Raw genomic sequence first — 55,254 nt, 5'->3', positions numbered from 1 at the left:
GTTAAGGTCCTGTGCAGAAAGGAGTTTTTTTTTTTTTTACCAAATTACAAGCGTCAGGAGGAGCTTGAACCAACCACTGCCTCCACTGGAAGCAGTGACAGCAGAGGGTGCACGCTGTAGATTCTAAAACACTGCATTGCGCATACCATTGTCGTGGTATTTCTATTGCTTGAGGATATAAAACAAAAGTGAGGGAGCTGTTTGGGATGTCTTTTTTTTTGTGGTCTTTTCACTTAAAAATAAATCTTGAGGCCTAAACATCTATCTCATCCACAGCAGGCCTTGATCAAGAGACATACATCAACCACTACAAACCAATGTTTATTTTGTAAAGCTATCCGTTTATATTAAAAATACATATTTGTTCTTTTTTAATTTACAAAAGGGATAGCTCCACAACCCCCTCCCTTTTAAAACAACAGACGGTGGTCTCATGCTTACATCTTTGTAATAGTCTCTGGGTCACTTCACCTCCACAATTCTCATTTCCCTATTCATTACCATAAACAATGGGCATACTGTATACACCATATAAGCAGAGTTCTTAAGTAGCCTACAAATACAATACATTCGATTCATTATTGGGGACAATTTACTTGGGTAAAATATCATCTTGATCACTGATAAAAATATAAAAAAAATTTTTAAAAAGCCTGTAAAGGACCTTCTGCTGGAGATGTCAAACTAAATTTTTTACAATCTTAATATAGTCAGCTTTTCAGAACTGTTTATTTTTTCTTTAGACTGACTAAGAACCCCCGTTTTTTTTTTTTTTTTTTTTTTTTTTTTTTACGCAGCTGGCATTAACACATGTAGCTGTCTGCCAGGTCTATTGCTCAGTTTCGTACCCGAACAGATTTGGTATAAAATGACCGCTACAAATACACAGAAAGACAATAGACGCAAAGGACAGCCATAAGGTGAAACCAACAATTCCTGGTCATTTGGCTCCTTCTCCAAATAACCCCTTTCCCTAGCAGTGTATTACGACTTTGTCCTTTCCTACTTCGAATTTAGAACTTTAAACACACATTTTATTGTAGGAGTCGATTTTTTTTTAATCATGGGGTTATGATATAGGCTACTACGCCAGAGAACATCTTTCTTCTTTATAGCCTAACCCAACAAGCCAATTACTGACAAAATGCAAAAGTACAAAATGATAGAAAAAGTTTGAATTTGTATTATATAATTAATATCAACATTATTAAACAGGCATTAATTAAGAGCAAATCTTCATTTTCAGACTATTTGGAGCATATCACATGGTACAGTAGGCCTATGGTTTCTCCACAATTGAATAATATCAGTTTCTATTAACAATGAAGCACATAAAAGGCTTCTTCTTAACCTTTTGACAATGAACTCAGGACAGCTGTGGGGGTGATTTGGGTATATGGTGAGAGTCAGTCAGTTTGGTTCAGGCCTGCTCATTTACCATGCGCGCTGCGCTCCTTCCGCTTGTAAATCTCCCTCCGTTGCAGATAAGAGACAGAGGCGGGTGTATTAGCCGCCGCCAGGAGTTTAATTACATTGTCAACAGAGAATAATTGTAATTGATTTCTTCTTCTCTTTCAGGGACCAATGATCGCAAGAATCGACGCACACACCATCACACACAATAAGTGCTTATATGATTATGAGAAACAGTTTAAATGTTTCATTCATCAGCTGCAGAAAGCGTCGTTTTCCTATTACCTATAAGAACAGCCAATTAAAACTGCAAAGTTTTACTTTTTTAAGCAGCTGGATCAGCTGTCTAATATGTTGAAGGGCCCGTTTGGGAATCTTACATTGTGGAAAGGAAAGCTGGATACTGATCCTGATCAAGCAGGCGAACTAACTACCTGATGCAGAGGGAGAAGGTGGGGGCTTCCAGTGTCCCCCTGCTCTCGTTAATTACACGAGTTGGCCAGTTTAATTGATCACTCTCACTGTCGCATGAGAGATAAGAAGCTGCATTCATTTCCAGCATATGGGAAGCAACGATTTACAGGGGGCGGGGGGAAGTATCATCATCACCATCATCATCTTAGATGCTGACATGTGTGGTACTTTAATAAAAACAGCTTTTGCTGTTCTACTGCCTACCTATTACACTGTAAAAAAATGAGTAGGCAAAAGTGAAAATAAGACAACACAATTGGATTGTCTTATTTCAAGTGCATTTTATCTAAATATCCTATTTTCGAGGAAAAATACTCATTCCATTGGCAAACTACCGCATTTACCAACTCAGATTAAAGGGGAACACAATTTTTTTTTACATTGGTCCCTTGATTTTACGATATTACATCATATTTTACTAACCCATATGAGTTTTGTGTCATTTGGAGCTGTTCTGAAGATATTCAGTTTTGTTATATCCAAGGAACGTCTTCCTATGGGCAACGAGTTGAAGGCACAAACTGAACTGTTCATAATTTATTCTTTATGGTACGCCAGCATTCATAACATGTAGGCGAATCACTGTCCCCCAGACATCCGTAGTTATATTTTTTATATTTATATTTTTTTAAAACAAAGCGGCGCGTGTATGACGCCATCCGTGCGTTGGACTGGAGTTGTGACAGGCAGCCCGGGCCACTGGCGGCTATGCTCTACCCCGTATATTCATTCGGTTAGCTAATCTGAATCGTTCAATTCCATTTCAAGAGCGGGATCATCTGTGGTAGTAGCACTAGACATCTTCCAGGCATGTGAGTAAAACTAGCAGCAGTTCAGTGGACAGGAAGAATGAATGGTAGCCGGCGCGCGCGGATGACGTCATACACACGCCGCTTTGTTTATTTTGTGCCCTCAATTGTTGCCAATAGGAAGACGTTACTTGGATTACAAAACCGAATATCTTCAGAACCGCTCCAAATGACACAAAACTAATATGGGTGAGCAGAACATGATGTGATAACCTAAAATCAAGGGGCCAATGTAAAAAAAAAAACGGTGTTCCACTTTTAAGGATGAGTACAATTCATTTAAGACATTTTTATTATTTCTAGATTGTTTTTTTTCAGTGTAAATTATTTTTGCTGACATTATTTGTTATTTGTTTGGGTTTCTTTGGTGGTCTAGCTGAAGATACTTTAATAGTAGCCACTAAGGTAAGCAGATGCGCATATTTTGGCTATGTTATGTTCAAGCAAATACACTTCTAACACAATCGGAGTGTGTTTAAAATCAGTTGGTTTTTCTTACAGATTGAATAGAGATTGGCCAAAGTAGGCGCCCTCAAATTGATTTTTGTTCTGGACTTTGACTAAACGATTTATGTTTTGACCGGAACCATTTAATTGGAGATTGAACTGAGGTAGAGCCTACTGGAATGCTAACACACCCCAACTCAAATATTTTGCAGTCTCTAAATAGGGTTTATTCCCCAAGGATTTCTACATATTGTAGCTCCTTTCATCTATGGAAATCTGATCAGCTTTTCTGTTTTTGCTGAAGAACAAGAGTCACACAGTGGGATTCCTCTGCTTCATCATGTTTCATGACAGTAATCATGTCTGTAGGAAGAGACGCAGTGTTATTTATGCCATATCACATATGCTGTGCTTGAATAGTAACATTATGGTGTTATCTGACCGCAGCGCTTTTCCCTACATCTTAGTTATGTTGCCTGCAGCCTGAAACATTACTTCTGGTTGCCCACCCTCCCTCTTTTTTAGCCACTCTTCCAGTTTTGAGCATGACTTGTGTTAAAACACTGTCCCACCTTATCTGTGAATTTCTGCAGCAGAGTTACTTCTTCGCTGCTTCTCTGATAAACAACATCCTTTCTTACCTGACAGCTCGTGACAACATCATACTGAGTGGTACCAGGGGTTTCACACCTGAAAGTTGATGTGAACATTGCAGACAGAGCTTCAAAGGTGTTTCCCTCTTGAGCAGTGAGTTCGATGATCATCAACGGATCTCTGCTGGGTTGAGCATGGTAGGTTGTTAGAACTATACCTTCATCTTCCGAGGGCAGATTAAACCGTTTAAAATGGTTAATTTAGTGTGTTAAATTAATATGCAGTGATAGCTGTTCACCACATGTCATTTTCCATCTGATTATTTTAGACTGACTTTTCTCTCCATTGAACTGAATGGTTTGCAGTTATGATACCATTATTTCATAATGGTGAATACAACTAGCCTGGGTGCCATTCCGAACTTAGTCCCGCCCACAAGGTTTGAGGTCGGGAAGTTCGGTCTGGCATTGCTCCATAGTAGCGCGAGTATGATCGCCCACTCTCTGGCGATCCAATCAAATTGGCAGGGCGGGCTTTATACGATGATGGACAGTTGATCAACAGTAACGTAATCAACGATAATCGTGACCAAAGTGCGCATGGGTGACAACAACAATGGCTGCCGCTGGAGAGTTGAGGTGAGTAGATTCTGCTATTAGGTCTGTTCTAGAAGATATCGACAGCAAATTAATTTTAAAAGGGGAACAGAGAAACGCGATCAAGGCTCATCTTCTTATTCTAGGCGTGCAACTGCACGCTTTGATTTTTGTTGACAACTATGCATCGCTTAACATACGTCACGCACTCCGTTGCTCTTATTGGTTGTAGGTCTATCCAATTGAGTGCAGAGGCATTTTTTTTTCTGGTTCGTTCAAAACACGCCCCATAATCACAGCTCTATAGAGCAGTATCAGACTCATATTCTGACTAGAATTGAGTAGGACTACGTCAGGCTAGAATACAACAGGGCTATCTGTGAAATTGTTTAAGGGTGGGTCCATCTCCAGCAGACATTGGGGTCACCCTAGACAAGTTATCAGTTCAACACATAAAATGATTTATAACCAAACTTCCTTTAAATGTTTGGGGACCTTTATCCTTGGTCTGTCAGCAGAGTTCTTAGATTAATTCTGTGTTGTTCTTCAACAAATCAAAGGTATTCACAGAAAAGCTGTCCTTATATTGAGATTATGTGACACACAAGCAGCCCCTTGTGTGTCACATTACTCCTCAGTAATGACATGGTATTCAGTGGCTATGGATTATTATAAGCAAGATAAGATGATAAAGGTGCTGTAAGGACTGCAAAAAACACAATTATTGTACGTAACAAAGAGTAACACATTTCGACAGCTTTTAAAGACTCATTTTTTTATTTTTATAGCCCCACTATTGAAACCAGTGTTAGAAAATAGTTCAATAGTTAAAGGGCATAATATTATCTTGATACAATAACATTCAGCTTTAAGTGCTATCGTTTTATTTTGTATTCATAACTAAATTTAAGAGATTTATTCAGAAAGCAGGTTATCTTGTTTTAATGGTGTTTGTTGCAAATTTGTTCAAATCAGTAAAGAGATGGAAATCCTTTGGTAATACAAAGACGATTTCTGTTGGTTTACCTCAGTAAGCAAACAAGCAGCTAGAAGGACCACCTCAAGTTTGCTTATCGCAGTGGAGTGGATGATGCCATCACAGACCTGCTTCAACAAACCTGCTGTCATTTAGACAAGGCAGACAGCACTGTTAAGATCATGTTCTTTGATTTATCCAGTGCATTTCATACAATTCAGCCTGACTTATTTTGTCAGAAACTTCAGAGGACTCAGGTGGAGGCATCCACAATCGCCTGGATCAAAGACTACCTGAGAAACAGACCACAGTTTGTTAGATTGAAAGATCGGTTGTCTAATCAAGCTTTCAGCAGCACAGGAGCAACTCAAGGCATTGTACTCTCGCCATTCCTTTTTGACTTCCAGTAGAAGACAGAGCCCTGTAATCTGCTAAAATACTTGAATTACTGCAGTCATTGGGTGCATCAAAGATGGACAAGAAGATGCATACATGGACCTAGTGAACCACTTTGTAAATTTTGTCGGAAACAAACATCTGATCCTGAATGTCAACAAAAAAAACAAAAAAAATTACTGTAGATTTCAGAAGAGACAGAAACAGGTTTAAACCTATCAACATCAAAGAGAACAATTGGAGGTGGTGGAGGAGTATAAGCCCTATTTACCCTACCCTTTTGAAACCGTGCCGAGAACGGTCCGAGAAAGGTAACAGAGATAACTCTTGATAGTAAAAGGAATGCAACTAAGTTGGACCGTGCTACTGTGTCCGGCTTTGAAATTCACGGATCTCTTCGCCTGTTCACAACATGAACTGATTCAGCTTATTAACAATAAATGGCATCAAAAGACTGTGGTGTGAGCTGGGATGATGCTAAGACCGAAGCTCTCATTGAAATTTGGAAGGAGGATGCTATCCAGGCACATAAGTTCCTGAATGTTTTGTTTGCGTATTCCCGTCTTAAGAGCTGTAGTATCGTGGACCACCTATAGGAGACAAGGAACTGCGCTAGCATGACGTGTAAATGGTTGTAAGGAACCAAGCTCGGCACGGTTAACCGATCCAAGCTTGGTCCGAACTTGGCACGGATCGGTTTCAGAGGGGTAGTGTAAATGGGTCAGTAAATATCCTCTACAAGTCTGTTATGGAGAGTGTGATCTCTTCCTCTATCATCTGCTGGGGTAACAACATCAAAGCAAATGACTTAAAAAGTATTTTTGAGTTGAATTGAAAACTCAAAACAGTAAATGTAAAACCATTATTTATTAACAGGCATGGTAAGCATGCTGCTGGCTCTGTGTCAATGACTCATTAGGATGTGCGAGCATGCCTTAAAAATAACTGCAGAGTTCAGTGAATGAGATTTTCCATATCATGAACAAACAGTTGGCCTTTGTTTGAAATAGGTAGCATATGGTGCACATGCTGGTGGTTATGCATTCCTTCTGCAAAGTCTGAGGCTTTTCAGGCATGGCTTAATAGAACGGACTGCTTTGATTTATATGCTGATTATGGACTGCTCAACCAAAAAAGATTTCATATACTTTAAATATGAAAACCAGAACCAAAAAGGTGTAAAAGAAAAAAGAAAATTACGCTTTTATGAATTAAAAAATAAACAAAATGAAGCCTTTGCCACCGATCATGATTAAAGGTGTAGTTACCAGTGAGTAAATATTGGAATATCTTTCTGTGAAGGCAGGCATTTGGCAAGATGCCCCCCTCAGTCTCACTGCTGAATAAACCAACACATTCTGCAGAATTTCTAAAAGCAAATCGACTGGTCTACAGGAAAATCAAACATTTTGTAGACTTAAAGTAACTTTTCTCTTTACACTGACCCATCAGTACAAGTCACTAGTTCATCACAGAGAAACACAGTGATACATGGGACCAATAACCCTGCACACAGAGTTGCCACTGAATCTACCAGCTGTGTTTCTGGAGTGTAAGGTGTAGGACCCAGTGAAAACCCGCTAATGCAAAGTAGAAGCTGAAAAACATTATTTTGGTTCAAATCCAGGATCCTTCTCCTGCAAAACGGCAGTGGTGCATCACCAACCCCTAATTATTAAAGATGACAATATATAGTGTTTTTGTTGAAAATAAGATTCATTTTCACCCAATTCTAGAACTTTGATAATAAGCATTGACTAAGCCAATGTTTTGCATTTTCATTCAGTAACAATAATAATAAATAATATAAGTAATATAAGTAATAGGTAATAATATTGCAAAAAAGAAAACACAAAGTCAGTGTTTGAATTACCAAAAAAGTCTTTTATTTTGTTTCCATAAGTGTCACTATATGAAATGCCCCAAAATGTCCAAATGGGGCTACATTAAATCACCTGCATAATTTTATGGCTGACATCATTGAAGGCTATAAGTCTGCTTCTTGTCTGGGAGGTCAAAGGTGACGAAAAGTGAGCGAGGGTCCTTCTTGTTTTTACGCACATTGATCCTTCCCTGGAGCTCTTCTCCTTAAGAAATAAAAAGACAAAAATATTTTTAGGCTTTTATAGAAATGAAAAACATCTGTTGTCCAGTATTCTAAGCATGACCACTGCTATTTCTTTGGTGGGCAGGAAAAGTCTGCATGTCCTTGTTTGCAACAAAAGCTGTAGAAAGACAAGCTCAACTTATTTTCAGACCCAAAGAAAGCATTTACATATTCATTAAAATTTTTCTTTTAGGATCTTTTGCAATGAGTAATTTCATTTCTGTGGATTTAAAAGTTCACACAGTTGTAAAAGCTGTTTACTTTTGAAATATTGTCTATCAAACCTAATAGCCTGTGTATCCATATATCAGACTTGAAGCAAAATGAAAACCCATCAAAAGCAGAACGCACTGAGTCAATCATCATTTAGAATTCTCACAATAAAAGAAAAGTTTCTGATGCCCTGAAGCATTACAGGGCTGCTGAGCTCAGACCTCTGCAGCATGAGTGCACTGCTGCTTATAGAAATGATGATGTGTGTAAAGGCAATATGCTTTAATGCATCTTAATAAGCAAGATTGTGCATGGAATGCAGAAGCTCTCCTATCACCAGATGGCAGACAGAAGGGAATACACCTACAAGACCAAGCAAAATTATGACGCATAATCACTCCGATTAACTTCCCGTTTGACTGCTGGAGGTAAATGAATGTTTACTGAAACGGCAAACAAGCGTCCTCTCACGCTCTGCTGTTCTGCCCCACCTCCGTTCTGCTGCAGGTCAGATCGGAATGAGAGGAGAAAATGCTGACTGTGGCTATTTCTCAAGCAACGCGTTTACCATCATCGCTTCCGTGTCTTTCTGGTTACCATGGCGATATCACTGTCAAACAGCTGGCTGTTGGCGCCACTCTCTGGGACTGTTGCCCCACTGCAGAGAGCAAACCTCAAAAGTGGTGAAGGCTTGGTAGTTTTACAAAAGTCAAATATAGTTTAATTATTTAAATATTAAACAAAATGCTGCCAATTACACTATGAAAATAGTGAGCATTTTATTTTTATACTGCCAAACTCAAAGCTCAAGCTCTGTTTCTTTGGATAGAGTGTAAACATTTAATACTTGCCACATAATCTACTTTGGATTTACATCTGGACTTTTATTGGGTTATTCCAAAAAAAAAAAAAAAAAAAAAAGAACTGTGGGAGTAATTGTAAGAAAATGAAAGACATTCAAGACCACCAATAATTTCCCAGCTCTATGCAAGATCACTGCCTGGTGAAAGTGATCATGAGAACGGTGAGCAAAAATCCCACAAAAAAAATTTGTGGAGGGAGTTGAAAGTCTGTGTTGCCCAGCGACAGCCCCAAAACATCACTACTCTAGAGCATCTGCATGGAGGAATCGGCCAAAATACCAGCTATAGTGTGTGCAAACCTGGTGAAGACTTACAGGACATGTTTGACCTCTGTCATTGCCTACAAAGATTTTTCAAATTATTGAGTTGAACTTTAGCTATTGACCAAATACTTATTTTCCACCATAATTTACACATAAATTATTAAAAAATCCTACAATGTGATTTCCGTTATTTATTTATTTTTTGGCCGTTTCGTCTCTCATAGTTGAAATGTACCGATAATGAAAATTACAGACCTCTCTCATTATTCTAAATAGGAAAGCTTGCACAATCAGTGGCTGACTAAATACTTTTTGGCCCCACTGTAGGTTGGTTGCTCTGACATTAGTTCATTATATTTATGTTATCCAGAAAAAGTTTTGTTAAATTGCTATTATATTGAAAATGCAGTTACCAGCCCAGGCCTAGTCAAAACACATGATGACATATATTCAGATGTGTTTATATCTTTAAAGGTATACAGGACGATATATTATATTTCCGGGTGGATCATCAAAATAAGTGGTCCTCCTAATTGTCAATTGTTCTGGAGATATATTTATGTAACACAATGCAACATGTGCTTGTCAGCTATCTTTTTCTGCGCATGCGCACTTTCAGGCGTACATCTGTGGTTCTGTGTTGAGGCGGAGTCACATGACCAATGGGCTAAAAATAGTGATCATGTTCTGAATGGTCAGTTAACTGAGTTTGCTAAAGTTCACTATTAAGTCCTCTATAAAATCCTCTATATAGCAATGGAGAGATTTAGGGATTAGGGTGGACATTTGGACACAGTAAGCTTGTATGAGCTATGAGAACAGCAACTTTTAAACAGAGTCTGTAGGAGGAGTAATGGGCTCGTGCATGCTCTCACACGCCCCTTTTTGTCAAAGGGGAGAAGGTGGGTCTTTTAAAAAACTCGCAAAAATCCTCCATAATACCTCTAACTTGTAAACACATGTAACTTATGTATCATATCTTGAACATGTAAACCACATCTGTTCACATGTTCAAGATATGATACCCAAGTTTAATTGTTTTGAATTCACTTGAGATTTATAGAAGGTGTATTTTTATAGAGATATAGAGTACACACAGAATATAAATTTGACTAGATCACTAAAACTAATCTAAACTTGACTAAAACTATATGAATTGTCAAGCCAATATGAATTGACTTAACTGTGATGAAAACTCGTAAGAATTTTCATCCAATAGACTAGGACTAAACAAAGGTGGAATGGCTTCCGAAAACATTGAAGTTGGAAGAACATTTTTTGAAAGGGACTATAATAACAAAAAAGAGTATCAACAACATTTTAAAGTGTGTTAAAAAAAATGGTGCCACTTTTTGGGGGTTTATTTTTTTATTCATTTATTTTTTCTAAAAGAAATGACTGACTGAACTGGTCTCATTATCAAACAGCAATGATAAATGAAGACCAACCCAGCTGTCCATCTTCAGTGGGGGAAAAAAAAAGCATATAAGACAAAAGTGGCAATTCTTTGACCTTCAATAATGTTGTGTTAAAAGAAAGAAAAGGGATGTTGGTATCAGACATTTGCCCTAAAACAACTTTGCAATTAACTGCCCAAGTAATCCTCCTCGTTTCAGATTGAACTGCTGAAGCATACCGACAATCATTGACAGTGAGTGTGTTTAGTCTCGGTGCAACTACAGCAGCCCTGCTGCAATCAGTCAAACTAAACTCCCCATGGAAGAGGGGCCTGGGAGCACTTGGTAAACTGGCCACTCCGATCTGAACGAGTTTACCATGTGTGGAAATGAGTCAAGGAATGGAGCCGGGCTTTCACTGCAGTGTCGTACATCACCATGCCACTGTCATTAAGCACAACCAGGCTTCTGGAAACAGCTTGTCTCAGCCAAACAACTTCCCTCCATGAAATTAAAATTGGAATATACAGGCTCTGAACACTGACATGCAGATTGCAGCCATTTATATTACATTTACACATTTCTACAACATCTGCACCCAAATGGCTGCGCTGGATTTTATTTAAGTGTTCTAGAAGAAGCAGGATACACATCATACTGGTAGGTTATGGTTTGTGAAATGTGCCTGCTCCCCACACTGGATGAGCATGAGTCCCCTCTATGAATGTATATAAAATCAGGGTACATTCACTCATTCTATAATGCATCCTAGAAACTGTAACCAGATTAGCATTTATGTTTAAAATTAATTTATTGGAAGTCTTAATATTTTAGCTGTGATTGACCTAAAAAAAAAAAAAATAAAATAAAAAAGATTCCAACAAAGGTATGAAACAGTATCTACAAGTAATGTAAGTTCTGTTGAATTCTTGTTAAAATGAATCATTCATAATTTATGTTGTTGTTTAGGTAAAAACTTTAAATGAGTAAATTCACGTGCGTGTTATAAGATAAAACACAAGTTAATTTTATAATTTATTTTAAAAGTTTGTTCTTATCGCCGCTGTTATGTTTTAGCCAGGAACCAAAGTTCATACTTTTTACTACAGTAAAATTAATAGATGCTACACTATGAAGCTAGATTGCAAAACCTGATGGAAGCGTGTAAAGAACCTCTCTTCATGACAAGCGGCTAATGAGGTACTATTATTTGTTTTAATGATGGATTTGTTTATACTTATGCAGCACAGCATCTTGCTCTTTTTTGTACTTGTACACTCTTGGTTTGAGCTGATATATATATATTTGTGTCTGTACAGTTCCCACGGCATAAAAGTATGAACATCATAAAGGCCGTAAATGGAGTGTCATGTTGAACGACATGAGAGAAAAGACGAAATAAATGCCAGTTAAAGAGAAACCGATCCGTGTCTGTCGTGGCGAGAGCTACAAGTAAGATTAATATCTCGAAAGCATACCTATTTAACATTATTGAAACTCCATTTCTAATTTGTTACAGCTAGATTTCATCAGCACTGCATCCTCTATGTGCTAAAATAAATAATTCACTGTATTTTTCGATGTAAGAGTTCAGGTTTTGAACCACAACTCTTATTGCAAATCAAAATTCTTTTAAGATCAAACTGGTTTTAGTCTTAGGTATATAACACCTTTGATGTCAATGTACAGTAGTAGCCATTCAAAATTTCCTCACTTTCCTTGATGGGCCCTTGACTGGTCCTTTTTAAACATTAATCTTTGTACTAAAATATTCTTTCTGTCATGACTTGTTGACATTAAGATCTAAAGAGAAGCGTCATCTCCTGGTCAGACCCTGTAATTCAGTGAAAGGGTGGAGTAAAAACTAAAATGCCCTGCAGAGGGAGGGCATTTTTTTTTTCCCCTCCAACTTGCCAGAAGTTGGAGGGGATTCTGCTGGGAGTGCAAGGAAGTGGGCTTCCATTAAGCTGGTCATTGACTGGGAAGGGCCATTTTGAATGGCCGCTACTATATATCTTGTAAAGCAGTAGTTCTCAAACCTGCCAGGTGTGTGGAAGCAAGGATAACTCTAAAACATGCAGGGCATTGGTATTTGAGGACCAGGATTGAGAACCACTGCTGTAAACCTTAATCATTTAACAAGTTAGATTAACATGTTGGTTTTCCTTATTCTTTGTAATAATGAAATGTAATTCTTTTTTCAGTTTCTTCCCCAAAGCTGAAGAATACACAATATTTTGCAGTAATATAATAACAAAACATAACAAATGAAGAAAGGCTTAAATCACTTAATATTACTGAATCAAATTAAGCTGCCTTCTAGTTTCAGTTTATGCTTTCATGTATTCTGCATGCTTCACATATTTGTTTGATACACATTATGATTTTTTTTTTTTTTTTTTTTTTTTAAAGCTAACCTTACATTTCTTTATAAGTATCTTATGACATATTGCAGGTTCCTAGATCCTCTGTTTTTGGAGCAGTCATTAAAAAAGGAGATGATTTTGTAATGTACACTATATTGCCAAAAGTATTTGCTCACCCATCCAAATTATTGGAATCAGGTGTTCCAATCACTTCCATGGCCACAGGTGTATAAATTCAAGCACCTAGGCATGCAGACTGTTTTTACAAACATTTGTGAAAGAATGGGTCGCTCTCAGGAGCTCAGTGAATTCCAGCGTGGAACTGTGATAGGATGCCACCTGTGCAACAAATCCAGTCGTGAAATTTCCTCGCTCCTAAATATTCCACAGTCAACTGTCAGCTGTATTATAAGAAAATGGAAGTGTTTGGGAACGACAGCAACTCAGCCACGAAGTGGTAGGCCACGTAAACTGACGGAGCGGGGTCAGCGGATGCTGAAGCGCATAGTGCGAAGAGGTCGCCAACTTTCTGCAGAGTCAATCACTACAGACCTCCAAACTTCATGTGGCCTTCAGATTAGCTCAAGAACAGTGCGCAGAGAGCTTCATGGAATGGGTTTCCATGGTCGAGCAGCTGCATCCAAGCCATACATCACCAAGTGCAATGCAAAGCGTCGGATGCGGTGGTGTAAAGCACGCCGCCACTGGACTCTAGAGCAGTGGAGACGCGTTCTCTGGAGTGACGAATCGCGCTTCTCCATCTGGCAATCTGATGGACGGGTCTGGGTTTGGCGGTTGCCAGGAGAACGGTACTTGTCTGACTGCATTGTGCCAAGTGTAAAGTTTGTTGGAGGGGGGATTATGGTGTGAGGTTGTTTTTCAGGAGCTGGGCTTGGCCCCTTAGTTCCAGTGAAAGGAACTCTGAATGCTTCAGCATACCAAGACATTTTGGACAATTCCATGCTCCCAACTTTGTGGGAACAGTTTGGAGCTGGCCCCTTCCTCTTCCAACATGACTGTGCACCAGTGCACAAAGCAAGGTCCATAAAGACATGGATGACAGAGTCTGGTGTGGATGAACTTGACTGGCCTGCACAGAGTCCTGACCTCAACCCGATAGAACACCTTTGGGATGAATTAGAGCGGAGACTGAGAGCCAGGCCTTCTCGTCCAACATCAGTGTGCGACCTCACAAATGCGCTTCTGGAAGAATGGTCAAAAATTCCCATAAACACACTCCTAAACCTTGTGGACAGCCTTCCCAGAAGAGTTGAAGCTGTTCTAGCTGCAAAGGGTGGACCGACGTCATATTGAACCCTATGGATTAGGAACGGGATGTCACTTAAGCTCATATGTGAGTCAAGGCAGGTGAGCAAATACTTTTGGCAATATAGTGTATATCACGAACACCAGCTTCCTTACAAACCCAGCCCATGTGTTGAATAACAGCCACGTTAAACTCTAAGCCTGACTTTGACAGTTCAAGGACCTTCAGGGTTTAAATAACTAAGGAGGAGGGTGAGGACCCAAAGCAGTGTTTCGACTATGTGCAAAAAGAGCTAGGGTGGGGGTGAGGGGAGATATAGAAGGGTCCACCTTCGTTCAGGACAGAGAAGGTGAATCATAAAAAGAGGAAGCAACAAAGACCAAGACTGACCAATAAAAGGCTGGATGAGAACTTTCACTCATATTTCAGCTGTTCTGACCGTCCATGAGTGGCTGATAACTCACCTTGAACATAATTGGACTTTAATTCAGAAAAAGGTGCTCTCTTTTTTCAAATAGACATTAAGCAGGTAAAACTGTTAAAAAAAAAGGCCCTCCTCTTCAATACCAGAGCTACACAAACACACCAGAGCATGACAAATGATTTGCTTTTTAATTTATTATGCTGCCAGCCAGGAGGATTTGCTGGGATGTTTTGTTCCAGGCTGCTGGCTGTGTTCTCACTCTTCCAGCAGTACCTCCCACAGCAGCACAGTGCAAGAGTTAATTACTGTTCCACTCGTACCAACACATCAAATAAGATTTGGTCTCCATCACAATAAATCATCACAGCGAGAGCTAATAACACTCCAAGGTTTTGATGCCTAGCTCTTCTTCTTCTTCTTCAAGTCCTAAAGTTCCCCAGTCAACATTCAAAAAGGAAAAGCAACAGTTCTGTTGTCTTCAAGGTCACAAGTTCTTTGCTGCAATAGGAGGAGAGTTTATGGAAGTGTACAAGAGCCTTTGTGGAACGATTTGTGTGCACCATATGAGGCTAGCAGGCAGCCGATGGATGCTGTTAAAAACTATTTCTAGTTTACGACCCTGAATGGAGGCGGGGGACAGTTAGAGTGAAGGAGAAAATCAACACCCCGCCTCTCACTCTAACCCTCCTTTTGTGCTACCTTTAAAGTACTGTACTCTGTATAATGGTGACAAACGTATACATGTTAAGAAGTTGGAATGCAACTGAAAACTTAATTAAATTCAGCAACCAAATCCAAAAAAGAGACTCAAAAAATAGTGTTGCTACACAAAGTAGTGACATGTTTCAAATATTCATTTCTGTTATATTTGATCATTGTGGCTAAATAAATAATAAACACATAAACTGTATTATAGACCAGAATGTTGAATAACACCAAATGGAATCCATTTTTAATGCAGTGTCAGCAGTCTGACAAATATGTCTGCTGTGTGTAAAGCTGGGATTCACCAATGTTTTTAAGGCTGAGGGCTGCTTCATGGATGCTGATAAAATCGATCTGATTAAATTCACCATAAATGACAAAAAAAGAGCAACGGAACAAACAAATTTCAAAATTGTGAGTTGCTGTCAGAAGAGGGCTCTCCATTTGGGCATTTGTTAACTCTGCTGTAAAGTATATGCAATGGGTTCCTTTTGCACAAATTACTTTATAAAAGGGGCGGGCATCAGAGCAAACAGTCTGAGAAGCAGCTAAGATGTTAAGTAAACCCACGTATCTTTGACAGCAAGCTTTAGGTCAGCTGTATAGTTGGTTATGGTCTTATTTTGCGCTTAACAATCATCTATAGATTTGATTTAGGGTTTGGGTCAAGTTGGTTTGTTGGCCAACCAAACACGAAAGTTCCTGGTTATTTAAGCAATTATTGACTTTTGGCAGTGAGGGCAGGTGCCAAGTCATGCTAGAAAGTCTCCATAAAGCCTTATGATGGGTTGCTTTAAATTTTACCATCAATTTGCATGGCTAGTAGGAGCAAAGCTCAACTCTCTCCATGGCATCATCCCATAGAAGGAGTTTCTATCCACTTCCCTGGTCTGTTCAGCTCAACATGGAGGACCTGGTCTTGCAAAGCGAATCTTGATATGAAAGTATTGTCAGAAGTAACCGTTATTCAGCCATAGCTCTTAGACTCCCCAAAGGGAAAGCAAATCTGGAGGATCTGGTGGACCACAGGACGCCGGCTCTATTGTTCGGCTATCCGCATTAAATACATTTATACATCTTGTTAAAACAAAGCTTCCTCTCAGCTGTGGTCTTTCACTATGCAACAGCCACATCCAGTCCCCGATTTGCTGTTGATTGATAGAAGAACTCAGATTTTTCCACTCCAGCTGAATTTTCACAGGTTTTGACTCGGTTTCTCTTTGCTGTGTTCGTTCTAATCGAGCTAGAAAATCGCACCTGGCAACTCTTTTCACCTGAACATATCTCTATATTCAAATAACATGTAAACTACCAACTCCAGTCGCGTCATTTGTGTTCAATATGGATGCACCATTAAAAGAGGCATGACCCATTGTAAATATCGGTGGAAGATAGCTAAACTTGCTTTATAAAAACAAGACTGATCAAACAACTAGCAGATGACATGGCTTTCTAAAGCATCATGTCTTTCAAAACCTCACAATGGAACCCAAACAACATTGGATTCTGCTCTTCTCCATTCTTTTGAGACATTTATTTCCAAATAAACTTTAGCATTCATTTTCATCCTTAAAGACCACTGAACAACAGTCTAGTCCATCTTGTTCATTAGCATAGCCAATGATCTAACATAGGTCACCAGGTTCGGACTGAAACAATGATGGCTTATTGAGGACCAAAGCCACCAATGTGGAGGGCATCACTGACTTCCTGCGGTCAAATAATGCGTCTCAGTCTTTCCCCTGACCATAAGGGCCAGAAAATGGCACATTTCTCTATTAAAAATCTAATTTTCTTTGGCAAAGTGTCAGGCAGATATAAGGTTGAGTTATACATTTTATCAGTATAAATGACAAACCGTTGAAATACATCCCTGTCTGTGATGATTCTATATAAAAGTAAAACTTTTAAATACAACACTGAAAGAAACCAGCTTTTATACAATTTAACTTATTATTGCACAAGTTTATATTACTTTAAATTAAACATTTTCTTTCACTTCCATATCCTTAAAGTCCTTGTGAGTATAACAGTTTATTTAAAAATTACAAATCACACATAAGGCCTCTTGCCTTCTTCCCAAGAAATTAGCAATTAATTACTTATGTCCTTAAACTTTGGTTCATGCTTCATTATCAAGGCCATCAAGGTTGTTCAGCAAATGTCCTAGCATGAGGTTCTTATACTTTCGTTTTTCTCTAAATAAAATAACTCACTGCAAAGATGTTAAGTGAACTTATTAAAAATACATTGATTAAAGACCTCAGAGGATGTGCTGCTGCTTTAGCATTAGGACATTTGCAATTGATCCACTGGGTTTTGGATGTTGTAGGTAGAAACCACAGTGGTTCAGGCTTACTGAAGCACAGCCCACAAAGGCTCGGCCAAATTGGGGACTGTGGGGTTTCAAGGGTGGGCCAATGCCATAGAGCCCCTCGGTGGATTACAGTTCTTTGAAACATTCACCTTAAACCTGGAAATAGCCTTAGTAATAAACATTAAAACCATATATTTATACTTTATACAGCAAAAAGGATTTTGGTTGCCATGTACAGTATATAGGAAAACATAATACCTGAGATTATGTGTACGATCATGAGACAGGATAAATCCTTTGTTTTTCCAGGCTAAAGCCTTTGTCTTTTCTTTAGCTGCCTAAAATTAAGCCCTACATCTTTTGTCTTTTAAATATATTTGTGGTCTGAACATAGGTACATTTATCCACTATAGCACATTTCAAGTAAACAGAAAGTCTTCAGCACACTGTGACAAGTTATGTTTTACTATCACACCAATTTTATGAGATTATATTGTATTCTGCAACAACTTTAAATGTCAAAGGTAGGATTGACAATATTGTACCAAAAACTTCTTGACATCAGAGACCAAAGCTGTTTCAAGGGTAGAAAACTGATTGCAGGTTTTGAGAATGTATGCATATACCCAAAACAGAGATGTCTTATGCTTATCCTGGTAGTTCATTGTCCTCCGTTTTCCCCCCTGAATTGTTTATCTGAGCCAGCAACGTACGAAGCATCCAACAGCATTTGCGCAGCATCAGAGTTTGTGGCCATCTTATCTAGTAGGCAGCAGGCGGAGGCAGAGCCACAGGCTATCTAACATCATCCACCTCTGTCATCATGCTGGCCATTTATTACAGAAGACTTAATCAGATTTCTGCTCAGTGAGTGGACAGAACGTCCTGAGGGTCATTCATATGCACATCAGAGGTTTTCATAGAGCACAAAAGGATTTAACTTCGATAGGGCAAATTCAAACTATTTGTATTTCAATGATGACAAATATTTAGAGATGCATTATATCATCACCATTGCATACCTGATGATGAATCATGCTACAACTATTATCTGAAAGCTTAGGTTATACTTGAATGTTCAGTTAACTTCCAGCACATCAAACACTGATTTTATCATTTCTGAGTTTTGTTCTATCCAAGAACAGTAATGGTTAAAAAACATTAAAAAAAACTCAATAGCTGTGTCCGAATGTCCGCCCTAATCACTATATAGGACACTATAAGGATTATACCACTTTGGATGAGTATACGAACGTCTCGTGGGTTAAAAAGTAGTGTATTCGAAATTTCCCACAAAGTAGTGATCATCCATGGTCATTAGACCAGCAGATATATCCTGGAATGCTTTGGGAGGAGAGCTCTCTTTTTACTTGCACATACACCTGTAATAATATTTATAACCTGTATAGCACTTATGGATAGATGCAAACCACATTTTGTTGCTTTGTACTCATGACAGTGCAAGGACAATTTAGGACTATTTATCCATTTTTAATGTTCTGCTGACCATGAGATGTATGGTCATTAGAACATTAAATCAAAAAGTGATGAAAGGAGTGAGACACTGTGATATGATAAAATGCACAGAGGGTAGTAATATCCTGGAAAGCAACTTTATGATTACTAATACATCAATTACAGTAACAGTATAATAGTTCTGAAGAAGCAAAGAAGCATAAGACCATCCTATTACTCTGTTTATGTTTGTCAGGATAATGTGTTTCTAAAAATCGTGCATTTCACTTTTGTTATAATGGGACATGCTGCTTTCGTAAGGTTAATTTTGTTTCATCCAAAGTTTAATGCTTTGCAATCAACGTTTTTTCACAAGTGTTGGGCAGAAATTTGTATTCACCTCGAAATCTCCTATATAGATTATATTTTTCCAGATTATTTTCTGTTGTTGGGTTCTGTGCTGAACTATCGCTGTTTTCAACAATCTGTTCTTATTGCTCATTTTAATTGTTTAATTAATTCAATTAATCAATTTTAGTGTGGACTCCAACTTTTCTTTACCAGTCTACATTGTACAACTGCCATGTATTTTTTATGCTTTTTCGATGTAAAGAACTTTTAATTATCCTGGTATTAAAAGTGTTCAAATGACCTTCTTTTGACGTCCTAGGTAGAAAGTTTTAATATTCGGCACTTTGCCACCATCAATCTTTGAAAAGGCTTGTCGGGGCTGTATCAATTAAACTTTTAATAACATTTGAGGGAGGGGATTAAACATATTTTTCAATGCATCAAGATATGGACAAGAACATTTCTCACACTACTGTTAATACATTAAAATGTGATTTTCTTCATGTCAATTAGGACCTAATTTTGAGAACTGCAAAGGCAGAATTTAAAAGTACATGAGGGCGGCAGTTTATAGTAAACACCCAATGTCCTGAGCCTTCTGGAAAATAATTTGGGCCATATCAGAACCTCATCGTATGCAAGCAGAAAACAAAGCAGGGTTAATAGACTATTCACCAAAAGATGTCAAAGCCCCCCTTTAACTTAGATAAAGCAAACCTTACCACAAATATCTCATTGCAACGTTTATCTCTTAATCTGCATTCATCAAATAGAATTACTGCATCCATGAAGAATCGCACCTAGAGGGTTTTTCACTGACACAGCAATCTCTACACAGTACAAATGCAAGGGGCAAGATCATAACCAAGTCATATAGTTCTAACATCGTTAGCTACTGATTCAATGCTTCCAGATGTGTGCTGGATTGTGTGCCCCAAAATGATATCAATGACTGAGAATCACATGAGTCTGACCATGAATTAGAGGAAAAAGAATATTGAAATAGTGGACTGGAGTTCTGTCTCCTTGAGCCCCAGTCGGCTTCGGCAGATAGCCGCTCACACTGAGCCTGGTTCTGCTGGAGGTTTCTTCCTGTTAAGAGGGTGTTTTCGTCTCCACTGTTGCTACAGGCATGCTTGATGTGAGGAATTGCCTTCGAGTCGATGAGTTGATGCAATCAAGTGGTTTTCCTTAAATAGAAATCTTTGAACCAGTCTGACTGTATGATATGACTGAATTGTCTCTTTAAAGCCTTAAATGGCCAATCTCCTCCTTATATTAAACATCTGATTGTTCCTTATGTCCCTAACAGAGCACTTCGTTCTCAATCTGCAGGTTTACTAGAGGTTCCTAGAATTTCTAAAAGTAGAATGGGAGGCAGATCTTTTAGTTATCGACTCCTTCCCTCTGGAACCAACAACAGTTTTAGCCCCTGAGGCAGACACCCAGTTTACGTTTAAGGCAAGGCTTAAAACTTTCCTTATTGATTAAAGCTTCTAGTTAAAAACTAGTGATGTGTGCTTAGTCGCTGGGTAAGTAGAGGGGTAGGTAAAGGTAGAGGTTAATAGCCCGATTAAGCGGGGGAGAATTTCATTCTGGAAAGACGTTTAATTCTCCTTGGCCACATTGTGGCTCTACCTTTCTTATACCTTATACAATATACTTAGGTTATCCTGAGCTATTTTCTGCAGTTGTGCTGCTATAGGCTTAGACTGCTGGAGGACACAGGGACCCCATTTAATCATCCCATCCCATTCAATCTCTAATTTATACTCTCTCTGCTTTTTCTCATCTTAGAAGCTTCATCTGATCTGTTCCTGTTTGGCTGTGGCTCCATCCTTGAGAGAAAATATCAGCTGTGCTGCTCCCTTCAACGCCTTTGTTTATAGATGTTGGAGCTTCTCCTTTTGGTTTAATGATTTAGCTGAACTGAGTTGAAATGGAAGCTTCCTAATGAGGATCTATTTGGAGTAACAGATTAAGAGATATTGGACTAATTCTTCACTAGGCAATAAGGTAGTATGGAGTGCAGAGTGCAGAGATCTACTAATAATCTTCAGTGCTGGGTTACTGGTCTTTTTGTTGTTTATTTTTTCTCAGGTTTTTAATTCCTATTTGTTAACTCTAAAAGCTAAAGCTTAACTGTATTGTTGGTGAGGGGGCATGTAATTTTATGTGCAGGAAAGGTCATGTCATATTAACAATCAGTATAATAACATCATAGCCTTAAAAGACTACATATTTATCAGTGATGTAGGTTTTTGTAAGTAATTTTGGTAGGCCAGATACTTTTGAGAAGGTTGCTTACTTTTAGAAAAGTGTTGCCTTTTTGAGAAATGCCTCTTACCAGCGTTCACTAGAATTCCACTCTTAAAAATAGCTTTGCAAAACTTGGCAAAATGATTGATATCATTGACTTGATTTCTCAGGTTTTTAAACATTTCCTTAGATCAAGACCTGATGCATTAACTGCATGATTTATTTTAAGGATTTTCTTAATACTCTGGGGTTGAAATTAAGCCTAAGTATCTATGGGAAAGTTAAGAAAAAAATTAAAAAGATCTAAAACAATTGTGTCTTATACAATTTTAGAAATGGGATTTCTTTTTAAATACATATATGTTATTCTTTTAACAACTGAAATTATCATTTGAAGACTGTATTTGTTTTTCACTGGCTTTCATTTATACAGAAAATTGTGGTATGATGGCAGATGAGCTAAAACATTCCAAGTACGACTAAAAAAGCTAAAATAAACCAAGTCTTTAAAAGAGAGCTGTCCTTTGCACTGTATTTGTAATGCTTATATTTAGATATAATTTAAATCTAAATCCTAAAATATTGTGCGGTTAATTTATAGTTATTCTATATATCAATTGATTAAATTGTCAATATCCTCTTCAGATGACCGTTGAACAACAACTGTGTCTTCAGTCAAAGACATCTCCAGATTCCATGCAAGACAAAATGCAAACGATCCTTTCTGCCCACAGCTATTGACAAACACAACTTATTTAGAAAAAACATTTGACTTTAGAAAACATATAATTTCCCTTTGGGGTCAATAAGATATTTTCTAACTTATTTGAATAGTTTCTGCAGAATTGATCCATTCTGATTGTTTTCTCTTCAAACTGTGATAAAAGCACAGACGATCCTTACTTCGTGTTACATCTTTTATCTCCATTTCAAATGTGCATGCAATGATTTCATCGTATATCAATGGACATGACCGATATCAGATGAAGTTTTACATGCTGTCTCTCATGTATGATTTATTGTGATTCTTCCCTATCGCTGTGGGTGACAGATTCCGCGTGTCAACCAACCTGACTAAATATCTGCCACAGAAAGATTATCTGCTACAACTTGCAATGATGAGACCTCAAAGCAAGAGAAAGACAAATAAATAATTGTGAGCGCAGCATGATATACAACAGACAAAAGTAAGTCAGTTAAAATAAATGAACCCATCACAAGTTGTATATTTATAAGTCATTGTGTCGTGACCATGAAAGTCTTGCCGGATGTTGGTAACAACAAATGCAGTTACTGTATGCAGAGAAATAAATGATAGACAACCATAAATTCTTTGAAAAAAGGTGGAATGATAGAGATACGCAGGTGTAAAGATGTATGGAACATCATGACCCAATCTGAAATCTATGAGTTATTATAAAAGCCATAGAACCACTTAGAGTAAATTAATGTCTGCTGGTTCAGTCTCAACTGATGGCCTTAAGTAACATACTTTATTACCAAGATGTCAAACCAGAAACATCTGATGTTGAGAAGAAGTAATGGGCTAAAGAGTAAATGAGCAAAATATACTGTTGAAAAGATTTGTTAAAGAAGATTTTCTTAATAACTGAAGACAGTAACGAGTAATTTGAGGTTAAACACTAGCGTTGGAAAAACAACAAAAGTTCCCAAAAAAAAGGCCAAGAGAAGGTGTTCTTTACAAAATTTCACACAAGGGAGTCAATGGTGATGTCAATAGTGATACTGAAAATGGACTCTTAGGGGGCTATTATACCAACCATATTTGGAGCTTAAAGGGACTGTATATTGTGCCACAAACATAATATAAAAAAGGAAGGTTTTGAGGTTGGAACATAATGGTGCTGGGCTGGTTTGTGGCATACGGCACTGGTAGACATCATATAAACAAAAGAAAAAGCTGAGTAGAAACATTTACCAAGAAGGACTTGATAAAATTGGGCTACATTCTACAAGGAGGATTAATATGAGTTTAGCATTACGGCCCATACCTCCTCGTGCACGCTCTGTTTAAATTTTGCCGTTCTCATAGCTAATACAAGCTTACTGTGTTCGAACTTCCGCCCTAACTCCTAAATCCCTCAGACACTATATAGAGCGGGGACCATATAGTTGACTTTATAGTGAACTTAGTTAAATGACTGTTCGGACAGATCATCCACCGCACGGTGCCAGCGCTATCTTTGTTATTAGTCACCACTGTGAGGTAGCGACAGCCTATTGAGACAGCTGGCCGCTGTGACAAAAATCCCACAATGCTTTGCGAGGAGAGCTCACAGTGCAAATCATTTGGGGATATATCTGCCTCTTCTGTGGCCTTTCTTTTCTTCTCAGACACTTCGGAGACTTGTTTTCTCTTTCAATCGTCGGCCATTTTCAAAGAACCGTAGAGAGAACGGAGAGCTACAATGACTGTCTGAAACCGTAGCTAATCACAGATATACGCCTGGGCATGCGCAGAAAAAGATAGCTAAGGGGATGAACACGTGGGACGGCCTTATGTAAAGATATCGCTAGAATGATTGACAATTAGGAGGACCACTTATTTAGATGATCCACCCGGAAATAAAGCTTTTCCTCTATACCTGGTTTTAAAGAGTGAAAAAAAAAGTTGCTATTTTGGCACAAAAATCACCTAAAATGAAACCTAAAGAAGTCTTTTCCACAAACTAGAGCTCAGTGTTAATAGAGATCCAATTAGGACCCATATAATTGCGATGGACCAGTTTAGGCAAACTTCATCTTGTAGCAAACATTTCCTGAAATCATATCACATTTATCAATGGTTTTGTAACTAGGCTATTTTTGTTTTACAATTTTTTTTATTTGGGACTGAGAACTGAATTAAAGAGCAGTTGTTGACTGTGTAACATTTCTTTATAACATGTGCTTACTGACCTGCTTTAACAGCCATAGGCTTCTCTAGAAGGAAGACCGTCTGCTTCCAGTGAGTCTTTGGAACCTGAGGACCTGTGGAAAATATCACCTAGCAAGAAAACAACAAAACCAAATTAAGAAAACCACCATGAGCAGCATTAAGCTCTTGGATGTAAAAATACATATGCTAAGACATACATTGATCCCAAAAACACAAATAAAGAGCCTATCACTAATATGTCATAAAACTAAGCATAATAATGTTGGTCAATCGTTTTTACAGTAATATGTTTTAAAATCACTTGCTGCTTGGACTGTGCAATAAATGAAACCTGAAAGCACTATATTTTGAAGTTAAAAGATATTACAAGGTTTTCACATTGTACGAGATTCAGCCCCCAGTGGAAACTGTAATTTACTGCTTCAGCCACTGCACAGGCCTCAGTTCCCAGGTACAATGAGACATGCAATCAAAAAGTACATCCATGTTGCTCACAGAGCTTGGCATCAGTTGTTCCAACTGGCCTGGCTCTGCTGGGTAAGTGCTTATATCAGCAGTTGGCTAAGACGCTTGTCGATTGCCATTGAACGCCTCAGGGAGGAGAAACACACCAAAGCATGAACATAATTGAGTTTCTGTTAAATGGCTTGGAAGCTTCTGCTGCTACTGCTTACCTTGTTGCTGCAGCCTTTGTCAAAGAAAATGTCAAAGTAGCCAACGATTGCCTGCAATGAAATATGAGAGCTGTGTAAATTGAGGCTGTAAAATAAACCCCTGGATTTGTTTGACTACACAGCAGCAAACATACAGAGCTAAAAGGCCAGGTATTAAAAAGCACAAAAAGGAATAGGGAATAATTTTCATTGAACACATCTTTTTTTTTGTGCATTGTTGATTTGATGGAAATGTAATAATACTTACATGTTTAATGTGCTTACTACACAAAGTTTTGATTAAAAGCAACCTTTATTTCTTCTTTGTAGGAGTCTATCAATATACCACATTTTATATGGCAAATATTTGACCATCTAGCAAGGAAAAAGTATGAAAATATATCAGAATAAGGAAATATTGTGGTGAAACCCTACAGTTTCTTCTACGATTATGTCATCTTAACCTTTCCAGCAGAAAATCCAACATCTGGATTGTGAGCTTTGCAATCATATGAACAATGAGCTTATGCAAACTGCACACATAACTTTGCAATTGTGTTTTAATAAGATAAAAAATTGTGCAAACTAACATTTAAATATGAATCAGTAGCTTACAACGTACAGAACGTGTATTAATTCGCTGTTGCATTTACAAGAACGTGACCTTTTGAAATTCCCTTATAAACATCATAACAGGACATAGTCAAGAGTTAGTTGCATCAGTGGGTAATTCCTGTCTGTCTACAGGAGAAAAAAACTGTTAACAAAGCTCTTACATTTTCTATTAAAGGCAGTTAAAAAGGCTTCTCTCTGAATATGTCGCAACTTCCCAAACAGTAAACAGTAGGAAAAGAAGTAAAAAAAAAAAAAAAGTAAAAAAAAAAAAGATTAAAAATTAAAAATACATACACACACACTTGTCTTGCTAATAGTAGTGAGGACCATCTGTTGACCCCCATTGATCTTCAGTCATTTTCAACCTTTTATATGTCCTAACCCTAAAAATAACCCTAACCTTTACCAGTGCATATTTTACCCCGACTCTAACCCCAACCAAACTGACACCTTAGCCTGAAAAGTTAACAAAACGGCTCATGAGGACCAGCCTAAATGTCCTAACGTTGTAAAAATATCCTAACTCTAAAGGTAACAAACTGAAACTGGTTCTAACTCTCATTCTAACAGGAGGAAGCCCACACATATATGTATATATAATAATAATTGATCAAATATAGGAATTCAAGAGCAATAACTGAATCAGAAGGCGCTTTGACAAAGTAATAGTCACAGGTATGCAAACTTATCCTTCCAGGTTACTGCACCTTTCTTAGATTTTACATGTTTATGTGGGTCATGCTATTGGATAATGAGATGACATTTCCTGCTCATAAGTGGGAAAGGCTGTGTAGTAGATGATCATTGTTACCTGGTGTGTGTGTTGCGGGCAACTAAATGACCCAACCTATTAAAGATACTGTAGGCATGGTTCATCAAACCTCTTTTCTGAAAATGTTCATTCTGTTACCTCTTTTACTATTCAAGCTGAGTCTGCAACATGTTCCATGAGCTTTCCTTCACCTCATCTGGCACTTGTCACTGGACAACAGAAATAAATTATGAGGCAGCCACCAACAACACTGAGGGCATTTCTGCTGATTATAGAAAAATAATAATAACACAGCTTGCTGCAGTTAAAAAAAAAATTTGCAAAGGTGGCAATTTTGGTGAGAATGTTGCAATAATATAAAAATAAACCCCAAGAGAGAACGAGAAATTTGTTATAAGAAAAACAAACACTGTAGATATGTTTGCCACAGTGAAGTATATCTAGATAGGATAAACCGTATTAGTGTGAGATTCAGGGATAGACACAAGTCTAAACCAACCTGGTAATCTATCTGGGCTCTGATCCTATTAGGTACCATAAATTACAGATTTATTTACATTTAAACTAGACAATTCAAGGTAAGGACTAAAAACCTAAATATACTGATATAATCAAATTATAGCCGGTGCAGAGGTTTAAAAGCATCTTGAAGGTATTTCATACATCTAAAGTTGATTGAGGTTAAGTCCAAGGCCAGAGTGCCTTTAGGTGACAACAATAGCCAGATTTGTAGAAAAAAAACAACACCCCCAGGCTTGTTTTTCTCCCATATATGCCCCCCCTAATAGAGAAAAGCCACTCTATCAATCTCAAGAGCACACTTGTAGTGGCAATGATGCAGAACTAATAGCTTTTAATCCTGACGCAGCTGACAACATGGAGGCCAGCTCTCCAACACAAAGAAGAACTGGATCAATGGAAGGAAGGAAGAGAGCTGACAATGAGACAGATAGGGGGAGAAGTGGACAGAAACAAGCAAAAAAAGAAAAAAAAAACTGAAAAGAAACCGGGTTCGGGAATAAAAAAACTGTAACATAATGTACATCTAATGTAAAACCTGGATGTTTAAACATTTTGCAGAACATGAAGAAAGAAACTTCCATAAAATCTACAAAGAGCTTCTAAAAAAAACTATCTTGGGAGGCATAATGGATATGTTAGGATTACAGGAAAAAGTTGTGCAACCTCAGTGTCACCAGAAGCTGTGTCCAATACCCCCCCGAAACACCAAACGCTTCAATCAACCTATATTGACTGAGACAAGCAGGGCTGCCAAAGCTAGCTTACAGCTAAACTGCTAGAAAAGAAGCCAAAGTGGATGAAAGAGCATGTCAACCCAATGCAATTATGGTTTTTAATGAACACTACAGAGAAGCTCGTTGCAGAGGTAATTAGGAAATTAGCTTTAATTACTCATTAGGCTGAACAGATTCACCTCTCTCAGTCAGAAAGACAGAGATCATCCTCAACGTGCCTCGCTGATGACAAGGCCTCGTAAGAGAGATTGATTGTCACTTCTTCGTTGTGTAACTTTCACCAGACAGCCGGGATGGACAATTATAATTTGAGCCGTAGAGTGAAACTTGCAAATATAAAACAGACTAAGCAGTTTGGCAACTTAACACTTCATTAAAATCACATTTGAAAAGGAGAATAAAAAAAGAAATAAATGTAACGGCCAGAGATATTACACAGGAGATGTGAAAGTGTTCAGAAAAGCCATTAAATACATTGATGACTCACACACTGTACTGAAGGATTGTCCTAGATCTAACCAATCAGAGCCATTTCAATCTTGACTAGAGACGATTTTAAGTAGACAATGAAATGATCGACTTGCAACAGCTAATAAATTGTGGAAAGATTCTAATCTCAAAACTGATAGTAGTATTACGTGCATACCAAGAAAACAAAGAGGTAACAGTAGTTTGACAGGTTTAATCTCCAAGAAAGTTAAATAACTATAACGGTCCTGGCAGGAAACATTTCAGATAAAAAAAAACAACTTTATTTAAAGGGGGAAATCAATCTAAAGGTTCCATATGGAGTTAGAAAGGGGTCAAAATGTTTGCAAACTTTTAATCTTATTTGAAAGTAAAAAAATAAAAGTTTAAACAGAAACTATAGAAGTTGATATTGAATGTCAAATTTTTACCTAGTAATATGAAAAACTAAAAAAGTAAACATAAAATAATAAGTATTGAATCTAAAAAATGAATAATTCTGTTTAGTATTTTATTTAGCCTTTTTCCTCTTTTTATTAAATTTCTTTATCACAGTTTTAGATTTTATTGTCAGATTCAAATCCATTTATTTCAGTTTATTTTTTTATTTTTAGTTTCAAATTCCTGTTTCAGTATCAGGATTTTTTTTTTTACACTTTCAAATCACATTTTTTCACATTCAGATTTTGACCCCAATCTGACCAGAGTGGGCGGGGAAACATAATGATTGACTGCTTGCAGCAGCCCTGGACAGATGTCCTGTTCCATGTTGCATTCATGGACTGTGGGCACTCCAACTACTTGGTGACCACATTCTCTGCAGCATTTATATATTGCCTTTTTGGCAAAATCCCATGAAAAATATTACGTTAAAGACTGTACTATTGACTTTTTATTTTTATTTAATTGGATAACAAATACAGGCCTTATATGGTATACAAGATATTGGAATTTGAACCAGATTAATTCATATTTATTTAACCCTATAAGTAAATCATTAAAAAAGTTCTTTCTGATAAAGGTTGCTAAGGTTTGAAATTCAACCAAGAGCATCTTAAACTGATAATTTTGGTACATTTAATGAGCATTAATTTCATTTCAGCTTGTTGGTTAAGAAACAGAAGCCATGTAAAGGGTACATTGCTGTGAATTTGAGAAACAATCGGCTTTATTTCTTGTCAATACATTTTATCCGTGTTCGATCAGACTATTTCTACACATTACAGTCCCTTTTTTTCAGTCATATGCTTAGTGTAACTTGTATAGAGTTGGGCTTCTAACCTGCATTTGGCTCCACATTTCTCAAAAACTATTCTAAATAAAACAGTCTATTCACTGGATATTTAAACTGAATAAAACAGTTATCAATGTTCTGTTTAAAATGTCTCACATGACAGTATGAATTGTTACTTGTAGTTGATAGGAAAAGTGTGAGAAAGAAGAAATGAAAGGAAATCTTGAAGTGTAGAAAGGCAAACGCAGCAAAAAGGACAAATCGGAATGAATGCATTTCATTTTCATCAGTGTTTAGCCTTGGGCCTACTCTCTCTCTGTGTTAAAGGATGGCAGCAGGTTTCCTGACGGCCCACAGAGGAGGATCAGAGATGCAGCAGCTCTACGGCCCCCATTCTCAGGGAAGAGCGAGGAGAAAATTAATAATTATCATCATGGATAACACCAACAGGGAGCAATTCATCATTTCTCTCCTACTACCCGACTACATGTCAGTGCGCTGCGTGGCCTGGCCAGATACTGTTATACGACGGCAGAGGGGGAGGGTGTAGAAAAGGAGGTGGGGGAGTTAAGTAGAGAGAGAAGGAGGGGCAATGAGGTGGAGGGGAGGGAATGGGCGGGAGGAAAGAGGGCTAATGTGCTTTTGATGGTGTTCATTCAGGCATGGAGGCTTCAAGCATGACCACTTCTAGAGCAAGGCAGCGTGAGTTCCCCCCATAGACCTAAAACTCCTCCTGGCCTCTCATCGTTGCTGTGGAGATCAAACGTGAATACATCTTTGGTCCTACAAACCGACAGGTTGTTTCCTCATACATGTGCACTGTTAACCCAACAATTCTACTTCAACAGGGAGACAAATGAAGGTTCAAGTCATACAACTTTAACAGCCTTATGTGGGGTTTTTTACAATTAGTTTCATGCGAAACTGAAAAGACTAAATTAAGATTATTTTCTTAAGTAATCTAATGTTGCAAACACAACAGATATAAACAAAGGGCATTAGGTATTTCTTTAGGTATACAAAGATAAAAAAAATTAATTTCCAGCATGCTTTGACCAGTTTTAATGTAACCTTCTACTGCTTAAATCAAATCATAAATCTAATTCACTTTGCATGCTATTAGCGTCCAAAGCACTTCTGTTTCAGAGAAAACAAAACGTTCACATGAGGGAGTCGCTGAAATAACTTTATAATGGTGTACATTAAAGATTTACTGCACATTTGACCCTAGCATGACATTACATCTCACTTTCTAAATGCCAGAACCAATGACGTCCTAATAAAGAAACCCTTCAGCGGTTCTAAAATCCAGCCATGGGAGCACTGATGTAAACTTAAAGGACAGAATGCATTTATATTCAACCTTCTCTTACCAACTTCTTTTTATTATCATTCATCTTAATAAAATAGTTCAAAGGTGCCACTTTGGGTTGCTAAAGGCAGGATGAGGCAGAGATGTTTGTTATAAGGCTCTTCTCTAGAACCAGCTGCTAGGTTTTCTACATGAAGTGAAAAGTGAAAGTGAAGTGAAAGCCCTTTGGGAAACTCCTCCAACTCCCATTGTCATTGTGACACAGCACACACAAGTGAACACTGCACACCATGAAATTGCATTTATGCCTCACCCGTGCAAGGGGGCAGCCCTCAATGGCGCCCCAAGGGAGCAGTGTGGCGGGACGGTACCATGCTCAGGGTACCTCAGTCATGGAGGAGGATGGGGGAGAGCGCTGGTTAATTACTCCCCCCACCAACCTGGCGGGTCAGGAGTCGAACCGGTAACCTTTGGGATCCAAGTCTGACACCCTAACCGCTCACCCACGACTGCCCACATGAGACCCTACCTTCAACACTGATCCGCCAAATTGACCCTATGATAGTAAGAGTGGTTAAATCTTAGAAGAATACTATAGTTATGCTTTCCACATGACTATCAGTATTTTCCATTTCAATCTGACTAAATTATAATAAATTTCTATTCATCCATGTGCAGCAGGTTTTAAATGCCTTTCTGAAGTATACATCGTTCCATATCCATACTGGGGTCACGAGGGATGCTGGTACCTATCTCCAGCTGTCAATGGGCGAGAGGCAGGGTACACCCTGGACAGGTCTATCGCAGGGCAACACAGAGACAAGGAGGACAAACAACAAATGCGAATTTAGAGAAGTCAATTAACCTAACAGTCATGTTTTTGAACTGTGGGAGGAAGTCGGAGTACCCGGAGATAACCCATGCATGCACAGGGAGAACATGCAAACTCCAGGCATGCAGAGAGACCTCGGGCCGGGAATCGAACCTTCTTACTGCAAGGCAGCAGTGCTAACCACTGTGTCACTGAGCAGCCCTCTGAAGTATACATACCATAGGAAATTTTCCAAATTTCATCACTAACATCCCAGACTACAATTCAATTTACAAGGATTTTAGGAAAAAAACCCACACAAAAGAGAGCACCATTGAGTTTTAAGACATTATTCTTATCCGACAAGCCGTTCTTACTCACCCCTAAATAAAATACAAGAGAATTATTTTGGTTTTACAAATCACCTAGATGATGAACACAATCTACTTGTATGTAATTAGACCTCTGTGTAAATCCAGGTGTACTGTGAAGCCTTTGGAAGTTTTTTTTTTTTTTATAATGTTTTTATTCATGTGACAAGGTCAAGTACAAACAATGAAAATAATGAAAGGATTTTTTTTTTCTTCCATTTTTACAAAAACAACAACCCCTCATTCCCTTCCCTTCCCCAGCCCTCCCCAATCCTACAAGATTATGCTATAAATCAGTAATAACCCACATCCTTCCTTCTTACCGTACAAGAACATGTGAATAAAAAAAAAAAAGGGGAGAGCAGCAAGTACAACACAAATAAACAGAAAACACCACAAAACAAAACTGAGAAGTAAAAATGTTTCAATGGGCCGAGATGAAGCCTGGAGGAAAAGAAAAAAGCAATCAAAAGTCAGGTTTCAAAAGTGGACGCTTCACCCGTCCTGCAGTGTCTTCATTCTAGCTATGTAGCTAATCATGCAGCCCCAAACTGAATCAAATTTTCCAGGTGCCCCCCTCAGATCATATTTAATTTTCTCCAGGTCTATGTGCAACATGAGATCTTTAAGCCACAGTGAAGCTTTTGGGGCCCCTGGTGCCTTCCATTCCAACAAAATTCTTCTCCGCGCTAATAGAGAAGCAAAAGCAATACTATCCTTGAACTTTTTCTTAATTTTTTTATGGTCTATTAATCCAAAAATAGCCAATTTAGGACAAGGTGTCAATTTCACATTTAGTGCTTCTCCAAGATGTTTGAAAACAGCCGTCCAGTAATCTTGCAGACGGGGACAGGACCAGAACATGTGAGTCATGTTTGCTGGGGACATGTGACACCTATTGCATACGTCTGCGACCTCGGGATAAATTTTGGAAAGTTTAGAATTGGTAAAATAAATACGATGGACAACCTTAAATTGTATGAGATTAAGCCTGGAGCAAGATGAACTATTATTTACACGAGTTAATGCTGAGTCCCAGACGCCGTCATCAATAACCCTACCAAGTTCTTGTTCCCAGTCTTTCTTGATTTTATCAAGAGATGTCTCTTTGAGATGGGATATTAAGGTGTATATTTTGGATATAAGGCCTTTCTGATTTGTGGGAATGTCCAAAATTAAGTCAATTACTGAGTTAGGTGGGGCATTAGGAAAATAGCTGCTATTGGATTTAACAAAGTTACGAATCTGGAAGTATCGGAATAGATGAGATTTTGGGAGGTTGAATTTTCCACATAATTCGTTGAAGCTAGCAAAGACATTGTTAATATATAGATCACTTAGCCTAACAAGGCCAGATCTCTGCCATAGAGAAAAGGCATTATCAATGCTAGGAGGGAGGAAGAGATGGTTGTTATGTATGGGGCTGTAATTGGACAGTCCTATGAGTCAAAAAGTACGTCTGAATTGGAGCCAAATTTTAAGGGTGGAGACGACAATTGGGTTACATGTATATTGGGATGGTCGAAAGGGCAATATTTGTGTAAGTAAAGCTAGAAGTGACGTAGAACAGGATTTAGCTTCTAGTTTACACCAGATTAATTCAGGTTTGCGAATCCAGAGAGTCATTTTGTTTATGTTGGCTGCCCAATAGTAGAGTCTTAGATCAGGGAGTGACAAACCACCAACCGACTTATGCCTTTGTAAAAGCTCTCTCCTTATTCTGGCAGTCTTGCCTTTCCATATAAAAGATGAAATTAGCCTATTGATAACACGAAAAAAGGAATTGGGTTAAAAGATCGGCAAGCATTGGAGAAGATAGAGAAAACGTGGAAGCACGTTCATTTTGATGCAGTTTACCCTTCCCGCTATAGTTATGTGCAAGTTACACCATCTTTCCAGATCTGATTTAAGCTTTTCAATTAGGGGTTGAAAATTGGTCTTGTAGAGATCTGACATCTTGCGGCAAATATGCACTCCTAAATATTTAAAGCTGCTTTTAGACACTTTAAATGGAAAACACACATCAGGGATCCCGAGGGCTAAGTTATTTACAGGAAAACATTCGCTTTTTGAGAAGTTCAACTTATAGCCGGAAAATGCTCCAAAACGGTTTAGCAATTCAGTTATTTTGGGGATGGTGGTTACTTGATCAGAAATAAACAATAGTAAATCGTCTGCATACAAGGAAAGTGTTTGTTCCAAACCACATCTGTAGATTCCTTTATTAAAACTGGCCGATTTAAGTGCAATAGATAAAGGTTCGATTGCCACAGCAAACAACAGTGGACTCAGAGGGCACCCTTGGCGGGTTCCTCGGTTAAGTGTGAAATATTGGGATTTCATCCCATTAGTGCTTACAGATGCTTTAGGGGAAGAGTATAAGAGTGAAATCCAAGATGTATACCTAGACCCAATGCAAAACCTCTTTAAGACCTCTAATAAATAACTCCACTCCACCCTATCAAAAGCCTTTTCTGCATCCAGGGAGATCACCACTTCTGGCATCTCCCCGGATGCGGGAGAGAAAAGAAGGTCGAGGAGGCGGCGGACGTTGGAAAAAGAGTGTCTGTTTTTCATAAACCCGGTTTGGTCGGGTGAGATTATGCTCGGCATGACTGATTCAAGACGTAAGGCCAGTGCCTTAGCTAGAATCTTATAATCAGCATTTAAAAGGGAGATAGGACGGTAAGAGCTATACTCGGAATCTTCTTTACCCGGCTTTAGTAATAAGGTTATTGATGCCTCTGTGAGAGTTTGGGGAAGAGCTCCCCGGTCCAGAGAGTCATTGAACATGTCTAAGAGAAGAGGAGTTAATTTGTCAGCAAATTTTTTATAAAACTCTATAGGGTAACCATCAGGGCCAGGGGCCTTGCCACTCTGCATTAGTTTAATTGAGTTTGCTATTTCACGAGATTCTAAGGGTCGATCCATTTCACTCTTCTGGATAGCAGAAATGGGTGGAAAATTTAGGTTATCCAGAAAGCTCATCATGTTTGTTTTGTCAGGTGGGGATTGTGACGTGTATAGTTCAGAGTAAAATGTTTTAAAGGTTTCATTTATGACAGATGGCGCTACTGTAAGTTCACCTGAAGGGGTTCTTATCTGTTTAATTTGCTGGGATACAGATTGTTTTTTTATTAGGCGTGACAGATGGCGTCCTGCCTTCTCACCATGTTCATAGAGAAATCCACGCGATCGTAACATTAATCTTTCAGTTTCTTGTGTTGACAGCAAGTTATATTCCATTTGAAGGGTTTGCCTCTCTTTATCTAATTCAGGGGATGGAGATGTTGATAATTTTCTGTCCAATTCTGTTATGCTTTTCATGAGTTGTTCCTGTTTTTGTTTTTTGAGTTTATTTACTCTTGCAGAATAAGAAATAATCTCTCCTCGGACTACCACCTTTAATGTCTCCCACAGTAGAGATGGGGATATGAGATCAGACTTGTTGGAGATAAGAAAATCATCGATTACTTTGGATATTGTTTGGCAAAAGTCCTCATTATTAAGCAATGTGCAATTCAGCCTCCATGGGGGGCGTGTTTTTTGTAAAAGTGTAAACGAAAGGTCGAGTAGCACTGGAGCATGATCAGATACCACTATCGTAGAATATTCTATGTTCTCAACGACAGGAAGAAAATAATTATCAATGTAAAAGTAATCAATTCTTGAGAATGTTTTGTGGACCTGAGAGTAAAAAGAAAATTGTTTTTTATCAGGATAGATAAAGCGCCATGGATCCAAACCTCCTACTTGATCCATAAACGTTGAAATTGCTTTAGCAAACTTTAGAAGGGGAATCCTGTCGTGGGGAGGATTTATCTAGCAAAGGATTTATAGTACAGTTAAGGTCGCCTCCTAAGATAAAGTGGTGGGAAGTTAAGTCTGGTAAAAGTGAGGTTATTTTCTTAATAAATGCCTCATCGTCCCAATTTGGTCCATAGAGATTAACAAGAACAACAGGTACATTAATGAGGGAGCCTGAGACTATAACAAACCGGCCTTGATGGTCAGCTATAACGTTTGTTGGGTAAAACTGTATTTTTTTTATGTATTAAAATCGCTGTACCCCTTGCTTTGCTACTAAAATTGGAATGGAAACTTTGGCCAACCCATGAAGCCTTTAACCTATGGTGATCCTTAGCAATCAAATGCGTCTCCTGTAAAAAAGCAATTTCCGTTTTAAGATGTTTCAAATGGGAAAAAACTCTACCCCTTTTTACTGGACCATTGATCCCTTTAACATTCCAAGAGACAAATCTGAGAGAGGATACCCCTTTTTTTGTAGTATTAGCCATAGACTAATATGTAAGTATATGGTAGGAAAAACCACTGCATGGTAGAAGAACGTGGTGTTACAAAAGCACAGACAAAAATAGAGACAGAAGCAAATCTGTAGGATCTACCACCCCAATACCCCAAAACAAAAACCCTTAGAACAGGGAACAAATAAACATACCTAAACCTCCCTAAGCATGTCCTAAGAACGAGAACTAGCAGCGGGACTCCATAGACTCTGTTACTTCCGTGTGACATAAACTTATGAACTTAACACTCACCGAGCAGACGGGGCTCCTAAATCTGCAAATGTGTCTACAATGTATAATAGGTGCAAAATAAACAGAAATATCAGGGTTGCTTCCTGTTAAAAGGGAGTTTTTCCGCTCCACTGTCGCTACAAGCATGCTTATAGTGAGGGATTGCATTCGAGTCAATGAGTCGAAGCAATCAACTGGTTTTTCTTAGATAGAAAACATTGAATAATTTTGACTGTATGATCTGGTGAACTGTAAAGTGCCTTCAGATGATGTGTTGGGAATTGGCACTATATAAATAAACTGAATTTAATTGTTTTCTAAGCCTCTAAGTGTTAAAAACTATTAGGCTCCATTGGAAAGGTTTTAATTACCATATTTTCTGGACTATAAGCCTCTGAAATAGTTTGTTTACAAATAATACTCATGGCTAGTTGATATCGTCCCTTTAACATAATATACTGATGTAGTGATGTAGACTACAAAGTGAGTTTCTCAATTAACAATTCTCTTCTTAATGCACTAAAGTGTCCTTGAAGTTGACGAGGGCCTGACCTTAAAACCAACGCTCACGACACACAATTTAAATTTGATGGAAAGTAGGTTAGAGATGGATTGCACAGGGTTTTTTTTTTTGCCTCTGCTCAGCACAACTACAGTAACCACGTCAGCAGCAGTTAGACAGCGGTGTAAAATTAATTATTCACAGAAACGTATTCTCTCCTTCTATGCATCAGCATACATCACTGCCAGCCCTGGGAAGACATTGAGGCCATTTTCTTACCTTTTCTCGAATTAGGTAAGTTATCATGATGGTATGATGACGGAGAGCCAAAAAATGAGTTGGTAGAGAAAAAAGAAAACAAAAAAAAAAACAACAAAACTCCATTTAATGAAACTTTCATCACCTATATTTGTTCCTGTCTGTGTTTTATAAAGGCAGTGTGTGTAAAAAGGGACTGAACTTGTGAGATATAAGTGACAGGAAAAGAAGGGAGGGTTTCAAAAAATAAAAAATAAAAGCAAAAGCAGGAGGATTTGTCTTATGCTGGAAAGGCGCAGACGCACGGGTAGTGCTGTTCATTTAATGCAAGGTTAGGCAGCCTGAGCTGATGAATGGACTGTCGGCGAGAGAACAAAAGCAGGCGTTCAATCACAGGACAGGAGAGGCAGGAGCTACCCTCTTCCCAATCCCCGAGCACTAGTCTAGGAGCATTTTACCCTTCACACATTATACCCTCAACTACTACTAAGAAGCTAGAGCCAAGTCTGACAACAGATCAGTATCTTTAAAGGTGGGATGTAAGAGGAGGAGGCTTGTTACAGTAGAAACTCCCCAAGTGATTTCTATCACACAGGACATACACATTTGGATTAAACACATGTCAGAAAAAAAAGATGAATCTGGTAACTGGAGAAACATGTATAGCTTTTGTGTGTTTTTGCAGTTCCTCACAAGATCCTCGTGGCGAGATTAATTGGAAGCAAAAGAGAAAAAAGCAACAGCTAAAAAAATGTAATTAAAGGAAAACTCAACACGCCTTGCCCTTATATTGAATCATCTGTTTTCCTGCATTGGACTCCAAGTATGCCTGCACTTAGAGCCAAGAAATAGAACTTGGATGTTTTCAATTACAGAGGAGAGAAGACAAGAAAAATGAGAGGATGTTTACGAATTCCAATATATCCACCAGCTTTATCCAGAGAGCACAGGCCAGATAATAACTATGTATTGATTGTCCATTAAACCAATACACCCGACAGTGCAGCACAAAAACACTACGATGCGACACAGGACCTCTTCGACACAATAGGGTCTGTGAGACAGATCGCTTCACAAAGCATCAGGAGCTAAAAAGTGTCGCTAAGCTATATTTACTACTTGTTTTATAGAGAGAAATGTGTCTCAGTGGGAAGGAGTTGTGAGGTCAGCTGGGACAGAGGGTGCCAACAACCTACCAAATTGTCCAATATCACATTTTACAAGAAATGGTATAGTGGCTGATGCTTCCCAACCAAAAGTTATACAAATTTAATTGAAGACCTAGTGTTATTTTGGCTTTTTTATTACAATATTAATTATAATGTTGAAATTAATAATTAAGGAAATTTAAAAACACCTTTACCAACAGTTTCCTCTATTGCGATTTAATGAACAAAACAGAAAGAAAATTACAAATTAATTTAAGACATCTTGAAAAAAATCTGGGAAAAAAAAAATCCAGTGAATTTAATTTAGATTTTGCCTCTTTATTAAATAGGTGACAAGTCCATCTTCTTGGAGCTTAATCTTTGTAAGTACAGCTGTTCTTACAAGGTCTCAGAGGCATTAAACCGTCCCTGTAATTAAATAGAATACTGGGAACCTTTGTGGTTTGGGGATACTTTTTTTTTCTTTTTAGCAGCAAAAGAAAAGCTGGCTGTCCGTCCTTTTCTAGATGTCTCTTAGGTCCTACCTTCAAAACCTATGGTTAAGTGTCCAAATTATGACCAAAACATGTCAACTTTCTCAGCTAATGATTAGTGAGGAAACAAGAGTTTGGTTACTTTATCAGGCAGATGTATATCTTTGCATGTTTGTTTTTACTGGAAAATTTTACAGACTGATGGTATTTTCTACAGTAAACCCCAAAACACACCCCGCCAAAAAAACAACAAAAATTGTGCTCAAGATGGTTAGGGCAAAGGTGAATAGAACAAGACATTTCCCCTCTTGACACTGTCAGGCTGTATTCATTGTTGTGGACAAGGTTAATATGGCAGTCATATTATTATGAGTCATTTTTGATGATGATGATGGTGATGATGATACAGAGAGACAGTATTGTAATTTATATGTACAAGAAAACATGGTGGCACGTTGGCTTAAACATGTATATAAATGTACTCTTTATCGTCTGAAAATTTAGAAAATTTCTATTTAAAAATAAAATCCTGTCTTAAATTCTGTGTGTTGTTTTTTTTTTATCTTATGCAGGCCAGTTAATTATACGTCAGTCTGAACGCCTAAATTCCGCCAGTCATATATCAACAGTCATCTGTCCATCAAAATGTTTTCGTGTCATAGCATCTTGATTCATATATGTCGCAGCTAATATACGCAACAGCTGAAATAAGAAATAATAATCATTAATTCTTTATTACTTTACCATTGAGTTCCGTCCCAGTGTTCACAGGGATGGATAACTGTGTCTTCAGCAGGCGTAGAGCTAACAGAACTGGTAGCATTGCGAGGCAAGGCCTCAAACATGTACGGCTGGAAGCCTTTTACACCAAACGGAGCTTCTGCCTCCCTGGCCTCCTCTTCCACAACATCTTTGTCCCCGCTTTCCTCCTCTACATAAAAAATGTATGACGGAGGAGACTCATCCACAACCTCCGACACAAAAATCTCCTCCTCTTGCATGTTTCCGCTGTCCATAGCGTTCCTTGCCAGTGTCTTTACTAAGTCACCAATTTAGCTCTACTTGGTCCCAATGTAGTTTCCTACTAGCACTAAGTTGCTAACTGGTTAGCAATGATGCTTCCGAGAAACTGGCTACAATCAATCTTGCTTGCGAACCTTCTGCCACAAGAATACCACCCTACTGATAAACGACCAATTAAATTCACTTTAATCACTTGTGTAAAGTCGTGCACCACTCAGGAGAATTCGGGAATGCAACATTTGGAACAGCTGCTTCCCTATAACTTTAAAGTCTACTGTACTCCACTGTGTGCTGCACATCTGCAAACTGGTTACAGTAAGGCTAAGATGTATAAATCACAAGTTGCGTACAATGATGCACTTCAGATTCTACTGAAGGTCTCTCGTCGGACTATCTTGACCCCTAACAGTTAGCTGTGTTTCATTAGCTGAGTTAGAGGTATAGTGAGAATTAAATTTAAGTTATGAACAGGAATGGTAACTATTAAATAAAAGTAAGTTAGTAAGTGTAGTAGCTATAACAAATGTCAGTCCTTGTGATGTTCTACTTTGAGTAGAAGTATAAACGTATGTGTGTTGTCGTGTGTTAAAGTGCATGATGATAGACACCTAGCAGAAGAATCTTAAAGGTACACTATGCAACCGGTGTTGATTTTCCAGCGAGGCTCCCCCCAGAGGGCGAAAGTAAAAGTGCGCTGTCGTAAATATGCACAGCTGTTCTCCTGGTTTCTCCGTCAAGCCAGGCGCGGTTGTTTTGAGCTTAGCAGACAGGCGAACGCAACGACTAATGCTGCGTTCACACCACAGCTGGCGCGACAGAAGCAGCGAGTTTACATGCAAAGTCAATGGTTGACGCGCGTCAAGGCGCAGCAAAAGGTCCCATGGCGCGTTTTGAGCAGCAGGCCCAGCGCGTCTGAGCAGCTGAAGCAGGGAGAGAGACACAGCGCTGATGATCAGAGGCTATGATCTCTCCTCTTAAACAGTTTATTGACGCCTAAATTAACTTAAAATGCAGAAATCTGCCGGCAGAATATGCAGTTTGGATTATTTAGATAAAAAACACCTACCAGCTTCCGTGGTGAACCGCGAGGAGGCGACCTGGCCAGAGGCTGCTGATGAAGGGATTCCTTCTGTCGGCGCACCGCTGGTATGTGGGGGTCTGAGCGGCTCCGACAGAAAAAATATTGAAGGCAGGATAATAATCTGAATGAACTGACGGCACTGATTATGTTTTCAGCAGTGATGGGCAGTAGCGCTGCTACATGTAGCGAAGCTATTAGTTTAACTACATTTTCCAGTAGCTTGACCGTAGCGTCGCTGCTTTATTTATCAAGTAACTTTCCTGTAGCGACGTTATTGTTTTGATCAAGTAGCGACGTAGCGTCCACAAACGCTACAAAATCCAGGGAGAAACTAAGAAATGAAACCAGGTTTTCTATTTCTAAACAACAATCAGCCACAAAACTACTGTAAATAGCAGTTTCAGCTGACGCTCTTATAAGTGGCGTAGTAGCACAGGCACACTCAATAGGGTTAAACAAGCGCACCCTTTCCGAGGCTGTCGTTCTATTGGCTGGAAAGGTTGCTAGGCAACGATCCAACTGCAGTCTCAGAGAGCAAAACAAATCCGCAAGCAGAGCCTACGGGTTTGCGAATGTAACAGAGCGCGGTTTGTGCGCGAAGAGAAGGAGGCAAGCGAGAGGAGAAAATATCTGTGCAAGAAGCATTAAATCTGAGATAAGAAACAAAGATTTGAGAGAGAAGAGAAAATATTTGAGAGAGAGCGCATGTTTTGAGTGTGAGCATTATAAGTTTTGAGAGCAAGAAGATGAAATTCTTTTCTCTAATTGAAGTTATGTGCTCTTGCATTATGGCAGGATAATTCTCCCATATCTATGTGCCACTATACTCTAATTAGAGAGCAGTAGTCACACTTAGATATTGTATTTTCATGGCCTAGTTTACCTGACAGAATGTTTACATAAATCTGTTTTTAGGCTGTGCACAGATAAGATTTTTTATGGAGGAACAGCTCTACCGTATATAAAATAAATACATAAATAAATAAATGCTCAATAAATAAATAAATAAGCATTCAATTAATTGCCTCCAAAAATACAATGAATAAATATGTAGGTAGAAATTAAATTATATGGTGAGACATATATATATGTATCTCTTAATTAGCTTCTTTATTTTTTCACCTTCTTTTGTAAACAGTTTTGTTTGTTACTTGAATCAACTGTTTAATTGAGATCTTTTGTAGGGTTTTGTTTTCCCTAGAGATGTCCATTGAATGCAAACTCATAGCCATGTCTCGGTGTGTAGAACACTACACAGTACCTTTAATTTGGTTCTAATAACAGCAGATTGTTTACTAGTTTGTCTACTAGTAATTACTTTAGTTTTTATTTTAATATGCTGATCATAAAGCAATGTTTACACTGTGTTATGTCATTGGCTGATCTTTAATAAATATTTTAACCAGTGCATCAGACTCATTTTGAATTGACATTAGGTTGGTACAACGTTAAGTAGCTTCTGATGTAGTTAAGCTACTTTTAACACATTAGTGTAACTTAGCTTGCTATAATTCTTAAGGTGGTAGCTTTGGTGTAGTGAAGCTTAATTTATTGTTGAGTAACTGATAGCTTAGCTCACTACACTGGACAAGTAGCTTGCCCAACACTGGTTTTCAGGTGTATTTTCTCATTTAAACACATATTTAAACTACTTTATTCCAAATGATCACAGCAAATATAGCTGCAAGGCAGAGAAAGGATAGTGAAGCTCCGCCCAACGCGCGTCAGACACACTTTTGCACCGCGCAGCCAGAGCAGCAAAGCTGCTTCAGCCGCGCGTCAGAACTAACTGGTACAAGCAGCAAAAATGAAGCAGCAGACACGATTTTGCTGCTTTTGCTGCGTGAACGTAGCATAACTGCACAAAGATCGCCACTGTGCTAGCAACGAGAATGCTTTTAACTGGGGGGTGTAGCAGTTCTCGCCGTAAAGCAAGACTGACTCTCACGAGACTTCTGAGCCTGTGGGTGCGGGTCGGTGCTCCTGCAATTGCAAGTGCAGTATTTCCCCCACAGACCACCAGGGCGGCCGAGAATACCCTTGTTCAACCTGAAATGACTCATTTAATCATCCAAAACGTTATGGAACACATTAATTAACTGAAAAATGTTGCATAGTGTGCCTTTAAATGACAACATAAACTTTTATTAACTAGTTGCATAGGACAAATTTAGAAAAAATACCATCAAGCTAGCTGTTACCCAGGAATAGACGGGAGCAGGGCTAATGAGTGCTCAGCAGGTGGTGCTTATAAGAGAAAGTGGCAGCTTAGTCTAGCCTAGCCTGCCTTTATTAAAGCATGAAGAGTGAGCAGAAGGATACTAGTAATTATACATCAGATTGATATTTTGAGGTTTAGGATTATTAACCACATCAACACCAAAGGTTGAGGGAGATTTTGTGTTGCCCAGTATGCTAGATGGAGCCTTTTAGTTTAGCTACATCAAGGCATAGATTCAGTGATGCCCCTATTTGATGCCGCTAAGGAGACACAAATCTGAAAGGGGTCTTATTTATACCTGAACATGATGCTATGATGCTGAAGCCTATATGAGTGACAAAAGGATGTACTGTTTGGATCAACAAGAAATTTGAAATGCAGTATCCAAAGTACAGCCACTTAGGCTGTTACTAAAAAGGTTTTAGGACAATAGTTGTAGAACTAAATTATCTCACATGAAAAATTTAAATATTAGCACACCATATCCCTAGTTTATATAGTTAGAAATGCAAAAAAAAACTTTATTTGATAAGTTATCCTTTAATTAAAAAATTGCATAAAACATTATCATTTAAAGCTATAGTGTGTAATTTTCGGCGACATCTAACGTTCAGACTGCAGACCGCAGCAACATGAACATCTCCCCCCCACCGCTTCTCCCCCCCAACAGTGCAGCGAGCGTTACGGGACAAAATCTCTTCCACGACGTCCGCATCACCTACCTTCTCAAGTTATGGGGTTTGTTTACATAGATAATTTTAATACTGCCATCTATTGTTCAGTACCGTCTCAGTTCATCTCTCTCAACTTGCCGTAGTTACTTTCGAGCGTAATGGGCGATCTCGCAATCGCTAGTTTGTTGGCTCTGCGCTGCCGTAGCGCAAAGATGTCTGCCTCCATGGCTGCGAGACCCGCTCCTATGTAATTATTAATAACGAATTCTAAGGCAACGCAAATATTAAGGTTAAGAGGCTGAGCTCGTAGATGATGATAAATAACATAGTGATGTATAATATATTACATTTATGACTGTATATCCCTGTAATTATTACACACTGTAGCTTTAATAAGTCACATTTGTTAATATCTCTGATTCAATTATGTATTTTTACACATTTCTGTTCAATGACAGGTGTTAAAAGTGGATGAACAAACATATTCTTTGCATTTTGTTGCCTTAAATACTTCAACAACATATCGGAAGTGTAAATATTTATTTACTTTTTGCTAAGACAATATTTTTGCTGCATAAAACTATGATAAAAGCTGGTAAAATAGTGTTCCTATGATGTTAGCACAGTAGCATAGGGAGTCAAAAGCAATGTAAACATCAGGCTTTGTAATTCTTACCGTCAATTCTGTTGTCTTTGTCATCTTTAGGGAAAAGTCTGCAGTAAACTCGAGCTCTGACAGGCATACTGTGTTACAGTCCAACATCTTTGAAAAGAAAAAAAAAAAAAAAGAGATATAATGACAATAAAACGAAGAAACACAGCATAAAGTAAAATAATAACATGTATTTATCAAGGCATTGCTTGTGTTACTGGCTGTTTCAAACAGCATTATTTAAACATATGTCCATAACAAAAAGTCCAGAATAGAACATAGTTTTGATCATACAGTCTTGTTTCCAGCCACATGAGAAGCACCGCACACCACACACGGTATGATTTCACCAAGAAAATTTAGCTGTCAGATGGAATATCTCGCCAAAACTCTCGAGATCAAATGTAAATTCGGAGTAAACAAACATTGGTGGACAAAAGGGGTGCAATGGTGATAGTGTGTGGGCTCATTCTATTAAAGAAAAACATTTATTAAAGAAAAAGTTGTTGGGTAAACCAGTAGAGACAGAACATGTAGGGAATCTATATACTACACTATGATTTGGAAGTAAGTGGTCTTTTATTTATGGTCTTAAGAAACACAAAAACACAGTTTAGCTTCTCTGGTAGATTATAGTTTAAATCAACCAGCATATATTTTAATACATACATTTATATGTATGCATAGAGAAGTACCCATTATCAGGATCATAACGATCAAATTTCTATAGCAAACAAACTGTTCTTTAAACAGAATTTAACAATGAAATCAAATGAGGTGTTTACACATCCATGTTATACATTGACTTATTAAATAAAAAAAATAAATAAATATATATATATACATATATATATATATATATATATGTACAATAAAAAAAAAACTTTAAAATCTAAAGTTTTCTTTGAAGCAGAGATTCGTTCAGTTCGGTATATAGACAATTTCCCGATTCACATATTTTATAAAACACCTGAACTGACGGTTTGTTTGTTTTGTTTTTTTCTTTTTTAGGGCTTAATGAAAGTGGGCTTTAGGCTTTAAACCTGGGTTTGAATGGCGACAAAGCCATTCTAAAGCACATATCAAGGTGCTCATTTGTGAGCCTGGATCCATATTTATTTTTGATTCTGCTCATGGTGGAGAATCCTGCTTCACAGCAGTAGGTTGAGCCAAACATACTCAAAATGTGCAGGGTCATCTTTTTATTTTTTTATTTTTTTTATTTTATATACTCTAATAATCCCAGAGGGAAATTACTTCTCTGCATTTAACCCATCCCCTTGGGGAGCAGTGGGCTGCCATTGTGAGGCGCCCACGGAGCAGTGTGAGATTAAGGGTCTTGCTCAGGGACCCAGAGTGGCAGTCTGTGGGAGTGGGGGATCGATCAGGATTCAAAGCCCTATGCCCTAACCACTAGGCTGCCACTCCCCCCCCCTATGAGCATGCCACTTCACTTTTCTGTCACCAGTTCACCACGGTTCTTCCAGCAGTCCACTCTTTCTATTTTCTCTTCGTCTTTTCCTTCTTTCCCATCCCTGGCTTGACACAGGTTTGCCTGCTGTGTCTAAAAGTAGCTTGCAGCAACAACCCCTGACTGGCAACTCATTGGCCAATTTGTATTATGTGTAGCCTTGGTGCCGGCCGCTCTGGAGGGCTTTACAGTACAAACAGGAAAAGAGGTCTGAAATTAGACACTGCCTGCGGACAACATGCGGTAAATTATAAATGTTTTAAATCAGGTTGGGTCTGGATTAGCCAGCAGGTGGGTCCAGATCCGGACTGCGGTCTGCAAATCTGTGACCTCTGCTGCGTGTTTAATGGATATATAAGTATGTTTCTACACCTTACAGGATTAAAATCAGGGGGCAAGATTCAAGTTAAAGATTTATCAAATTTAAGAAAAAGAATTATAACAATAATAATCTTTATTTGCTTTTACAACTTTAGATCCTTACAAGGATTTATTTTCCTCTTCATTTAACCCATCCTCTTGAAGAACAGTGGGCTGCCTGCATTCAGGGATCCTAAGTCAATGTCTGTGAAACCAGGGAACTGCAGCCCTCTTTGGAAGCAACCCCCATAATATAACCATTAGGCCACACTAATATAAACTACAGTGAGGAAAATAATTATTTGAACATCCTGCTATTTTGTAAGTTCTCCCACTTAGAAATAATGGAGGGTTCTGAAATTGTTATCGTAGGTGCATGTCCATTGTGAGAGATATAATCTATAAAAAAAAAATCAGAAATCCCCATATGTTTACGTAAGGCCGTAATACATGCTTGTCCCCATTTTCACCCACCGGCGGTGAGTCTGACAGTGGAAAAATTGCAAATCTTCTTATGAAAAAGTAAGCTTGCACGAGCAATGCAAACAGCAACTTTTAAACAGAGCGTGCATGAGGAGATATGGGCTCATGCATGCTCTCACATGTGTTTAATAGGTGTTCTCTCTCAAGAGCGGGTACAGGGTTGTGATTTTTTTTTAAGTGGAGAGTGGTGGGTCTTTTCAAAGAATTCAAAGAAATCCTCCACTATACCTTTAAGTATTGTAATATAGTGTTATTGGATTTTTTTTTTTTTTTGTATTTTTTGGTAAGTTAGATTAGCTCCCCTTTGAAATGTCACAAAATAGATTGTACTATGCAATGAGGACAAAATAATTTATCTGAATTTAGCATCAACTTATCTAGACTTTTTCTATCTGTTCAGGAGATATCAAAAAACAAAAATCCAAGTATAACAGTTTCATTTATCAAAATGTAAGCATATGAGTAATTACACTCACATTTTGTAGACTTTCAACTGTCGTAAATTATCACATAAACTTAATTTCCCAAAAACCATCTGTTACATCTGAACAATAATTGGTAAAATAGTTTCATTTTAGTTGTTTTATTTTTAATTAATCTGACCAATATAATGCTTTGATGCCAACTGTTACAAATGGTTTAAAAGTTCTATAAAGTATAAGAGTCTAAGCGTCCATTAAAAAGATTATAAATCAAAACAAGCTCTTATACAGTATTAGCATATTACTGGAAGTGTAGAGTTGAGGTGCACATTAGCCTACTTAGTATCAGAGAAAATGCCCACTTTTTGCAAAAAAAATTCTTCTAATAGCAAACTTTTCTCTGTATTGTGCACAGAAGAGAAAAAATTCCCACTAAATCCAAGGTCTTGGTCTCTGATTTATTGTGTGTGATGTTTCCAGCGTTTTATTGTCATTACATTGTCAATTACAAGTACAGTGCAATGAAATTCACACTCTGCATTTAACCCGTCCCGTTGGGGAGCAGTAAGCTGCCATTTGGGACGCCCAGGGAGCAGGGTTAAGGGTCTTGCTAAACCCGGGCTTACACTGTCCGATTTTTTGCCCTTTTCGGGCCAGCTTCCCAGTCGTGCGAGATTGGGCCAACTATGGAAGTAAATATGTGCCATCAGAATTTGAATAAAAAATACCTCTGAAATTTGAATGTTGTATATTAGTGCTTACTTTTTCAGTATTAAAATAAATTCAGAATATATTTTTAACATAAAAAAAATTCAAAGTCATTATTTGTACATTGAAAAAAAAAAAATTCAGTGTAATTTTTTTTACATGGTTGCAATTTTCAGTTATTAAAAAATTCCCATTCCTATTTCAAAGTGATCAAATTTTCAATATACATATTTTTCACAGTTTAAATTTTCAGTGTTAAAAAATTCAGCATATAAAAAATTAAACTTTTCAAAATTCAAATGCAATATTTTCGTTGTCCTCCAATTCAACTTGCTCAAATTCACTGTCTCAAATGCAGCGTCTAAAAATTCGCTGTAAAAATGGCCAAGGTTACTTCAGGTCACAGACATTAGCAATGGATGTCCGATTCCAACATCCACCTAATCACGTGACACAACCGTCATATTGAAGAAGTACCAGTATCACCCAGGCTGGCGACCATGGAGGCGAACTCAAACCCAACGGTGAGTTTAATGCTTTCATATTTCTGTAGTATATTTTATTTTGCCCATGAAGTTTGATACATTATCTTAAAGCCTGATTTAAAACACTGGTTTGGGCCGTTGTTATTCTTACACCGTGTAGTGCCGGCATATTACTTCTCGCTACCTCCGAGCACCCCCCCCTCCCCCTCCCCCCCACCAAATTTCCCCCGTTTTATTTCAAAAAGAAATACCACTTTTCCAGGCAGTCTTAGTAAAGTCGTAATTTTTCAGGAGATGCTACCGCTAATGTAGTAAGCTAATATGGCTGCCTTGTGTGCTTCAAAGAGGGGCTGTGAACAGTTCCGACCCCACTCTGATCAGCTACTGTATTGTTAGGTGACTTAAGTTATGAATTAATTAAGAAATTTATGGTCATTACAACATCATTCAAAATACCAGTTACCTACCAAATTGTAGATTTATTTGTGCTTGATATAATTTCTACAATTTTAATGGGAGAGGAGCACAGTAGGCATCGACTGCCTGTCTCAGTCTCACCTAAGACAACATACAAACAACCCAGAAAGTCACCACCCATCAGTTCTCTTTAAAGATTCTAGACTTGGCGCAAGTGGTATTTCTTTTTGAAATAAAACGGGGTAAATTGGGTGGGGGGGGGGGGGGAGGGGGGGTGCTCGGAGGTAGCGAGAAGTAATATGCCGGCACTACACGGTGTAAGATTAACAACGGCCCAAACCAGTGTTTTAAATCAGGTTTTAAGATAATGTATCAAACTTCATGCGCAAAATAAAATATACTACAGAAATATGAAAGCATTAAACTCACCGTTGGGTTTGAGTTCGCCTCCATGGTCGCCAGCCTGGGTGATACTGGTACTTCTTCAATATGACGGTTGTGTCACGTGATTAGGTGGATGTTGGAATCGACATCCATTGCTAATGTCTGTGACCTGAAGTAACCTGTGCCATTTTTAGTGAATTTTTAGACGCTGAATTTGAGACAGTGAATTTGAGCAAGTTGAATCGGAGGACAACGAAAATATTGCATTTGAATTTTGAAAAGTTGAATTTTTTATATGCTGAATTTTTTAACACTGAAAAGTTAAACTGTGAAAAATAGGTATATTGAAAATTTGATCACTTTGAAATAGGAATGTGAATTTTTTTGATAGCTGAAAATTGCAACCATGTAAAAAAAATTACACTGAATTTTTTTTTTAATGTACAAATAATGACATTGAATTTTTTGTAGGTTAAAAATATATTCTGAATTTATTTTAATACTGAAAAAGTAAGCAATAATATACAACATTCAAATTTCAGAGGTATTTTTTATTCAAATTCTGATGGCACATATTTACTTCCATAGGGGTGTGAGTAAAATGGAGTTCTTTCTTTCAAATTGACAGACCGTATTAGCCAAGTTTGCTCAGCCATGTCTTTGTCCAAATACGTTGCCGCCTTTAATTTAATTTTTCAGCACAAAAAATTGCACTAATTGCCAAGGCAGCATGTTTCACTCTGGTGAGCTTCATATTCCTCTCCTACTCGTTTGGTTTTCCGATAGAGGAGTACGAGTAGCGCTATCTCACTGCGGAACCTTAGTCCAACGTGGTTTTTAGACGCACAGGGTGAGCAGGTAGATCGGATCAGAGCGTCTTGCTGCACAGTGTGAGAACATACACCGTGAGCTGTGAACTCACACTGTACGACAAAACTCTGCAGCTTCGTCGTACAGTGTGAGCTGTAGCTGTGTGTAATGAGTGAAAAAAAGTGAAAAGTGTATGCCCGGCTTAAGAGAGCCAGAGTGGCAGTCTGTGGGAGTAGGCTTTAAACGCACAATCTCAGGATTCCAAGCCCTATTCCCTGATCACTAGGCCGCCACTCCTGCCAAAAAGACTTCTTTCTCAATCTACTCATTCCCACCAGATGAGTAGATATGGGAAAAACTGAAAGAGAAATTAGTTAGTTCTATTGTTTTACCCTTTTACCCTTTAACATAAGTGAAACCAAAGACTTGGCTGCTGTCAGAAAAATATTGTTTGTTAAAATGTGGCTCCGTTAAAAACAACAGCATAGTCAATGTATTTAATGAGGACAAGCAGGGACCCAAAATGACAGCAAGTTAAGCTGTTTTGACTTTAGAAAACTCATCTATTTAGCAGGAATTTATAATTCTAGAAAACCACTCTCAATTTTACGGAATTGCAGCCAGCTCTAATGGAATGCTATTGGATCGTATCAACGGGAGGCAATAGATGAGAGTCCTTGTAATTTGGGCAGAGGGGGTGACAATTTGTCACTTGAGGGGAGAAGCTATCGATTAGAGAATTCAAATTCCATTACATCAAAGTTCCCCCCTCATTCATCACCTGCCCTGATGGGTGAAAGACGCAACACTTATCAGAGGCGCTAACTGGGAAAGGAATACAGCTCCAGCCTCGTATGAAGAGCCAGGAGCAAAGGGTGTCCCTTTTGGTTCTTAGATGTGGCATTATTTCACTTGATTTGTTTGTGGGTGTGTGGGTTTTATCTCAGAGAAACAAATGCAAACACTTTATTACAACCCCTCTATTTAAAGTCTGCTGAGAGTAATTTAGTTTTCCTAAGAGGGACCTAAACAAGGATTAGTCAGATCCATCACCCAGCTCTACAGCATCACAACAAACACCTCCCTAAACTTTGTGGCTCTATGTCTAGGTCAACAGCTAACTCTATCTAACAGCCTAAACCTTAAAACTTAATATTTCCATGTCTGCATAACACACGGGGGAAACACATAATTGCTTGTCAATGCTGCTTTCTGATAACATGTTTAATGCTTTAAGATTCCCCTTAACTGAAAAGCTTTCTAGGACAGCAGTGTTGTTTGTATGCTATGGGAACATAGCTATAACCTAACCACAGCTGGGCTTCTATTCTCTGGACCATTTTCTAAGACACTCAACTTGTATTAGTATTTTTTTCTGTTTATTTTACTGTTTTAGAGATTGACTTGCTTGTCTGCTTCAGATAAATTTCCTACTGCATAATGGGTGAAAAAATGATGGCCTGGAATTTTCCATTGTGTTCTTACAGAGTAGCAGGATTAATGCTTTACTCAATTACAGTAACCTGACCAGTTAACTGTTTAATAGCTGACATTTTTCGAAAGTCTGAGGTCCACAGAATAAGAAAAATCTTGCTACTAGAAAAAAAGTAGCTTTCCTACATTTCAAGTTCTGAGCTCAGTCCTGCTGAAGTCAGGACGACTGTCACATATGTGGCTTTGTTAGGAGTTAAAGTCTCCTTGCAGAAAGTACAATTTGAATACAAACCAGACCAACCAAATAAACATAAAAGTAAACATAATAAAATTCACTCAATGTTTGACCAAACAAGCCGATTACAGGAGTTTTCTGTTGTGAACACACCCTTGGTAAGTGGTTGAGCAGCCTGCAAACTAAATAAGATTCTTCAGATTTGTTCTGATTTGTTGATAAAAAAATTCTCATACCTGTATGACGGCAGGTTCAGATATGAGTGTCTCTGCATTCACTACTTCCACCACAGCCTCAGGCACCACAGCACTCTTCATGCATGCCATATTGAAGCCATAAACATCATCCCAGAATCCAATACGACTTTGGTGCTTCTCTGCATCTCCCACAGCAGCCAGGCTGATGTTACAGAGATCTGGATACACTAAAAAAAGAAAGAAAGAGAGACCCTTTTTAAGACGGAACAAGGCCTCTATTTCAATACTTCCAGAAAATATAAAGAAGAATACACTTACATCATTAAAAGCTATCTGAAAATGTGTTGCTTAGCATTGGCATGTGGAAAATATCTCAAATGTTGTTTTCAGAGATCCACGGAAATACATTCTTTAAAATTTTAGCCTTTATTTTACCCTATGCAAAATATCATTTATCATAACTAGAGAAATGGGTGGAAAGTTCACATCGCAAAAAGATTTGTTTTAATTCAACACATTTAATGACTACAAACAGATTCAACAAATTCAATCAGAACAGTAAGGGATGAAGTGGGTGTGGACTTTTACATCAATTTTATAAATGTGCTGTAATGACTGTATTCATCACTCTTGTACAAACAATGGCCTGATGACCATTTTGTCCTACTTTATTTTTTCATACTTTATTTTGCAGTCTAAGAAGGTAGAAGGGGGTCACCGCAACAGTTACATAACTTTGCTCAATACAGGAAAATAAAATCCACAAAATGTATTTATTCTTTATTCTGCATGTTTAAAATTCGATTTGTCAATTCAATACACAAATGGAGTTAAATCTTAGATCTCAGTGCCTTTCATGCTACTACTGCTGTCAGCTTTAGTTCTAGATGTTCTGCAAAACCAAGTAAAAAAAAACAAACAAAGAAATGTAAATGACTGCCATGCATCGCTCCTAATATTAAATAGATACCTTTACTTGGAATCTTATTATACATTCTTATTATACATTATTATACATATCTTATTATACATTAATCATATTGGAATGTTTTTGTCCCTGTAGAGATGAATTAACAATCAGTTTGTTTCAGGGAAACTAAACTATTCTTGATAGTGTTTTTCTATTCCAGTGTCTCTTAATTTATAACATTATTTTAATCTTATTTTATATCAATTATTTATTAACCGCAGTATTAAGCTTGTATACAAACAATTTTACTGTTAGTTTTCGTATTTTGTATTAGTATGCCTCTTAAAATGTAGATCTACAATCAAATATAAGATGCCTGATTTAAATGAATAACTGGACAATGCCAGTCATTGTGGTAATTTTCACAAAAATGTTTTTCTTTATTCTAGGTAGATGTTTCGAGGGGCTGCAGGTCTTTAATAACTGCAAGGTAGGTAAACGTAATATTTTACTTCTTTATCCACTTTTGCCAAAGTCCTTTTCATCCAGTTATGTCCTGGTCATGAAGATCACACAGGAACTGTTCTGTCATACATATTAATATTTGAAAAACTAATTCCAATGTCACAATATGCATATGTTTTTGTTCAGTATTACTACTGTACCCAGTAGTTATACTCAACACATGACTCTGTGGAAAAGTTGTGAGAAAAATTAAAAATAAAAAAAAGAACCTTCAGCATCGAATTGGGTTTCTTCAACCATGTCAGCTCTCCCTTTAAAAAAAATATAAACTTAGTTTAGCAACATGCACCATTCCTGCTTTAAACCTGCTGTTGTGAAACGCTGCAAAACATTTCTTAGTACATCTAAATGAAATGCACCAAATCAAGTGTTTTTTGTTATTGTTGGGTAATAAACCATGCAGTATAAAGCACAATGTTAAAGCTTATAATTGCTATTTCTGTTTTCCTTTCAATCAATACTTTTTAGATAATAAAAATTGAATTAATCTAATTCCCTATTTATTTTTAAATCAGATAAAATAATGCAACCTACTTTTATTTACTGACCTATTAGGCCCTAGAGCAATCGTGCTAATAAATGTTACAAAATCGATGATCAAATTACTCTGTTTTAAGCGAGTTTTTCTAAAGAAAAAAAAAAGGAGATATAATAAAGGTAATGATTAATGGCTTTACCTTTATCACACAACATCTGTTGAATCGTAGTGAATTACTACTGAAAATAATTCTTCTAAGAAATGAAAGCAAAAAATAGATAAATAGCTATTAAATTGTATTTCTAATTTATTGTAGCACAGCAAGCTGAGGTCAGATGCAGTTTTAGATTTCATATACAGTTTGTGGAGACTTGTTTTTTCCTTCAGTTATACAAATAAATATCATTATGCAGCAGATGTAAGAGACAATTTTAGGACACTTGCTTTAGGTTTTGTATTACAGATAACTGAATAAAATAACTCTAATAAATTAGGTTTTTATACCTCCAAGAGGGACATAGCATTTTTGTATCGCATTGTTTTCTTTATAGCTTTTCTCTGTGTCGGCTTACACTGTAAATGACTGAATGAATAATTCATGACCTAAAATGAACATTAAATGCAAACTTTAATGTTTGGTCATTGAATTTCAGATCTAAATTTCTTAGATCAGTGGTAAAAAGACATAGCATTAATAGATAATATCCTCTGCAATTAGATACTAGACGCTCGAAGCCAAATATACTCCTGCTGTGAAGTAGCATTAGCCAATACTGAGGCCTTCGGCCCAAAGTAAGGGTTTGACTACATTCATGAAGAGAAGTCAAAACTAAACAAATTTAAAAGTTGAAAGAACGCATCACAAAGAAAAATGAATTTATCATACAATACTATGTAATAGAATATATAACTAGTATTTCCAAAAAATATGCAGTGGTTATAAAACTCAAGATTATTCATTTTAAATAAATCTCAGTTAAATAATGTCTACCAAAACTGGAAAATATAAGGTACTTTAGGATTGACCACCAAAATATTTTTCAGTTATTTCACACACTAAAGTTTTCATTTATTACATAAAATTAATGATAGCACAGAGAAGCAGATTTAATTGATGCAAAACACCCATACATTTGTTAATAACAAAGATTAAGATTAGAATTGACTAATATATAAAAACCTAGTTTTAAATATAAATATATATATATATATATATATATATATATATATATATATATATATATATATATATATATATGTA

At 37.8% G+C, this 55,254-nt stretch overlaps 1 protein-coding gene across 1 annotated transcript; it reads right to left on the bottom strand.

Annotated features, from left to right (window-relative positions):
* Positions 1-7,568: 7,568 nt before the first annotated feature.
* Positions 7,569-52,307, bottom strand: LOC119777405 (protein arginine N-methyltransferase 3-like; the record flags this gene model as incomplete). Its single annotated transcript, XM_038276270.1, has 5 exons — positions 7,569-7,792; positions 24,612-24,699; positions 25,266-25,316; positions 44,699-44,785; positions 52,120-52,307. Coding segments are annotated over 5 exons (524 nt in total), but the record flags the coding sequence as incomplete, so codon positions are not given.
* Positions 52,308-55,254: the final 2,947 nt, after the last annotated feature.

This window comes from Cyprinodon tularosa, unplaced genomic scaffold, assembly GCF_016077235.1.
Source record: "Cyprinodon tularosa strain WSP-4 unplaced genomic scaffold, ASM1607723v1 ctg1235, whole genome shotgun sequence".
In the NCBI taxonomy this organism is placed as follows: domain Eukaryota; kingdom Metazoa; phylum Chordata; class Actinopteri; order Cyprinodontiformes; family Cyprinodontidae; genus Cyprinodon; species Cyprinodon tularosa.
Note: the sequence above shows the minus strand (reverse complement) of the source record. Positions and strands in the feature narration are given on the sequence as shown.